The sequence below is a fragment of the Vigna unguiculata genome, chromosome 4, assembly GCF_037176805.1.
Source record: "Vigna unguiculata cultivar grain cowpea cultivar isolate G323 ecotype 2 chromosome 4, ASM3717680v1, whole genome shotgun sequence".
NCBI classification, from domain to species: Eukaryota; Viridiplantae; Streptophyta; class Magnoliopsida; order Fabales; family Fabaceae; genus Vigna; species Vigna unguiculata.
In genome coordinates, this window is record NC_140795.1 from 36,305,385 (window position 1) to 36,377,473 (window position 72,089).

Consider the following 72,089-nt stretch of genomic DNA (forward strand, 5'->3'; position numbering starts at 1 on the left):
TTTCAAATCGTGTAATTAAAAATTTGTGTTTCTTTTAGAAAAATGATTTTTAAATTATAATTTAAAAAAAAATTATATTGTACAATCTCAAGGGAATAGAATAAAAAAATAAATTTTACAGGGTGCAAAAAAGAAGTTATAAAGATGAGGGGCTTCTCCTACACCTCCAAAGAGTTTACTGCACCTCCAAAAAAATTTAAATTTCCCATAATACCCTTCTGAACCCTTTGACTATTCAGCGGTAAAAGTTAAAAAAAAAAATTCTCTTTGTTCTCTGCTCTGAAATCACGGGTTCTTTAATATTTTGAACGGATTCTGAATTTCGTTAAATCACTTAACCAAACTTCAAATGTCGGTTCACAATTTCAAATATGTTTGACACTATTCATCGGGTTTCGAAAGTCGGTTAAAGATTTTACCGGGTTTCAAAATATGAAAGAACCTGTGATTTCATAGCAGAGGCAGAGAGAATCTTTTATTAACTTTTACCGCTGAATAGTCAAAGGGTTCAGAGGGATACTATAGGAAATTTAAATTCTTTTGGAGGTGCTGTAGAACTCTTTGGAGGTGTAGGGAGAAGCCCCCATAAAGATGCAAGAAGAATCTGCCATGAATTTGTTTAACAAGTTAAGGAAAGGTGCGGTGCGTGACAAAAAAGATGGGGGATTTCTTTCTGCACCCCATAATTTCTTCTGCACAATTAGTAATTTTTAGTTTCCAAAATTAGCTCTTGACTATTTTTAAAAAATTAAATCTCATACTCTCTCTTCTAGTTAATGAAAACTATATCAACCCTTGAAACCTATGAAAACCTAACCGTGCATCAGAAACCCTCCCACCCCAAACCCCACGAAGTTCACATATTCTCTTTCTCTTCTCTTCACATCCATGTGCTCCCTGTGCTGGTATTCTCCTCCACTTTGTGTGCTGGTGTGCTTCTTGGTATGTAGTTGTGTATCCTGTAACCTCATTCACACATCTCTCCTATACCGTCATTCACACCATTCATATTCACAACTAATGTCATCTCCTGTTAATTATTTTGAACAATTAATGATAAAGTGGGAGTGTTGGTTTTAATTTTTATTTTTGTGAAATAATGAACAAAAAAACGTAAACTGAAAGCCACAATGCTCTGAAAAAATGTGGACACATGTGTCTACATTTTTAAAATATTTGAATTATAATATCTGTGTGAGTGCATGCAAGTGCATATGTGTGTGAATGGATGTCTTTGTGAGTGTATATGGGTGCAGGCATGCATGTGTGGGTGTGTGGGTACGTGCATGTATGCGCATGTATATGTGTTATAATAAAAATATTTAAAAAATACGGATACAAAGGTGTAACAACACCTATGTTTTCCTAGTTCTAAATAAAGAAGACTTGGTTATAAATATGAATTTAAGTTAAAAGTATTGAATTCATGCATTAAAGTATAAAGGACATGTGAGATTGTACAACTAAAAAAAATAAAAATAAAAATAAAAAAGTTCAAAAAAATCAAGAAAGATAAAATGGAGAAATATTGTAGTACTTTTGTATTGCAGATGCAATGTTTATATAAACACAATACAGTACAATCATAATCTCTATAATAAAGCCATTACTAATAATAATGGCTGCATACATGAGAAATAATACACGGACATAATATAAGGGATATTGGGATAATATTATTGACATAATATCTCTGGTATTGATTCTAATAATTAGAATCGTAACTTTCTCTAATTGTATCTTTCAAAACTAAATCGAGAGATAAATAGGCTTGTTAGTTACAGCCTAAACTTACCGCTCCCTCACGTTGTCATAGGTTTGTAAACAAAATGTTGTATAAATTCTGTTATTAAACTTCGTTCCGAGAGTTTCCCATTGAGCACCTTTGTGTCATAAGAGATTCGACGAAATCCTTCTCATCGAGCAAAAACAAAATGGAACAAGCTTCCTCGCTTCAAGTGGAAATCGAGAGGGAAGAACCTAGTTCTCTCGGAGAAGTCCTTGTTGCCTCCTCTTTAACCTCACATTCTTCCTCCTTGCTTCAGATAGAAGCAGCACAGAGGCAAGAAACGAGTACTCTCCTACAAATATTTGTTGTCACCTCCGTAGCTACGACAATCCAATTTGGATGGACCTTAAAGGTGTCTTTCTTAACACCTTTTGTCAAAATGCATGGAATCACTCATGCCTGGTCTTCTTTTCTCTGGTTGTCTGGCCCCATCTCTGGGTTGGTTGTGCAGCCCATTGTAGGATACACTAGTTATCACTGCACTTCCCGTTTTGGCCGTCTCTGTCCCTTCATTCTGGGTGGAGTGTTTGTCATCTCTATTTCAGTGATTCTCATTGGTTATGTCATTGACATAGCATCCGACATCGGCGAGGATATATACGGAAATAATCCACATCTACGAACAGTCGCTATCTTTGCAATTGGACTTTTTTGTATTTCAGGATCCTTTTGTAGTCAAATTTGTAAAAATGGGTCCGTTATTTTTTTTTTGCAAAACAAGGTCAAGTCATCAAGATACAAGATGACATTACATGTGAAGTCGTCTTGTATCCTGCCGGTTTCTTTTTTTTTTTCAAAAAGCAAAGTCGACCTAATATAGGTCGATTTTAGTTCAATAGAAAAAGTGAAGTCGTCAGGTTGAATGACGACTTCAATTCAGGTTTTTCTTATGTTTTCTGAAACGTTGTAATTTTATATTTTTTTTTCACAAATTTTGTTCTCCCTAGAGATTATATTTTCTATTTTTTTAATTTTTTTGTTGATTGGTACAATAAGTTAACATAATAAAATACATTAGATAATAAAAAAATACATAACAAAAATACACTAGAAAATTGGATAAAACAACAAATTATTGACGATAGGGACAATTGCCCCTATGATATCCTACATTTCTAGAATATGAACATTTACTTCGTTTGTTGGGATTTGGTTGATCCATTTCATTATGGATTCTAGTAGTTGGCAGTCTTCCCCGTACCCTACGACACATGTTTGGGTAAGGAATGAAATTTGGTCCGGTGTACGTGGACCAATATTCTTTATTCTTAATTGGATGAAAACATAGGTGAAACATAGGTGTTGTAACACCTTTGTATCTACATTTTTTAAATATTTGTATTATAATTCATATACACGCACATGCACGCACGTACCCACACACCCACACATGCATGCACGCAGCGCCCCCCCCCCCCCCCCCCCCCACACACACACACACTCACATAGACATCTTCCCAAACACACATGCACACACCCATTCCCACAATTTCTTTTACAAAATTAATAACTTTTATTATAATTCAAATATTTAAATAATATAGACAAAGGTGTGACGACACCTTTGTGTGTGTGAGTGAGTGTGTGTTTATGATGACAGTGATAGCGATTGTTCAACTACCAACTCCAAAGCCAACATATATGAATAAAGCTTTTGTCCCCGTAGGTAGTTTCAATTAGTGTAAAAAGTTTACATGTTTTACTTTCACACCTTTGTTTTGACATGAGAAAATGGATTAAGATCTTTTATTTGAATTAGTTACATGTTTATTGCTTAAGTACAAGAAAAAAAACTCGTTATGTTTAGTGTTGAGTTTTATGTAACTTTTTGCCTTTAACGTAAAAAAAAAAAAAAACTTAAAGAGTTACTCATTTTTGGCAAAATAAACATGTAAAAACAGTCAAATATATATCATAAGGTTTGGGTATAATGTTTGGTGAAGATTCTTGACTTTTTATACGCTGAACCAAAGTTTTTTATGTTTAACCTCGTGACATTTAGCTAAGAAAAATGTAAAAAAGTATCCTAAATTTGAACCAACATAATCGCATGGATGTTCAGAAAATAATAACAATATTGGATTTTAGTTATGATAATTCAATATACAACAAAAATGATTTATATACTAATGGAAAGGCAAGTGTTGTCGCACCTGTGTGTCTGCATTTTTTAGATATTTGTATTATAACACATATACACGCACATGCATGCACGCACCCACACATCCACACATGCACGCACGCATGCACCCACACACACTGACACAGACATCCACCCACACACGTACCCATATCAATTTACAAATCTTAATAACTTATATTATAATACAAATATTTAAAAAGCATAATAGTACAATACCAAAAATGCAATGGAAGCCAGAGTAGTAAAAATATAACAATTAGTAAGACAAGAGATATTGATGAGGGTTGTCCTGATAAAAACATATGTTCTCACCTGAAGACCAGTATGTTGACCTTTGTAGCCTCGGTGACTTCCCGTCTGAACTACATTGGTGATATCCTACACAGTCTTTTGGCGAGAAGAGTTCTGAAAAGCAAAATTGTATGGTTATGGAAGTTAAGAATATGAGAGGAACGTGTATTGCATTTTAAGGTTTTGAAAAAGAAAAAATAAGCTGGTTAAAGTGAGGTTTATGGAAATTGTATGGTTGTGGAAGTTAAATATGAAGGGAACATGTATTGCATTTAAGGTTTTGAAAGAAATGGAAATTATTGGATTTCGTATTGAAATCCAACAGATGGATTTACGAAAAATAAGTTGGTTAAAGTGAGGTTTATGGAAATTGAAGGAACTTTATTAGGTGATTGATTGGGAGTTAGAAAAATCATGGTTACATGTTACGGCAAAAACTGAGTGCTCTCACTGAAACAAAAATGAAGCATTATCTTGACCTAATTTGAAACAAAGAACAGTAAGGCCAGAAAATAGCTACCCCTGACCCTGGTAGTTAACCTTTAATGAACTAGTAACTGAGAAACTTAGACCCAATTCCTGGGCACATAGACTTTAGGTCAACTTTGGAACGTCTTATCCATAATTAGGAATCAGGTTGGGCCCCGGACGACCAGGACGATATAGTACACTTTTGGCAAAGGCTAGGTTATATATTTGTTTGAAGGATGCACTTTGGTGTTACGTTTGAAGAGGAAGAGATAAAAGAAGAACATGTTAGGAGAACACATCAAAGAAAATTTTGAAAGAGTTTATTTAAATCATCCGGGTAAGGGAGTTTTCTTGCTTTCTTGTACTGGGCAAGTCGGCCTGGTCTCTCCCGCATTGTTTTGTTCCCGCCACGAGAAGGACACATAGAAGAGGTATACCCAGTGCAGAGGATCCATTGAGAGTGTGGCATGGAAGCACCATCTGTGATAATCATGGAGGCACCATCTTCAACCATCACCACACTTAGTGTGGAGGCCGAGCCAAGCCCACTATGAAAATTTTTTGTGATGGCGTCCATAGCTGAGGACATATAGTTCGGGTGGGGTATTCAATTGTCTTTGCTCACACCATACATTCAGGTCTTAGGAGTTCGACATGCGGCAGCCTCCATGGGAAAATGCGTGTGGAAAACAATTGCTTTACCAACAAACAAAATTTTGTGGAAAAGATGCATGAAAAATAATTTTCTTACCCAAAAAAAATATTAGTGGAAAATAGACATTTTATTCACAGAAAAAAAATTTGTCAAAAATAATACATGAATAATAAATTTTTTTCTTACAGTGAAATAATCATAATTTTATTATATTTCTAATCTATACAAAAAATGGTAAACAAATCTATGTTTGCTTTAAAATTAAATTTAAAATAAATGTTTAAATGTAATTATTTTATTTATAACCAGTCGACTAACTCGTGCGTACGCACGAGTATTGAATTTTATTATATTTTATTTATTAAAATAATAAAGTAGTGAAAATATTATGTAATGAAATATCATAAAAGTTAGGTTATATTCTTGTAATTGTTATTATGAAAGTAATGAAGTAGTAAATCTAATTGATATGATAATTATTTTAGTTTTAAATATAATATGTAAAATTGATATTACAATATGCAGTTAATTGATTTTATGACATAATTATGATAGCCTCTGACTTTTTTTTGTTTTTTATTTTTTATTTCTAATATTTTTAGCATAATAATATAATTTTATTGTATTTATTTAACCTTTAAAAATACTAATAATTCTGAACAAGTGTTGTATTTTTTTTTATATTTTATATGTTAGAATAATAAAGTAGTAAAAATATTATATAATGCAATATCATAAAAATTAGAAGTGAATTGATTTTATGAAATAATTAAGATAGTCTCTCATTTGTGCGTTTACGCACAAATTTTTTTTTTTTATTTCAAATCTTTTTAGCATAATAATGTGAGAATCCCATTTTCCTTTCCATGTACTCTCTTTCTCTATGCCACCAGTTCCACAAAACAACACACTCCACTCTCACTATACAAATTTTTTCCCTCTGTTTTCACTGCCTTCTCTCTAACCAGAAAGCTTGAACTCCACTCTGATCCATCCTCCATTTTTGTACAGCAATTTAACCTGGAACCAGAACAGAAATCCTTCCCCCAGCTGAGTCTCCTTCTCCTCCAAGTAAGTCAATTTCAGTTTCCTCAATTTTCTTCAAATTTCGAAATTTTTGGAGCTCCATTCTTACCAAATCGAATTAGGGTCCTATCCTCACTCTGAGTTTATGCATTCCAGTTCCTTAGGTTGTGCAATTGAGGTGCCCCCTTGTTGAAAGTGTTATTGCTAGTGGTAATTGCAAAAGGTAAGGGAAGCTAACCATTTTCTTTTAAATTCGTGTGGAAATATGCTCTATTGGCTCTGGATTGCGTATTTGAGTGTTAATTGATGTTGAACTGTATGAATTGGGTGTGTGATTGAAATTATGCGAACAATCTAGGCTTCTGCATGTGGGAACAATAAAGTAATCTGATATTTTCGCTTAGGCAAGTGGCTCTCGCCTAAGCGAAAACACTAGAAAACCCACCCATGTTCCTGCGCGAAGCCTCGCCTAGGCGAGCTGAGGTCGCTTAAGCGAGAGACACTCTCGTCTAAGCGAACCAGCTTAGACTGAGCGAGAGTTCGCCCAGATTTTTATTTTGCCCACTGTTAGAGCCTGGCTTTGGCGAAATTGACTCGCCTAAGCGAGATGACCTCTCGCCTGGGCTAGATTTTCTAGCTTGAGCGAGAACCACTGCAGTGGGGTGTTTGAGGTTCTGTTTTAATGGATGAAATTGTATGTTTGAATGTGATCTTGTGCAACTAGCCCCTTATATGCTTGGAATGTTGTTGCTAATATTGTGAGTAGTGAAATTGGGTGAAATTGGATTATGAGATGTGGGTGAATTATAATTTCAAGGGAAATTCAATGAGTATGTTAGTGTGTGTAAGAATGTGAGGACTCCGTATTGGTTGGTATCCTGAAACTCCAATAATCATTCACGCTCAAGTAGAGTAGAATGGATTATATTGTGAGGAGTAGCAGGAGGTCCTAGTTTTTGGACTTGATCAAGTCTTAGACGTAGACTTACCCTGGGAGTGGTCGGGTGATAACCCGTTGCGCCGAAACTCTGCAGAGTTTGGTGACCGTCACAGGTGCACGCCACCAAAAGATCCAATGTTGCTTACATAATCCGGATATTGAGTCTAGAGTCATGTATTTGTGCTATGTGGTGGTGGTTTAAGTAATTCTGATGATTGCAACATAATTGACTGATATTCATAATTTGAACTGCATGATTTCTCTTATTTAAGTTAGCTTACCCTTCTTGTTTATGTTTGTTTTCCTTGTGTGTTCTCCTTTGCAATGATCACTTACTGCTGGTGTGAGCAGAGCAGAATCTAGATGAAGACACCATTGTCCTAGATAGGAGTTGATTCTTTGCTTGGAAATCCGGTAGTAGCTTTTGGGTTAGGCTCTATGGAGTTTTGAGATATATAAATTAACTCTTCCTTGTATAGACTGTACTTGTTGATAGAGACTTATATGGCTATTTTGGATGACTGTATCAGTATTCTATAATAGTTTATTCTCACTATCTGCTTTGTTTGATCATGATATAATATTTTATTTAGTAGCGTGAAAACTATTAAATGAGATGTTACATTTTTTGTATCAGAGCAGTAGTTTCTTTAGGATCTGTAGATGTGAGCTTGCTTAGTTTCTGTTGTGTGTTCCTCGTGATGTCTTTAACATGGATGTAGTATCTGATAGTCGATCTGATAGTGCTCTCTTTGTGTGGTCAGAGCTATGGCACCTAGGCCTCCTTCTCCTTTTCTTCCAAACTCGGATAACCCTCACTTGGTGGGGGCAATTGAGGCGATGATAGCAGCCATGCAGCAACATAATGCTAACATGGTGAATGAGCACAACCTGGACTTATAGTAGATGGAGTCTGCTAGGCTAGCAGCGGAGGTGACTCAACAGAGGCATTTGGAAGCCCTGCATCAAATAGGGGAAAATCATTCTGGAGCTGGTTCTTCCCAAGCTCCACCACCTCGAGTGCAAGAGTGGAGTTTGGAGGATTTTCTTCAACACCATCCATCCCGCTTCAATGGCAAGACTAGCCCGAATGAGGCAGATCAATGGATGAGAGACATAGAGCGGATTTATGATGCGAAGAGGTGTCCTGCAGAGAACAGGCTAGCATATTCTGAGTATCTTCTTGCTGCAGAAGTCGTTCACTGGTGGTCTAGTATGAAGATGATGCTGGAGGACAGCAGGGAGCCTATTACTTGGGAGTTGTTTAAGAAAAAGTTCTATGCTGAGTACTTCCCAAACAGTGTGAGGTACGCCAAAGAGGTCGAGTTGTTGCAGCTGATGCAAGGAGATATGTCAGTATCGGAGTACGCTGAAAAGTTCAAGCACCTGGGCAGATTTCACACCTTGAAGATGACTGAGGAGTGGCAGTGCAGGAAGTTTGAGAATGGGTTGAGGGGTGATCTCAAACTCATGATGGCCCCACTCTCTACTAAGGAGAGAGAAGACAAGTAATTGAAATATGATCATGTAGTAAATAAAATTAAGAAATTTGTATAACTATAATAGTAATAATACCATTATAATAATATATCATAATGGTAAAAATAATATTAATAATAATGATAATGATAATAATAATAATAATAATAATAATAATAATAATAATAATAATAATAATAATAATAATAATAATAATAATACAACAACTGATACACATATTTTGTATCCTCTTTTATTTTTATAATTTTATCCTCTTAATTTTAAGGAGATACACATATATAATAATATGGAAAATAGACATTTTATTCACGAAAAAAAATTGTCAAAAATAATACATAAATAATAAATTTTTTTCTCACAATGAAATAATCATACTTTTATTATATTTCTAATCTATAAAAAAAATAGTAAACAATTCTATGTTTGCATTATAATTAAATTTAAAATAGATGTTTAAATGTAATTATTTTATTTAGAATTAGTAGACTACACGCATAGGTGTTGATTTTTTTTTTTTTTTTATATTTTGTACAGTAAAATAATAAAATTTATGTTATATCCTTATAATTGTTAATCTTAAAGTAATTAAGTAATAAATCTAAGCGATATGATAATAATTTTAGTTTTAAATATAATATGTAAAATGGATATTACAATATCGTGCGGTTAATTGATTTTACGAAATAATTATGATAGCATGTGACCTTTTTTTGTTTTTTATTTTTTATTTCTAACATTTTTAGCATAATAATATAATTTTATTGTATTTATTTAACATTTAAGAATACTAATAATTCTAAACGAGTGTTGTATTTTTTTTTATATTTTATATATTAGAATAATAAAGTAGTAAAAATATTATGTAATGCAATATCATAAAAATTATAAGTTAATTGGTTTTATGAAATAATTAAGATAGTCTCTCATTCTTGCATTTACTGCATAATTTTTTTTATTTCAAATCTTTTTAGCATAATAATATAATTGTTATTATATTTCTTTAATTTTTAAAATACTAATAATTTTATTAATATAAATTATAAATTTTTAAGAGATTAAAAATCTTTAACAAAAGTATTTAATATAATAACGTTTTTTATAATTAAAAAATCCACTTCTAACACCACTATGATTCGAAATAATAATAATAAAAATAATAATGATATCAATAATAACAAACTAATGATAATATAATAATATTTACACTATATAAATATTAATGTTAATGCTAATAATAAGGTAACGTTAACGATAATAATCCATAATTATATATAAAAATATATATCAACAACAAAACAAAGAGAGAAGACAAGTAATTGAAATATGATCCTCTAGTAAATAAGATTAAGAGATGTGTATATTTATAGTAGTAATAATATCATTATAATAATATCTCATAATGGTAAAAATAATATTAATAATAATCTATAACAATATATAAAGGGGATTCCTCTTTTTGTGTCCACTTTTCATTTTCCAATTTTACCCTTAATTATTATTTTAAAAATTAATTATTTTATAATTATTTCTTTAACCATTTTTTTTATTTTGACTGTTAATAATAATAATAAGAAGAAGAAGAAGAAGAAGAAGAAGAAGAATAATAATAATAATAATACAACAACTACATATATCAAGAGATACACATATTTGTGTCCTCTTTTGTTTTTACAATTTTATCCTCTTAATTTTAAAGAGATACACATATATAATAATATGGAAAATAGATATTTTATTTACGAAAAAAATTTTATCAAAAATAATACATGAATAATAATTTTTTTAATACCGTGAAATATTCATACTTTATTATATTTCTAATCTATAAAAAAATACTAAACAAATCTATGTTTGCATTAAAATTAAATTTAAAATAAATATTTAAATGTAATTATTTTATTTAGAATGTATGGCAAATGAAAAATAAAGTTATGTGTTAAATAGTCAATGGTATAAGTATATGTTTTTATTATTTATTGTATAGTTAGTATACTGACCCGTGCGTACGTAAGGTGTGTATTTGTTTTATTTTGTATATTAAAATAATAAAATAGTGAAAGTATTATATAATAAAATATTATGAAAATTAAATTATATTATTGTAAATGTTGTTATTAAAGTAATAAAATAGTAAATCTAAGTGATGCAATAATAATTTTAGTTTTAAATATAATAAATAGAATTGATATCATAATATAATACAATTAATTGATTTTACGAAATAATTATAATAGCCTATGATTCGTGCGAACATTTTTTTTGTTTTTTGTTTATTTTAATTTTCTTTTCAGAATAATAATATAATTGTTATTATATTTATTTAACCATTAAAATACTAATAATGATATTAATATAAATTATAAATTATAAAAATTTTAAAAGATTAAAACTCTTTTTAGCAAAAGTATTTAATATAACAACGTTTTCTATATTTTAAAAAAACACACTTATAATAATAACACCATTATGAATCGTAATAATAATAATAATAATAATAAAAATAATATTGATACCAATAATAATAATAATATTTATGCTATAAATATTAATATTAATGCTAACACTAAGGCTAATGTATAATAATTTATAATTATATATAAAGATAAAGTGAAATATATAAAAAAAGATGAAAGAATAACGGTTGATAAATAGGAGAGAAAAAGATTTTATAAAAAACTTGTAAAAGTAACGGTCAATTTTCAAAACTTTAATAAATAATTATATTTTAAAGGGTAAAATTTGTATTTTGAAATGTGGACACAAAAGAGAGAATTCTCTTTGTATATTGTTATAGATATTTTAAACTTAAATAATTATTTAAAATAAAAAAAAATTATTTTTTAGTTTTATTATTTTACTAATTTTAGTAACTATTTTTTTTTTGAATTGGAATAATTATTTAAATGTAAAGATAAATAAACAACATAACAAATAAAAGGGTCAAGTAATTGAAACATATTCATATATAGTAAGTAAAAGTAAAATATTAATTCATTTTTTAGAAGTGATAAAAGAAAAATTATTCTTAAACTTTAGATATGTGTGATTTTTTTTTTATAATTACAATTTTATTATATTAGTAACATTAATTAATATATAAATTTTGCGTGTAATATTTTGGTTCTTCAAAGTGATTAATCAAGATCAACGGCTGATTTTTGTGAAATGTTCATTTAACATTTTCATAATGCTTTTCTTTATAAAAATTCATTATTAAATATGAAAGAAAGAAAATGTGCTGAAAAAATATAATGATTTTCTCAAAAAGAAGTAAATGGATTTATTACCCAATTAATGTAAATACTCAGATGAAATGTATGTCATTTCGCTTGCTCTTGACTCTTGAATCCCTACTTCATAGTACTTTATATATAGATAGATTATCAAGTCATTATTATATGATAGAGTTGAGAAAAGGATGATGAATATATTATTTTTTTTAGTGATTAGTCATAATGTTGATGGTATTCAAGATACCTTGAAGAAAGATTCGGAGTTTGAGAAAAAAACAATAATTCCAACTCAATATTCTTTTCCTTCAATAACAAATTTTTAATCAATTATTTATTCCTTTATTTTTAAAATATAATTTTTAAGAATCTATACATTGCATATGAAATAATAAGAAACTTAATTTATTTAAAAATTTAATTATACATTTTTCAATATTTAATTGTTTCAAAAAATTACATCAGTTACTACATTAATAATTACTAAATTAACTTATTATAATTCTTACATTTAATTATTTTTTCCTTCCCTTATAAAAAAAGTAAATAAAAAAAAACACAACTCAAAATTCAATTTTCCAATAACCGATTACCGACGATTTTCATATTAAATTAAAAAAAAAAGAAATAGGTCAAAATTTGGCTCGAGCTACGCTGGCTCTTCTAGAGAAGGAGAGAACCTCTAGTAAAACACCATTAGTGAAGGTTAAAATCCCAGAAATACTAAAAATAACTACATCTAAAAACAATTATTTTTGTATATTCTGTTTTATCAAAAAGAATAAACTAAATATTGATGAAATTAAACATAACAATTTTTAATAAAATATATCTTTTCATTTTATAAAATTAAAAATGCGCTATTTTCCATGCTTTACAAATTTTTAGTATAGATGTATTATCCTTAAAAATTAGCCATATCACATTTATTGTTTTTAAGAACTTAAAAGTACTAAAAATATTGAAGAACAAAAAGTAAACATTTGTAATTTTGAAAAGCATATTTTATTTGCAAAGAATAACAATATATTTATAATTTCATAGGACTTAAAAATTCTAAATTTTAGATATTCGAAGGACAAGATGCTTCATTTCATTGACAACTAATTTTATCGATAAGAAAATGATAAATTTAGATACCAATTTACAAAATAAAAAATTATTAGTTACTTAAATAGTCATTATATATTATAAATAAAAAATTATAATTAGTTATTAAATTGGTTATTAATTAATTAGAGACTAATTTTTTTTGATAGTAAAAATTTTGGTAACTAATGTATAGTGATAATTTTTTTTATATTTTCTCTCTGTCTCATATACTGTACATAATAATTCATTGAAAAATATGATTAAAGAAACATGCTATGTAAAAACGAAATGAAGAAGCTACATTAAAAACGAGGTTTATTGAACCATTAGAAAAACAAAGAAGTATTAGAAAAGCTTAAAAAGGATCTACTTTTCTTAAACTAATGTTATTTATTTTTCTGTTAAGATTACTTTCGGTGTTCCTTTTTCTCTTGCATCAATATAGTCCCGTGCTTCAGGATCAGGGCAAGGTACAAAATAAGTCACAATTATTAGATGTTTTTATTTATATTCATACTTCAAATTTTAAACAAGTTAATTAGGTTTCACTAAACACACTCAAATCATAATTTTGGTCCATTGATTTATTCAATTGGGTTTTACTAACTAACCTGTTTTCTTGATTCAGGTTTATCATTGGGAGTATTGAATCTCCCAATTGTGGTACCACAGGTAAGAATTCAGTGACTGATATTTTTTCTAATTGAAGCAGAAAGATTCTTTGAATGAACATAAATTATTAGTGACTTATTTGAGTGAGTGTGTATTTTTACACACATGTGAATGTACAAACAGATGGTGGTGTCTGCATTGAGTGGTCATCGGGATGGTTTGTTTGGTGGTGGTAACTTGTCGTCTTTCATGGTGGGGCGGCAGCGGCGACCCTGAGTGCCATAATGGCGATTGTGTTGTTGCCATCTCCAAAAGCTGATGATGAGGTGAAGGCGGTAAGCTTGGTTGGAGGGGGCTTGCACCAGTTGATGGAATTTTTCATGTTTCACTTTTATTCCTGTTTCTAAAATCTAATAACCTAATAATAATATACTAACAGAAATACATGTCTTATCAAACATTTGTGTTTGTATTTTTTCAAATATTTGTATTATAACACATATACACGCACACACGCACAAGCATATACACACGCACACACCCACCTGTACATGCCAATATGCATGTATATGTATGCACTCACCCAAACATTCACCCACACACGCACGTACGCATCCAAACCCACACTATCATTTAAAATATTGATAGTTTATATTATAATATAAATATTTAAAAAATGCGAACACACTTGTGTGAAGACACCTATGTGTGTGTTTGCATGCGATGGTGGTCGTCGTGAGTTTGTTGTTAACGGTGGTTCTATTGTCAACTCCGAAGCCAATAGATGTAAGCAAAGCTTCCGCATCTTCGTAGGAAGTTTCATTAGTATAAGGAGTTTTACATGGTTAGCTTTCACACCTTTGTTTTGACGTGGGAAATGAATTAAGTTCTTTTATTTGAATTGTTACATGTTTATTGTTTAAATGTTATTATACCAAAAAAAAAACTTGTTATGTTTGGAGTTAAGTTTTTTATAGCTTGTTGCCTTTAATGTATTAAAAAAACTTAAAATGTACTTATTTTTGGAAAAGTAAACATGTAAAAACAGTCGAATATATATATATATATATATATATATATATATATATATATATATATATATATATATATATATATATATATCATATGGTCCGGGTAAAATGTTTGGTGAAGATTCTCAACTTTGTATAGCTTGAACCAAAAGTGTTTTACGTTTAACCTCGTGACATTTAGTTAAAAAAATGTAAAATAGTATCCTAAATTTGAACCGACATAGTCACATGCATGTTCTAGAAATAATAACAATATTGGATTTTAGTTATGACATTTTCAATATACAACAAAAATGTTTTATATACTACGGAAACACAAGTCTTGTTACACTTGTGTGTCTGCATTTTTTATATATTTGTATTATAACACATACACATGTACACACACACACGTATCTACATAAACACCCACACATGCACACACGCATCTGCATGCACTCACACAAACATTCATCCACACACGTACGCACGCGTCCACACCCATATCAATTTACAAATATTAATAACTTGTATTATAATACAAATATTTACAAAATGTGGACACATGAGTGCTACGACACCTATGTTTTCACTATAGTATATTTAATATAACATAACATGATTATAATTATGTTAAATTTTATTGAAATCTTAAAATATTTATGATAAATTAATTAAAATAAGTAGAAAAACATAGATTCAATTATATTTTTTTAATAGAGAAGAAAGTATAATAATATTTAAAGTCAGAATATAGTAAATAATTTATGTGTTTATACATGTTTTTGATAAACAACATATATTTGGCAGAAAACTAAAAGTAAATTACATTTTATATGTTAAAATATAACAAAAATTAATAATATGAATTATTCGTGTGAGAATAAAATATGAAGAGAATGCAAATAGTAAAATAAAGTCAAAACAATGACAATATTCACGGTAGAATGAAGTGTTAACAAATGTGATAAAAGAAATACAATAAATATAAACGTACAACTTATAATACTAAAACCAATATATATCTTTTGTGATTAAGTAATATAACTTTTAAATAATATAATTTAAATTGTTACACTATTATAAAACTTATTAAACCCAAATCTTGAATTTGATCAACAAAAATTAAAGGATTAACTTTATCTTTGCTCTTTTATTGAATGAATTTAAACATTTCAAATTTATTAAATTGTTAGTATGTTTATGCAACCTTATATATATATATATATATATATATATATATATATATATATATATATATATATATATATATATATATATATATATTGTGTAATCATTGTACCTATATTATATTTAAAGTGAAAAGATAATATAAAAATATGTTTGATGTAATATAATAAATTCATTTTATAAGTTATTAGTGAAAACAAATGTGCGTATGTTCACCTTTTTTAATATTAAAAGTAAATATAAATAGTTTTTAAAATTTTATACTAAATATTTTTTTTATTTATTTGGTTGTAATTTGTTTTATTAAAAGAGAACATTGTGCTGGTAACAGGGGTGCACAAACTAAAAACAAGGGGTGGAAAGAAAATGAGCGAATAGGAAAGGTGGAGATGTGCAAAACTAATTAATTACTCCATCATCATTTTTTCTTTCAAAAAACATTATTATTCTCCTTCTTTTTCACACTTCATTTTAATTATCAGTTTTTATTTCACCCTATTTTTCTCATCTACTTTCAAAATTTAAACAAAAAATAATATTTTTGAGAAACATTTTATTTATCCAAACGAAATAAGATGTTGAAAAAGAAACATATCACATTACTAAGACTATAACTTCTTCCATAAATGTATTGGAGAACTAAAACAAAAATACAAATATAATCCAAATGAAACAAAATAAAAATCAAGCATGTACTACAACATTTAAAGTAGGGGTGGCAATTAGGGCCTCGCCAGTCGGGCTGGCTCACAGGTCTGCAAAAAAAATGCGGGGCAGGTCAGGATAGTGAGCCCGCAGGCCCGTAATGGTCCGACCCGCATAAGTCCGCGGTCCGCGCGGGCCAGCCTGCAAGCCTGCATAATTTTTTTTAAAAAAAAAGTTGCACTTGTGTATATTAATTACTTTTTTATGGACTCTTGCATTACGTTTCAAATTCTTATATAATTAGAAAAGACAAGTATTATATATTTTTTAATGTGCTAAAATTTAAAGAATACATTGTGTATGTCATAATATGAATATGATGAAAATGTTCAATTATCAATTTATCATCCAATTCCCCAAAGTCTTTACTTAATTTTGTGAACTTCTTAAAGTTTTCCAATTTTTAAACATTGAAAGTTTTATCATAAAAATTAAAAAAAAAATTAAAAAAATTAAAAAAAGCGGGCCAGCTCACGAGCCAAGGAATATGCGGGGCGGGTCTTATTCAGGCTGGGCCTAAACGGTCCAGCCCAACCCGCATTGCCACCCCTAATTTAAAGCAATCGTAGCGGTCAAATATCTGTGGATCCTCTGCAATGTTAGTGCCAAGAGAAAGAAGAGAATTGAAACAGTGAGATGTGGGTAAATGACAAAAAGGTAGAACGGTTAAAATGGATAACCCGGTCTGGTTGATCATTTAGTGAGTTAATTCAACCCGACTCACTTATTAGCGAGTAAAAAATATTTGAACCCGGTCTAGTAACAAGTTGGCTCACTGACTCACTTAATTAAAAAGATACAATTTTTTTTTAGTCAAAACTAAATTATAATTCCAATTAAAATTTAAATAAACTTTAATACAATCCAAATACAAACCAAAATCGTAAAAATACAAATTATCTATGTGTTGGCTAAAAACAACAACCTAACCTGACCCAAATGCAAAGTCCAACTTAATAAAAAATACTTGTATAACCCTTTATTTACGGGATGATGAACCAGCCTGGCTTACCATGGGTTCAACCCAGTTGAGCCAAGTTTTAGGTGGACTGGATCAAAAATCAACCCGTATTAAAATATATAAAAAAATTTCAATCCAATCCGACGTGAACTCGTAGTGGCTGGGTTAGCTCGTAAGTTCCAATTATTTTGAGAGCTTAAAAAAAGTCTATAATTAATAGATGTCAAACGGTGATGCATAAAGTGAAAATTTTAATAGTTAGAAAGAAAAAAAACACATGTTTTTGGACAAGTGTCAATGGTATAAATATGGATAGTTTAGATATTTCACCGGTATATTATATTTCATAATATTTGATTTATTTATCTCATTAGTAAAATTTAGTTATTATGGATTTATTAGGCACTTCCTACCACAAGCTAAATATATGGCCTTTGCTTCATGGACTTCTCTTCCTGCATCTCTCTCTATTCTTCCCGCACTCCATATCTTTAATGAAACTCCAATTATACCCTCTTCTCCTGTCACATTACCTTTTTAAGAAATATTTTATTGCACAAACATCCCTCATCCCTATGGATCATTCATTAGTTTATCATTTTATAGGGCTAAAATTTGTTCTGCATCATGGTAAAGTTTTTAAAATTTTAAAATTATATCTAAACTTTTTTATTAAGTTTTTGTCCTTTAAAAATTTAAGCATGCTTCTTTTAGATTCTTCTAAAATTTAATAATTATTATGTCAGTGCAAATAAGAATGATAGACGAACTTACATGGATGAGATTAATTAATATCAGTTATACTTTTAATTGATAATTACTTGCTAACATTATAAAAATTTATCAATTATCCTTGTCATTAATACAAATTTAACAAATATTTTTAAAGTTAAAGGAAAAAAATACAATATTTTTAAAATGTATTTAATTTATTGAAAAATTTATAGGACTAAATACACATTTTGTCCACTTGATACTACAAAACATATATTTTAATGTCATTTTCAAAATAATATTTACGTTTGTGCATATTTTGAGAAGTAAAGTGAATATTGATTTAATTTAACAACTTGTAGTAAAATTATTTTGCTTTAGTGTCACAAAAATAGAAATGATGGGTTCATAAATTCACATTTTTCTTACTTCTATATAAATAAAGAAATGACAATGAGGCACATGACGAAATGTTTAATTTCTTCAGGCGAATATCTTTAAATAAATAAAAAAAAAATTTGATGATGAAAAATATGCAAATAAATTATTAGCATAATAGATGGCAAATGCATTGTCTTGTTACTTAGAATTAAAAATAAGTTTTCTTGTCCAACTTCATCACCCTAAGTTTATTCAAACAGAGAACAACATCAAACAATTCTACTGAAATTACAGAACTAAAAACACCATATAAAATGAAAACATGTTTAAAACAACTAAACCAACCATACTTTCCAGCTTCTTCCAAGTTTACAACCTCAAACATTTGAGATATGTGTGATCTTTGAGATACTAAAAAATAACCAAAAAAAAAATGTCAATATCCCAAATGTGTAAACGAATTGTTACTCTCAATTAATTAATTAATGAATTATGTTATATTTTACAAAAGAGAAACTAAATATTTTTCAAAGTACAAATTGAGAAGACATATTCTTAATGAAAAATAAAAGAATTTAAATAACTTTTATTTCCTATAATAATTGGTTAATTTTATTTTGACTTTTAAAAAGTTATTTATTTTAATATCTATTTTTTTATACTTTAATCTTTGACATCAAAATTCCTTATCAAGTGAAGAAGTGACTTTTAGATGTACATCCTTATAAATTAGAGATATCACATTTATTAATTTTAAGAACATAATAATACTAAAAACTGTAAGAGAAAAAAAATATTTGTAAAAAGTAATGTAATAGCTGAGTAGACTGGAGAGAATAAAAAGGAAAATATTTATGTTTTAAAATGAAAGAAATGACATGTTAGTTTTTATGATTTTTCAAAATTATTTTATAACATACTTTTTCAAGGCCAACTTTCACAATGTAAATAAATGTGGGAAAATGTAAAAAACTTAAAAATAGAAAATCGAAAATTAGAGATGTTTGGAATTTTTGTAACTAAAATTCTAAAACAGACGTTGTTTTGTAAACAGTGATGAAAAAAGAAAAAACTTTCATCATATAATTTTTTTTAAAATAGAATTTTCGTTTTTCAAAAAAAAAAAGAAAAAGAAGCAAACAGGTCTATTTTGTCATTTCAAGTCTCAAAATAGAAGAAAAAAAAACTATTTTAACAAATATACAATAATATTGTAAGGAAATTTTTATGATATTTTAAATAATAGTTAATTTTTTAATCTTATTTAATGAATAAAAATAATTATTATGATAATGAGTAATACAGTGTGAAAATATTATGTTTCAGCTGGAACAGACACACATCAGTTTTTCATAAAACTTATCTTTTATTTATGTGTCTCTTTAAAATATTTACATGATTATATAATTATCAAAATTAATTATATTAAAATAGTTAAAAATATATGAAATTCTACTGAAACCTTCCACAGTTTATAATTTTTAATCTACTATTTATTAAAATATTTGTTTCTTATTAGTATTTTGTAAACAATTTATAAGAAATTAAACCATTACAGCAACAATATTACATAAATTTAACTCGTGACAAAATTATTTTTATTAGTTATTCGGGTTTTTTTGATGACATAAGTTTCTCATATATACATAAACTAACGTTTATGACCATTATATATATAAGCATGATGCCAAAAGCTGATTGGATAAATCAGTGAAAATACATGGTGTACGTTTACTTTTTTTAATTTTCAAAATAAAAGTAAATAAATTTTTTAATTGCTTTTTATAAATAATTTTTATTTATTTTGTTGATAATTTATTTTATTAAACATACTTAATTTAGTTTAAAAATGATTAATTTAAAAAAATATATCAAATGAATGAAATAGTAACAAATAGGTTACTTAAAATATAAAAATAGTAAAACTATTGTTTTAATTTAAAAAAATGGTTATTTATTAAATGATAAAATTGTGAATAGAAATGTGATACCAAAATAGAATATTCTTTTATATATATATATATATATATATATATATATATATATATATATATATATATATATATATATATATATATATATATATATATATATATAGATAAACATAATGTGAAAAGCTCAAACAAATATGTGTAAGAAAACCGCAACACACATTACCTGTTAATCCATCTTGCACCAACCATTTGTAATTGGAGAATTTCACCACTACCATATAAATGTCATCAATTAAATTGTTCATTAGGTCTTCAAGAATAAGATTGAGCCAAATGTAATCCAAAAGGTTATTGTAAATCCCACTGTCATACTGACGTAAAATTCATGACCGAAAAGAGAATATTCATGAATTTCAAAGATCGGATCTTGAGATAGCTCATCATCAATGCATAATTTTTCAAGTGGTGGTCCACACAGATTTAAATTATCTTTGTAATTTGAGGCATTGAAACTTTGTAGTTGTGTACCAGTTGGAATAACTCCACTTATATGATTATGTGACAAATCTAACATAGTGAGTCGATCAATTTGAGCAAGATTTAAAGGAATTGAACTAATAAATTGGTTTCTTGACAAATCAAGAAATTCAAGTGATTTTAGATTTCCAATATTTGAAGGGATTTGTCCAATAAAATTATTTCTTGACAAATTTAATGAAACCAACTCAACTAAATTCTCTATTTCCACTGGAATTTCTGCTGAAAAGTTATTACCGGAAAGATCAATGCCTTTTAGAAGTAATAACTCGGTAGTCTTGAATATTTGTTCTGAACCTTTCCACATCAAGAATGCATTCAAATAGTATGAATGATTGATTATCAAATCACTAGTGTTGATCAAATACCAATGACGTTCATAATCACTTGAAAATGTCTTGTTAACCATTGATGTGGAGGCCAAGTGGAGGCTCTTTCTTTTGCTATGACCATGTTGGGGATACTATGTACTTCATATCTCAAATCTTCGTACCCTTTGGACATTTATGTATGAGGCGTTTAATTAAATTGGATTTATCTATTTAATTGGGACATTACATTTATGGTATTAGAGCAGTCGTTCCTTAGGATTTATGGTCTAGTGTGCCTACTTAGCTACCATTGTACCTTGTGTGTTGCTAGCTAAGCTCTCAGCTAACCAAGTCTAACTCTTATTTTTCCTATGTGCTAGTGACATGGCACCTCAGCGTAGGAACTCTCAGCCTTCTCAGGGCGACGCACCAGATATCGCCAAGGCGATAGAAGCGATGGTGACTGCTATGACACAACAGAGTACAACAATGATGCAACAACATGAAGCATCAATGCAGCGACAGGCGGCATCGCTTGAGCAGCAGTAGTTGGTAATGCAGTAGATGGAGGTTGCTAGGGTGGCTGCTGAGGACGCTCACAGACAACACATAGAGGCCCTCCGTCAGTTGGACGAAAACAATACCACTACCCTTGTCCACGGTCCTGAACCAAGACCTTACCATCGGGAATGAAGTTTGGAAGACTTTCTGAAGCACTATCCAACTAAGTTCAATGGGAAGACCAGTCCAGATGTCGCAGATCAGTGGTTGAAGGACATCGAGAGAATCTTTGATGCTAAGATGTGCCCCGAGGAGAGCAGGCTGGCCTTCGCGGTTTACATGCTCATGGGTGAGGCTGAGCACTAGTGGATCAGTATGAAGTCCATCATGGAGGAGAGGCAGAAACCAATTACTTGGGAGGTCTTTAGGAGAAAGTTTCTCTCTGAGTACTTCCCTGACAGCGTCAAATATGCTAAAGAGGTGGAGTTCTTGCAGTTGACTCAAGGAAGCAAATCTATGGCTGAGTATGCGAAAAAATTCAAGTATCTCAGTCGTTTCTACAACATGCCGCTGGATGAAGAATGACGGTGCAGGAAATTTGAGAACGGTCTCCGTGGAGATCTTCGGCTGATGGTGACTCCACTGTCCATCAAGGACTTTGTAGCCTTGGTGGAGAAGGCTAAGGTCATGGAGAAGATGAAAGTGGAGGTGGAAACTCAGCACCCACACCAACAGAGAGTGGGAGGACCATCTGGGTCCAAGCATAGGCACGAGGAGAGGAGAAAACCCTATACTAGGCCCCCTTCCTAGTCTCAGGGGTCTAGGGAGTCTTCTTCCCAGCAGGGCAGGATTCAGTGCTACCAGTGTGGGGGACCGCACAAGAGGAATGTTTGCCCCCAGCTTGCAGGCTTCAAGAGGTGCAACAATTGTGGCAAGGAAGGCCACTTCGGCAGGGATTGCCCCACCCTCGCAAGGACAGCGACGCGTACCACAATTCTGGCCCCAGCCCAGAACCAATAGAGAAGGGGAGGCAACAAGCCTCAGGCATCGGAGAGAGTGTACGCCATGACTGGAGCGAAGGCAGCAGGCTCAGGTAACCTCGTCATGGATCATTGTGTGATTGCTGGTAAATCTACATGTGTATTGTATGACTTTGGAGCAACACACTCTTTTGTGTCTAAAACTTGTGTGCAAAGGTTAGGTTTGCTGGTTTGTGAACTACAATGTGACCTTGTGGTATCTACTCCGGCATCGGGTTTGGTCAGGACATCGTCCTTGTGTACTAGGTGTCCAGTGAAGGTAGAAGGACGCAGGTACAAAGTGAATCTGATTTGCCTACCTCTACAGGAGTTAGAAGTGATCCTAGGAATGGATTGGCTCTCTGCCAATCGTATCCTTATAGACTACCGAGAGAAGAAGTTGTTATTTCCCAACTTAGAGAAGCCTGAATTGTTATCGTCTCACGGGGTTTTGAAGGAGCTACATGACGGTGCTCAATGTTTCCTGATCTTAACACATCTAGAGGTAGATGGAGGAGAGATAAAGTCTGTCATACCAGTGGTAAGAATTTGAAGACGTGTTTCTAGAAGAAGTACCAGGGTTACCTCCTAATAGAGAAGTGGAGTTCGCGATTGACATGGTACTTGGAACCGGGCCAGTGTCGATGACTCCATACCATATGGCTCCGACAGAGTTGGTGGAACTCAAGAAGCAGATAGAGGAATTGTTGGGAAAGTAATTCATACGACCCAGTAATTCGCCTTGGGGAGCACCAATATTGTTAGTGAAGAAGAAGGATGAGAGTTCACGTTTGTGTGTGGACTACAGATAGCTGAACAAGATGAGTATAAAGAACAAGTATCCTCTCCCAAGGATAGACGATTTGATGGACCAACTACGTGGAGCAGCGATATTCTCGAAGATAGATTTACGGTCGGGATACCATCAGATTCTAGTAAAGGCAGATGATGTGCAGAAAATGACCTTTAGGTCCAAATATGGACACTACGAGTACGTGCTTATGCCTTTTGGTGTGACTAATGCTCCAGTGGTGTTTATGGACTACATGAATAGGATCTTCAGACCATTCTTGGATAAGTTCGTCGTGGTCTTCATAGACGACATCCTTATCTATTCCAGGACTCTAGAGGAGCATGCCGAGCACTTGAGGATAGTGCTTGGTATTCTAAGGGAAAAACAACTATATGCTAAGCTGTCCAAGTGTGAATTCTGGATGGATGAAGTGCAATTCTTGGGGCATGTAATATCTGCCTTGGGGATAGCGGTGGACCCATCAAAGGTGGAGGCTGTGGTAAAGTGGGAAAGTCCCAAGTCAGCGACGGAGATAAGAAGCTTTGTGGCTTTAGCTGGATACTATAGGAGGTTCATAGAGAGATTCTCCAAGATAGTGGCACCTCTGACCCAGCTTACCCGGAAGGACCAACCCTTCGCTTGGACAGATAAGTGTGAGGAAAGTTTCCAAAAGTTGAAGAGACGATTGACGAGCGCTCTGATATTGGTCATCCAGGATGTTGGTAAACCCTTTGAAGTTTATTGTGATGCCTCTCACCTTAGACTTGGTTGCGTTTTGATGCAAGAAAAGAAGGCAGTGGCTTATGCATCAAGACAACTCAAGGTGCATGAGAGGAATTACCCCACTCATGACTTGGAATTGGCTGTTATAGTATTTGCCTTGAAGATTTGGAGGCATTATCTCTACGGTGCTCAGTTTCGAGTATTCAGCGATCACAAGAGCCTCAAGTACTTATTCGATCAGAAGGAGTTAAACATGAGGCAGAGACGATGGATGGAATTCCTGAAGGACTATGATTTTGAACTGTTATATCATCCAGGAAAGGTAAATGTGGTAGTAGATGCCCTGAGTAGGAAGACTTTACATACCGCACACCTTATGATCAAGGAGGTGGAACTATTGGAGAAATTTAGGGACATGAAGCTGCGTGTGGAAATGGAATCCGAGTTCATTAGGTGTAGTACCTGGACTATATCTAGTGATTTCTTGGACTCAGTTAGGGAGAGGCAGTTGCTGGATGCTAGCTTGAACAAGGTGAGAGAACAACTTGGGTCAGATGAAGCGGAGGACTTTACTTTAGGTAGTGATGGAATACTCAGGTTCCAGGGCAGAGTGTGTGTACCTGATGATGTTGAGGTGAAAAGACTAATCCTTGAGGAGGGACACAAAAGTCGTCTTAGCTTGCATTCGGGCATGACTAATATGTACCAGGACCTCAAGGAAAATTTCTGGTGGCAGGGTATGAAGAAAGAAGTAGCACAGTTCGTTCGTGTCAGCCTGTCTGACCTGTCAGAAGGCAAAGGTGGAGCATCAGAGATCCGGTGAGATTATGCAGCCCTTGGAGATACCAGTATGGAAGTGAGATATCATCTCGATGGACTTTGTGACCCATTTGCCACGAACTTTTAGAGGGCATGACACCATTTGGGTCATAGTGGACCGACTGACCAAGAGTGCACATTTCTTGGCAATGAACCTGGGGATGTCTATGGTTAAGCTGGCTCAGTTGTACATCAAGGAGATTGTGAGGTTGCATGGGGTGCCTTCAGATCACGGTTTTGGCAAACCTTGTAGAGTGCTTTGGGAAGCAAGCTCACGATGAGTTTAGCCTATCATCCACAAACAGATGGTCAGTCTGAGAGGACGATCCAGTCACTTAAGGACTTATTGCGGACATGCATATTGGATCACTTAGGTGCTTGGGATGAAGTGTTACCATTGATTGAGTTCACCTACAACAATAGTTTCCATGCAAACATTGGGATGACACCATATAAGGCTCTTTACGGTTGGAAGTGTAAGACTCCTTTGTGTTGGTATCAGGATGGGGGAGGCAGTGTTAGTTGGGCCAGAATTGTTGGAGCAGACCACCGAGAAGGTGAGATTGGTGAGGAATAGAATGCAGGCTTCACAGAGCAGACAAAAGGCTTATGCAGACCGTAGGAGGAGGCCCTTGGAATTCGAGGCTGGAGATCACATGTTCTTGAGGGTGACCCGAACCACTGGTGTGGAAAGGGCTCTCCGCTCAAGAAAGCTTTCTCCTAAGTTCCTTGGCCCCTATCAGATCTCAAGGAGGATTGGACCAGTGGCTTATGAGATAGATTTGCCACCTTAGTTGGCAAATCTTCACCCGGTATTCCACATGTCGCAGTTGAGGAAGTATGTCTTTGATCCCTCTCATGTGCTAGAAGCAGAGAATGTACAAATCAGGGAGGATCTCACTGTGGAAGTACCACCAGTGACTCTAGAGGGTAGCAAAGTTAAGGAACGCCGAGGAAAACCAGTCAGTCTAGTCAAAGTCATATGGGATCGGAGAACAGGCGACTCGACTTGGGAGTTAGAGGAGGATATGAGGAAGTCCCATCCACATTTGTTTACCTGGTAAGTTTCTATTTTCGAGGTCAAAAATTTTGTTGTTGGAGAGATTGTAAAGCCTCTTTTTCTTACTGCCTTAAGGTTTAGGGCTTGGCCTTTTAATGGGCCTAAGATCAGCCCATTTAGAGGCTTTAAGACCCTAAGCTGCCCTTTTAGTTCCCATTTTCTGCTTGTACTTGGAAAACAGCTCACTCTCAACTCTTCTCTTTGTTACATAGCTCTACTAGGATTTTGGCTTCCCTCCTCCTTCTAAGCTAGCTGATCTTTGATATTCCTCTATTCTATGTAAGTTCTCTTAGCTCATCTTCGCCTTTCCAAGCTGGTTTTCTAAGCCAACAAAGATTCGTCGTGATAACATTATGTTCTTCAGTTTCCCCTGTTTTCAGCTCTTGAATCTACTCTTAGAGCTGCTGTGCTCAACTGTTAAGTGCCAGAATCCCTTTTCTAGCTATAACCAGGTAAGGGAAGCTAGGATTTTCGGTTTCTTGTGATTTTTCTGTCGCTTTGCTTTTGTTTCGTGTTTGTATGGATTGGTTGCCATTGTGTTTGATTTGGAATATGTTAAAGCATGATTTGATTTAAATGTTTGGCTGTTGCATGAGAGAACAGTGGCGAGCACTGGTTTTCTCCTCCAAGCGAGCTAGTCTCGCCTTGGCGAGATTAACAAAGGCTCGCCCAAGATCTGTTATTGGAATTGTCGCTTAGGCGACGAGTATTCTTTTTGAGCGAGGAGTGGTCTCACCTAGGCGAGAAGGGGCTCACCTGAGCGAGACCTCACAGAGTCCACTGCTCCCCTGTTCGAGCCCTCTCCTAAGAGAGACGGGGCTCGCCTGAGCGAGAGGACCTCCCTCGCTTGAGCGAGACCTGTTATCATGAGTTGTATGAGTAGTTGTTTATACATGACTTTAGTATCATGGGAAGTTTCTTATTGGTTGGTGGATCATGTACAAAGCGTGAGTAGGGCGTAATTCCATGACTCTTGTAGTGAGAGCTCATGGTGGTGCCTCATCTGTAGGGCGTAATCCCACGGACCTTCCTAATAGGAGTCCTTGGTGGTGCCTCACCTAGTGGACTTAATTCCATGGACCTCGTGGTGAGAGTTCATGGTAGTGCCTCAACATAAGGACGTAATTCCACGTGAGTATCGTGGTGGTGCCTCAAGGCCAAAACATAATTCCACGAAGGCCACATCGTGGTGCCTCTTGTAAGGGTGTAATTTCGCGAAGGCCTCGCGGTGACGCCTCATTGTTAGGACGTAATTCCACTGCTTGGTGGTGGTGCCTCAGTTTACGTATCCGGATAGTCAAGTCTTGGGGTCTAAAAGGAATTGGAAATCTATGAGTGAATGTTTGTTATTTGTGTTTGACTGTGAAACTGTATGTTGACTGTTATGATGTAAGATTTCTTTACAGTAGCTTACCCTTTCGCTTGCCTGTATGTTGTGTGTGGTTTTCTCTTTTGCGATGAACATGTTTGGGATACTGTGTACTTCATATGTCAAATCTTCGTACCCTCTGGACATTTATGTATGAGGCGTTTAATTAAATTGGATTTATCTATTTAATTGAGATGTTACAGATCCAACAATCTAATGATCAAATAATTATATTATTTTGACCCCTCTAAAACTTATGGTTAAGATCCGCTGCTAATGAGTTATACCTTTAATTGATAATTTACGTGCTAAATTTATAAAAATTATCGATTATCCTTCTCATTAATACAAATTTAACAAATATTTTTAAAGTTAAAGGAAAAAATACAATATTTTTAAAATGTATTTAATTTATTAAAAATTTATAGGACTAAATACACATTTTATCCACTTGATGCTACAAAACATATATTTTAATTTCATTTTCAAAATAATATTTACGTTTGTGCATATTTTGAGAAGTAAAGTGAATATTGATTTAATTTAACAACTTGTAGTAAAATTATTTTGCTTTAGTGTCACAAAAATAGAAATGATGGGTTCATAAATTCACATTTTTCTTACTTCTATATAAATAAAGAAATGACAATGAGGCACATGACGAAATGTTTAATTTCTTCAGGCGAATATCTTTAAATAAAAAAAAATAAATTTGATGATGAAAAATATGCAAATAAATTATTAGCATAATAGATGGCAAATGCATTGTCTTGTTACTTAGAATTAAAAATAAGTTTTCTTGTCCAACTTCATCACCCTAAGTTTATTCAAACAGAGAACAACATCAAACAATTCTAACTGAAATTACAGAACTAAAAACACCATATAAAATGAAAACATGTTTAAAACAACTAAACCAACCATACTTTCCAGCTTCTTCCAAGTTTACAACCTCAAACATTTAAGATATGTGTGATCTTTGAGATACTGAAAAAATAACAAAAAAAAATGTCAATACCCCAAATGTGTAAACGAATTGTTACTCTCAATTAATTAATGAATGAATTATATTATGTTTTACAAAAGAGAAACTAAACATTTTTCAAAGTACAAATTGAGAAGACATATTCTTAATGAAAAATAAAAGAATTTAAATAACTTTTATTTACATATTTTGACTTTTAAAAAGTTATTTATTTTAATATCTATTTTTTTATACTTTAATCTTTGACATCAAAATTCCTTACCAAGTGAAGAAGTGACTTTTAGATGTATATCCTTATAAATTAGAGGTATCAAATTTATTAATTTTAAGAACATAATAATACTAAAAACTTTAAAAGAAAAGAAATATTTGCGAAAAGTAATGTAATAGCTGAGTAGACGGGAGAGAATAAAAAGGAGAAAGTGTCTTCAATCTGAGGAAAAGATTTATGTTTTAAAATGAAAGAAATTACATGTTAGTTTTTATGATTTTTCAAAAATTATTTTATTACATACTTTTTCAAGGCCAACTTTCAGAATGTAAATAAATGTGGGAAAAATGTAAAAAACTTAAAAATAGAAAATCGAAAGTTAGAGATGTTTGGAATTTTTTTAACAAAACTCTAAAAGAGACATTGTTTTGTAAACAGTGATGACAAAAAAAAAACTTTCGCCGTATATATATTTTTTAAAATAGATTTTTCTTTTTTCAAAAGAAAAAAAAAAGCAAACAGGTCTATTTTGTCATTTCAAGTCTCAAAATAGAAGAAAAAAATATTATTTTAATAAATATACAATAATATTATAAAGAAGTTTTTATAATATTTTAAATAATAATTAATTCTTTAATCTTATTTTAGTCAATAAAAATAATTAACATGATAATGAGTAATATATTGTGAAAATATTTTGTTTCAGCTGGAACGCTGACAATCATCAGTTTTTCATAAAACTTATCTTTTATTTATCTATGTCTCTTTAAAATATTTACATGATTATATAATTATCAAAATTAATTATATTAAAATAGTTAAAAATATATGAAATCCTACTGAAACCGTCCATTGTTATAACTTTTAATCTACTATTTATTAAAATATTTGTTTCTTATTAGTATTTTGTAAACAATTTATAAGAAATTAAACCATTACAACAACAATATTACATAAATTTAACTCGTGGCAAAATTATTTTTATTAGTTATTTGGGTTTTTTTGATGAGATAAGTTTCTCATATATACATAAACTAACGTTTATGACCATTATATATATAAACATGACGAAAAGCTGATTGGATAAATCAATGAAAATACATGGTGTACGTTTACTTTTTTTAATTTTTAAAATAAAAGTAAATAATTTTTTTTAAAATTTTTTTATAAATATTTTTTTTATTTATTTTGTTGATAATTTCTTTTATTAAACATACTTAATTTAGTTTAAAAATGGTTAATCTAAAAAAAATCAAATGAATGAAACAGTAACAAATAGGTTACTTAAAAAATAAAAATAGTAAAACAATAGTTTTAATTTAAAAAAAATGGTTATTTATTAAAGGATAAAATTGTAAATAGAAATGTAGATATCAAAATAGAATATATAATATATATATATATATATATATATATATATATATATATATATATATATATATATATATATATATATATATATATATAGGTATAGATAAACATAATGTAAAAAGCTCAAACAAATATGTGTAAGAAAACCGCAAAACACATTACCTCTTAATCCACTGTGCACCAACCATTTGTGATTGGAGAATTTCACCACTACCATATAAATGTCGTCAATTAAATTGTTCATGAGGTCTTCAAGAATAAGATTGAGCCAAATGTAATCCAAAAGGTTATTGTAAATCCCAGTGTCATACTGATGTAAAATTCATGACCGAAAAGAGAATATTCATCAATTTCAAAGATTGGATCTTGAGATAGTCCATCATGGATGCATAATTTTTCAAGCGGTGGTCCACAAAGATTTAGATTATCTTCATAACTTGAGGCATTGAAACTTTGTAGTTGTGTGCCAGTTGGAATAACTCCACTTAGATGATTATGTGACAAATCTAACATAGTGAGTCGATCAATTTGAGCAAGACTTAAAGGAATTGAACCAATAAATTGGTTTCTTGACAAATCAAGAAATTCAAGTGATTTTAGATTTCCAATATTTGAAGGGATTTGTCCAATAAAATTATTTCTTGACAAATTTAATGAAACCAACTCAACTAAATTCTCTATTTCCACTGGAATTTCTGCTGAAAAGTTATTACCGGAAAGATCAATGCCTTTTAGAAGTAATAACTCGATAGTCTTGAATATTTGTTCTGAACCTTTCCACATCAAGAATACATTCAAATTGTATTGCCGATAGGATTTGAAATCACTAATGTAGATAAAATAATCATGACTTCCATAATCACTTGAAAATGTCTTGTTAACCATTGATGTAAAATTATTTATACATGCAGGAATTTGTCCAGATAAGTTATTTAGTGAGAGATCAAATATTTTGATGCTATTTAGATAACAAATTTGTAATGGTAAAATTCCATTGAAATTATTACTTCCCAAACTTAAGATTTGCAACTCTTGCATTTCGCTCCCGATCCAAGTAGGGATTTGCCCTGATAAATTGTTGTTTGACATATCAAGCATCACTAAGTTTGTACAACGTCTTAGGGAGAAAGGGATCTCATGTTTTAAGTTGTTGTTTCTTAATAATAATGCTTGAAGACTAAGAAGCAATCCTAATGAAGTAGGAATGTTTCCTGAGAATTTATTGTGGCTCAAATCTAAATAAGCTAATGACTTAAAATGGCTCCAACAATCTGGAATTTGTCCAGAAAGATGATTATGTGAAAGGTCTAATTGATATAATGTTTCTTCAAGACCACTAGCACATAAAAATGAATGTGAATCTGAGAAATTATTATTAGATAAATCAAGAAATATGGAACCTCGTAGAAATGGTGGAATAGGACCTTCAAATTGATTTGATGCAAGACTTAGGAAACCAATAATATTCTTTCCAGAAAAATTTGGAATTATACCATGGAGACTATTGTTTGAAATATCTATTGAACCCACATTTCCAGAAGCTAATTTAGCCCAAAACCACCTTGGAACCACATCCAATATTTTAGAATTTGAAATGTCAAGTTCGTCATATTTATTTTGCTTTCGCAACCATTTGGGAAATGTACCTAACAAGCAAGATTTCAACCTTATGGAACTCAACTGAAAAGGTGGGACCCAATTTTGGGTAAATGTCAAGGTTAATGGATTGTTAGATAAGTCCAAGTAAAATAGCTTGGTTACATTAACAAAATGGCAGTCAGTGAACACACCATTTAAGGAATTTGACTGTATGTCTAATTCTTCTAGTTGAGGTGGAAATTGAATATTTCTTAAAATCTTTCCACTTAGCTTGTTTTCACCAATAGATAACACTCTTAAAGATGTGAATATTGAGAGGTCAATTAGTGTGCCATTGATTTCATTCATGTGTAGATATAATTCTTTTAATGAATATCTAGCACATCCAGATAAATGATGAATTATTATTGAAAACTCTACACTCAATCTGTTATCCTCCATTCTTAATGAGTGCAAAGCGCATGCATTTCCAAATGATCTGGGAATTCCACCTTCTAGAAAGTTTGATGAGATTGATAAAGTTTCCAAGTGAAATGGTAAATTACTATCTTCTCTTATCTTTCCATTCAAGTGATTGTTTGAAAGATCCAATGACATCAAAGCTGAAAAAGCTGAAAGGTCAGGAATCGTACCATTGATTTGATTTCCTTGCAAGCTCAAATGTTCTAGTGTGTATTTAGCGCATCCAGACAAGTGATGTATTATTGTTGAAAGCTCATCACTCAGGTTATTATCCGTTATGTCCAATGAGCGCAAAGCACATGCACTGCCAAATGACTTTGGAATTCCGCCTTCTAGAAGATTTGATGAGAGTGATAAAAATTCCAATCGAAATGGTAATTTGTTACCTTCTTTTAACATTCCAACTAATCGATTATTTGAAAGATGCAATGATTTCGAAGTTGAAAATGTTGAAAAGTTCGATAAAGATCCAGTAATATAATTGTCTCCCAAATCCAAATCTTGTAGCGAGTATTTAATACAACCACTAGACATATTATGAAGAATTGATGGAAGGTCTTCTGTTAAATTGTTTCCTCGCATGTATAAAGAGTGTAAGGTGCATATATTCACGAAGGATTTCAAAACCTCACCCTTGAAATTATTAAAGGAAAGGTCAAGGCGCTCAAGAGAATTCATTGCCAAGCCAAAATGATTGGATACAGAACCTTCCAAGTTGTTATAAGAAAGGTCTAGCTCAACAAGGTTGCAAGTGATATTTGCCACCCACTGGAATATCACGGGTGACGTGAAGGTGTTGTCAGAAAGATGAAAGGCCAAAAGGGAAGTAGAAAAGTTGAATTCGAAAGGCCTCAATGAAAGGATAAAATGATCAGAAAGGCTACAATCAATTAAGCCTAACTCTCTTAGTTTTGGTAGCATGACAATGTTTTGCAGGAAAGTATGAGAAGTATTAAGACCATTGACGGACCACAAGTAAAGATGGGTTAAAGAAATGAGATTAGATAGGAACTTACCCCCATCGTTGATTTGGAGTACTCCATTGTAATAATCCCCAAGATAAAGCTGTTGTAAGTTTGACAGATTCCCAAATTCGGATGGAATATTTCCTTCAAAAGAATTTCTTGTGAGATCAAGATGTTCCAACTTAGAAAGGTTTCCAAGTTGGGATGGTATAGTTCCGACAAGAGAATTGTCTGCGAGATCAAGATACTCCAACTTGGAGAGATTTCCGAGTTGAGTAGGGATAGAACCCTCAAGATGATAATTTCTCGCAAGATTCAAGTATTTCAAATGAGAAAGAGACCCAAACTGACTTGGAATTTTTCCGTCAAAATCACACCATGAGAGATCAAGGTATCTCAAGTTGCTGAGAGAACCAAGAAACTCTGGGATATGTGAAAAAGAATTGTCACTGAGGTTGAGATACTTTAACTGTTGCAACTCAATCAATGATTGGTGGATCTTTCCGCTGATATAATAAGACCATGATTCAGTTTCATAATCATACTCACCATGAAGGTCGAGGCTTACGATATTAGCAGTGAGGTTGCTGCAGCGAATCCCTTTCCATTGGCAGCAATCAGCAGTGGTCCAAGAAGACAGCATGTCAAATTCATCAACAATGGAAGCTTTGAATCGGAGGAGTGCTTCCCTCTCCCTTTCTAAACACCTTATCTCCTTCTCACCACCAACAATCTGGAATGCCACCAAACACACAATAAATATTATCACTTTCAAACCAATCGGACTCATCACTGACACTCTAATGCTTATCATCACAAACACACAATTCTTCTTCAGAATGTATTAAAAGAGATGATATTGGTATAAGGTTACCATTCCCAGTAAGCCATATATATACCATTCCAGATTCACCCAACCTACACAAACTACAAAAACAGTGTTACATATATGATATATTCATGTACTTATGGTTAAAATTCAAAATAATTATACAAAAATAATATGCAACCAAATTTTATAATTATTATATTGAAGACGTAACTTTTGGGGGAAGACTATTTATAATTTTTTCTTTAACTCAAATGTATTATTCTGCATTAAAAGCTAAAAATATTCGGAGCTAAATGTTACTTAGTTACTACTATTTTATGCTTTTTGAAATTCTGTGTTGTGGTATACTAAGTTTTAAAATTTTAATATAGTATTTTATATTTTGAAAAAGATTTATTATATATTTTTAATATAATCGTTAAATATATTAATAAAATTACTGGTAGATGTGTCTATTGATCTATTTATTAGTTAAAAATGGCTAAAATAATGTTTTTAGAAATGTAAAATATTGCATTGAAACTTTAAAACTTTATTAATAAACAAATATCTCAACCAGTTCTATTAAAGTGGAAATTTAAACTATAAAAAACACTAAAACCTAAAAAGACTAAAGTATTAATCTAATATACGTGTAAAATAATTTATTAAGTTATGAAAATAAATTGTACAAGTTATTCTTCTTTCTATAAACTTTTCAAGTTGTCACCACTAAAATATTTAATAATATTTTCTAAAGAATATTTTGTATTTCTTAATTATGGGTAGAATAACATCAATTTCGAAGCAGAAGTTGATAAAAATATTTCAGCAAAATAACTAATTATATTTTTAAAATTAACAAAATTTTAGGGAAATGACTTCAAAAGTCTACTAAAAGAACAAAATAAGAAAAGGATTTTAAAATTGATTACAAACTTTTATATATTATGATTTATCACCCATCTTGGTACACGAAGTAGTTTTTTTTTTTTTTTTTTTTTTTTCATTTTCTTAAATTAAATACGAGTACTTTAAGTAAAATGGCATGTGATTCTTTATAACTGTAGAACTAATAATATTTATACAACCATTAAATTATATCTTTTATAATGAAAAGAAGTCCCTTGCTAAGTTGGACATGCAAAAAATAATAAAAATAATTCACCTTCTAAAATTTAAGTTTCAAAAATTCTTTTACATATTTTTCCTAACTTGTCATTAGGGCTTGAATAATTCCAATGACTTAAAACTGATAAAAGATCAATACAACGACTTCAAAAGTCTCTGATTATAAATAAGTAAAGAAAACAATTTTGATTGGATAACATATATTTATTTTAAAAATATTGTAATTTTTGTGGACAGAGTTTTAATTGAAAATAAAACAACCTTTGCGAGTGTAGAAGATGTGACATCCCATTTAATAAATAAATCTATGAGCACCTGGCATGAAATACATAAGTACTAACTATTACATTTATCCAAAAACATATTTAGAAGGAAAGATTAAGACACACCACGATGCCATGAATAAAACATAATAAGAGTTTGATAGTTGTCCAAAAAGCTTGCTCATAGAGCAAAAGATTACATAGGCAACAATGCCCCCCTAAAGATGCTCTATAGAGCCAGATCCAACCATGCGTACTACACTGTCGCATTTCCACCATCCCGATGACCATTAGGGGTTTCCACATCTGCTCACACCAACAAATTGATGATCATTGCAAAAGGAAAAACCACACAAGACAAACACAAGCAAAAGGGTAAGCTAGAGTAAAAAGAGATTTTGAACATGTTATAGCAAGAAGATAATTGAAACAGATCATAAACATGCTGATTACTGTTTGTGATTAGTGTTAATGATTAGGGTTTTTAGAACAAACCCTAAACCACAAAATTAAAAAAAACCCTACCTCGCCGACGAAGATGCAAACCCTTCGCGACAAAATCTTCACAGAACGAAAAATAATCTTTGATGGTGGGTCATGCATAGCCTCTGAAATCCCCCAATTCAAAGAAATCCTCAAATCCTAATGAATCCTTAAATCTAATTCGACAAATTATAAACCCTAAAACTCTCTAATTAAAATTAAAAAGCTAGCACAGTAAAATAACGACCCCGTCATTGAGCAGTGCTCCACGTCACAGAAACGAACCACGCTGGCCACTGTTCCATTAACTATTTAGACGGAGTTAAGGAAAAGAATATAATTGAATGAAATTAACGAAAAGTATGACCAAATTGAAAACAATTTCAAAAGTAGGACCAAACTGAAAAAACTTCACCAAAACTATGACCAAATGACTATTTAAGCCAACTACAAAATAACAACCAATCAAAATTAAAAAAATATGGAAAACAACTTTAAAATTAACAATATTATAGGAAGATGACTTTAAAAGTCTACTAAAAGAACAAGAAAACGACTTTAAAATTGATTTCAAACTTTTATATATTACTATTTATCACCCAACTTGATACACGAAATAGTTTTTCTTTTCTTTATTTTTTAAATAAAATACTACTACTTTTAGTAAGATGGCACGTATATGTGATTCTTTGTGATTCTTTATGTGCATAATTTATCCTATATTTATACAACCATTAAATTATATCTTTTATAATTTATGAAAAGATGTCCCTTTCTAAGTTGGACATGCAACTTGTGACATCCCATTTAAATAGAGATAAATCTACTAAATAAAACATCACATAAATATAATATGAAATAGAGCATAAGACAAAGAGTATATATGTATCAACCATTACAGTTATCCATAGTTATATTGGAAGAAGAGTTACAACAGAGTACTAAAAAGGCAACAATTTAAAATAAAAGTTTGCTCATAAAGCAATTAAAGCATTAAGGCAAAAGTGCATGCAAAAGATGCTTCCAGGAGCGAAAGACAACCCATGCCAGACTAGGTTGCAGTGTTTCCCTCATCACTGCGATCACCAGGGGTTTTCATATCTACTCACACCAAATAATTGGTGATCATTGCAAAAAGAAAAAGCCAAACAAAGAACATACAACAAACAAAAAGGGTATAAGCTAGAGTAAAAATAATTTTGAACATGTTATAGCGAGCAAAAATTGAAACATATCATAAACATGCAACACAGTAGGCATACAATCATGTGATAGCAAACAAACAGGACGCTATATAATACGATCGGATTCACTGGATGTCTGCACTTATGATGGCATCTACAGCTCTGCAGAGCCATTGTCGATGAATTTCATCCTACCGCGCACAAGGTTAGCCTTAAATCATCTAAGGTCTGCCAAAGACTATTTATTAAGTTATGAAAATAAATTGTACAAGTTATTCTTCTTTCTATAAACTTCTCAAGTTGTCACCACTGAAATATTTAATAATATTTTTTAAAGAATATTTTGTATTTCTTCATTATTGGTAGAATAACATCAATTTCCAAGCATAAGTTGACAAAAATATTTCTGCAAAATAACTAATTATATTTTTAAAATTAACAAAGTTTTAGGGAGATGACTTCAAAAGTCTACTAAAAGAACAAAATAAGAAATAGACTTTAAAATTGATTACAAACTTTTAAATTAATGGTGTTATTGCCTTTTTCATTTTAATTTTAAACCAACTCTAATTCTAAATTAAAATATTTAATAAAAATATGCTTTTTAATAAGAATATTCATATAACATTTATATACAAATTAAATTTTGTATCAATTTGGAAAGGAACAAGAATGCTAAATTTAAAAAAAAAAAAATAGGACCAGATTGAGAAAAAATAATGAATATTAAGACCAAATTGAATATTAAAAAAATGACACGTAATTTTTTTTAATTAAAAAAATTAAAAAATCACAAAATGACACGTGACATGACATGAGCTTGACACGTGGCATGACATGAGCTTGACACGTGTACATATTTATTTGAATAACAAAAATTTTAAAAAAATCAAAAAAATTAAAAAAATCACAAAATAACACGTGTCGGTTACTATTCACAGTCCATTAACTATTTTAATATAGTATTTTATATTTTGAGAAAGATTTATTATATATTTTTATTATAATCGATAAATAGGTTAACAAAATTATTGGTAGATGTGTCTATTGATCTATTTATCAGTTCAAGGTGCTAAAATAGTTTTTTACAAATATAAAATATTGGATTGAAACTTTTAAAACTTTATCAATAAACAAATATTCAATTAATGTGGAAATTTAATGTATAAAAAACACTAAAACATAAAAAAAAAAAAGACTAAAGTATTCATCTAATACGCGTAAAATAGTTTATTAAGTTATGTAAACAAATTGTACAAGTTGTTCTCTTTCTCTAAACTCTTTTAAGTTGTCACCGCTAAAATATGTAATAATATTTTTTAAAGTTTTTTTTTTATTTCTTCATTATTGGTAGAATAACATCAATTTCCAAGCAGTTTGATAAAAATATAACTGCAAAATAACAAACAATCAAAATTATAAAAAAAAAAATGGACCACAACTTTAAAATTGAAAAATTATTGGAAGATGACTTCAAAAGTCTACTAAAAGAGGAAAATAAGAAAAGGACTTCTTTAAAATTTATTACAGACTTTTATATATTGTCATTTATCACCCAACTTGGTACACAAAGTAATTTTTATTATTTTTTTATTTTTTAAATAAAATACTACTACTTTTAGTAAAATGGCATGTATGCGATTTTTAATAAAATGTAGAACTTATCCTAATATTTATACAACCATTAAATTACATCTTTTATAATTTATGAAAATAAGTCCCTTTCTAAGTTGGACATGCAACTAATAATAAAAGTAATTTATTTTCTAAAATTTAAGTTAGAAAATTTCTTTTAAATATTTTTCTTAACTTTTCATTACGGCTTGAATAATTGCAATGATTTAAAAATGATAAAAGATAAACACTAAGACTTCAAAAGTCTCTGATTAAAAATAATTGAAAATGAAAATAACTTTGATTTGATATGCATAAGAGACTTTGAAAAACATTCCAATTGTAGAAACTTTAATGACTTACATCTCACGTTCTATACTATAGCGTGTGAAACATTTCTTTTCGGTCTTTAGTCTTTAAATTTTTGTCATTATTAAAAATTTTCATCAGATTTTTTTTGAAAACTTTTTAAAAAATTTGCAAGAAAATATTTCTTTTTACTATTTATTTTAAAAATCTTAATTGGCAGGTAATTTTTTCGTAGGTAATTATTTCCTACAAAATTATAAAATTCGTAAGTATTTTCTACAAAATTTGTTATGAAAAGTGTTTTATACAAAATATTTTTGCAAAAAAATTGGCATTAATTTTCTGCAACTTTTTTTTCATAACAAAATTTATAAGTATTTTCTACGTAAAAAATTTCAAAACAAAATTGGTAGAAAATATGAGTTTTTTAGTAGTGTGTCTAGACACTTTTAAAATATGAAAATAAGTTACAAAAGGTAAGATTAATGTTTTTCATATGTTAAAAATAATTTATGTATAAATTAAAAACATATGTTTTGAGAAAACTATATAATAAAATTTTAATGAATTAATAAAAACTAATTTTAACTTTTGAAACATTTATTACTGTTTTCTACTTTCTTATTTTAAAATTATTTAAAAAATCATCTATAAACATATCCAACGTTTTAAACACTAAGTAGGAGGCACATTGCAGATTGAGATTCAAGGTGCATTGTGGCCAACCAACCTTAAACTTCCATACTTTATTTTATCCCAATTAATTCGATTATTTATAATGATTTTAATAAAGTGAATATCTTATTGGATACGCCAAATATGTTATATTCTTTTAATAATAATATATGAGTAAATAAAGTGAATGTAAAACAATTTAGAATCTTAAAGATTTAAGATTTTCACACAACAAAATATAATAGAGTACTAATATTGATATATAAGAGATCCTATGAATATACCTTCTTCAATTTGTGTTTTCTCTAACTATCATTTTCCAATTTATCTCTTTGTTTTTTTTACTCCTTTTACACGTTCTTGATAACTTACTGTGAAAGAACCATATGGTCAAAGAGAACCTCAATCCCTTTTTATAAGTCAACGTTCATAAAGTTGGGCTGAACTTTATTTTATTTTTATTTTATTTTACTACAACTTTCCATAATAACCAATATGTCCTTATACATCAAAGAGCTCATAGTGTCACATAAACATTAATAACATTAGCATTCAACATTTAACATTTAACATTTATAATAGAAACTATTTTAGTTATCAATTTAGAAACCAATTATGATTTTTTTAAACTAGTTTAGTTACCAATAATTTTTAGTTTATAAATTAGTATCTAAATTGATTACTATAGTGACTAATTATTTTTTTATAATTAAATATGGCCATTATTTAAGGTTTTCTTGTAGTTGATAAATATTTTGTAACGTCCCATTTAATCGATAAGCATAATTAAAGAAACGTCACACTGAATAAACTAGCAACGCAGTCCTGGAGTCTTAAACCTAACTCCTTACAACCCAAGGCACACCACGATGCCCAAAAAGAAACAAGTTATCAAGTTTACTAGAATTAAGTAGAAATTTAAAGACGGACAAGTACATGGGCCGTAGCCTTAAAGAAGCTCCAAGAAGGACAGGAAGTCCAGCCCGAGAAGTCTAGGCAGCGGAATCATCTCTCCCCTGTTGACCACGAATACCTCTCGCATCTGCTCCTATCAATAAATTGATGATCATCGCAAAGGTAGAAGAACGACATAGAATGTAATCAAACAAGCAAAGGGTAAGCTAGAGCCAACAAGATTTTTATCATGCAATCAAATATACCTTCACAGTCCCATATACATATATCATCCAAGCATGTTATGACCTTTCAATCAATACACTAAGACTCGACTCGACTCATCCGGATACATATAACCTAGTCGGATTTAGCGGATGCTTGCACTTGTGGTGGATACCTTTGCTCACCCCCGAGCTGCTCACCCCCGAGCTATGTGTTATAAATGTTACAATGAATCAATATCCCTCACCACAAGGTTAGCCCTTAATGAATTTCAGGCCTCCTACTACTCTCACCACAGGAGTCAGTCCACTCTAGGTGAGACTAACTAACTCCTTAGAGTGTTAGGATGCAACCTTACCTTGAATCCTTACCAAGTTATACAGATGGGGCACCACCATAGACACCCACTAACAGGGGCCATGGAATTACGTCCCGACCACTGAAGCACGACCCTGAAAACCCCACCTAGGGATTCCAAGGAATTACGCACTGACCACAGACCATATCATCATCAAGACAAGTAATTATTCAACACACATGAGTAAATATCCCATGCCAACCTTGGCAATTCCATCCTCCGTTGTATCCCATGTCAATCTCTTTCATTCACAAATCTTAAACCATGAAAGTAGAAGTGTGTTTCATACCGACACCATGTCATATTCATTAACCAACCTTCACTCTTGTCTCATGCCAAATCCATACCAACACGTCATTTTAATTCCATAAATCATCCTATACCAAAAGCATACTCATATCATGTTAAAACATATGAATCACAATTCATGATTCATCTTATTCATTCAAAGCCACTCAATTCATACTTATAAAGGCATAAACAATTCATACATGCATTCAACATCCAAGAGCAAAGAAATCCATCAACATGCATACTCCTCGCTCAGCCCTTCGCTCAGGCGAGAGGTCTCTCTCGCTCAAGCGAGCACCCTCCGCCTAGGCGAGGGCTCGAGTCAGGAACAGTGGTACTGTCGCGCCCGCTCGCTTAGGCGAGACCACCTCGCCTGAGCGAGATGGGTTCTCGCTCAAAACTGGCGCTTGTCGCTTGGGCGACCGTTCGCTCAAGCGGCTTGGGCGAGTTATTGCTAATCTCGCCTAGGCGAGATGTACTCGCTTGGGTGAGACAACCAAAACCCGTCATTGTTCACGCAGGCAGATACATTCAAACAGACCAAAACATGTTTTTAACAGCTCCCACATAGTTTGTAATGGCAACCCAACATTCAACTCATGAAACAAGACCAAGCATATAAGAACACGAAATAAAACAGTAAGCCCTAACTTCCCCGTACCTGGAAGGGACTAAGAGAAGGGTGCGTCTCCAACAACAGAACGCGAAAGCTCTAGATGCAGATTACCGAGCTGGAAGAACAACTGCGAAAGAATAGACGTGAGTCTACGATGAAGCCTCAACTGGAAGTATAAACATGTGAGCGAAAAGAAAACAAGACATGAGGTGTAGAGCACTTACACGAGGCTAGGAAACATAACTGAGCTCACAGGTTCTAGGTTGGGAGTAAACCCTAGCAGAGCTCTATTGGCGTAGTTGAGAGAGACGGCTGAAATCTGTGAATGAGTGAGAGTGAGTGTGTTAGGGCAAATTAGGGTTTGGTTTTATCACTTGGGCCAGCCCTAGACCCAATTACAAGGGGCAACCCTTTACTTTAAGGCAGAAAAGAATAAAACAATTTTAATGGGCCTTACATATTTAGTATAGTTAAATAGTTGGTTTATTATAACACTTGTTAACATATATAGTAGAATAAGAAGAAAAAAAAAAACTTATAGTCTTAATACAAAAGTTTTAATTTAAGTGAAAACGTATTTGATCTTTAGTAATTGTCATTTGTATATATTAAAAAAGAAATAATATTAATATTGAAGAACTTTTTACCCTTTGTTTTTGTTTTGTAAATTTTAAATTATTTGTTGTTCATTCAATGCTAATTGGATATTTTCTTTCAATAAATACTTGTGCACTTACTAAGAACTAAGAACTAAACATGTACTCAATCATACTAACCACCAACGGAGTTCAAATAAAATTAAAAAAATAATAATTATGGTATTAAGTTGTTGTTTTTTTATTGTATTAAAAACTATATCAATACTTGTTAACTTGTTGTACTAAACCGACTATTTACCTTTTTGATATTTAGGTAAAAAGGTTTATAAGTAGAAAAATTGATTATTTGTTATGAATTAATGGTCGTCCATTGATTTATACAATTACTCATATGATTGATTATCATATTATTCATTACTTTTTATGTAATATTTTGTATTTACTATTTGATTTTATATCCTTTCTGGGTTACCATGTTGTATCTATAAATAGGACTCGTCCTATCAGTAATAAGACACATACAAACACAGAAGTTGCTCCCTACTCTCTCATTCTCTATTCTTCATCTCTTTTGTCTCTCTCTTATTACCTTTAGTTTATAACACGTTATCAGCACGAGGGTTATCCAACTGAGCGTGAAGGCATATTTTTTTCTCCCTAAGAACAACGCTCTACATTCCTTAACCAAGGTTCTTTCTAATCTTTTTGTCATTCACAAACTTTATCTTATATTTTTTTTGTGTAATGATAATTGTTTGATTTATTTTTTCTCTATCATATTATTATTATTATTATTTGATTTTAATAATTTCATACATGAAATTTGATTATATTAATATTTTATGTGCTAGTTCTAAAACATGTCAAATCTTGCAAAGCTTGAATTTGCGGCCCTTGATATTTCGAGGGAGAATTATTTATCATGGATTTTAGATGCTGAGATTCATCTAGATGCAATGGGTCTGGGTGATGCTATTAAAGAAGGAAATAAAGCATCTGAACAAGATAAAGCTAAAGCTATGATTTTCCTTCGTCACCATCTTCATGAAGGGTTGAAAATTGAATACCTTACTGTAAAAGACCCTTCTGTATTATGGAAGAATTTAAAAGAAAGATTTGACCACCAAAAAACTGTGATTTTGCCAAAAGCTCGTTATGATTGGATGCATTTACGGTTGCAAGATTTTAAAACTATAAGCGAATATAATTCTGCAATGTTTAGAATTACTTCTCAATTGACTCTATATGGAGAAAGAATTACTGATGAGGATATGTTGGAAAAAACATTCTCAACTTTTCATGCAACTAATTTGCTTTTGCAACAACAATATCGTGAAAAAGGTTTTCACAAATATTCTGAATTAATTTCATGCCTTCTTGTGGCTGAACAAAATAATGAGCTCTTGATGAAAAATCATGAGGCCCGACCAACTGGTTCTGCTCCATTTCCAGAAGTGAATGCAGCAACATCTGATCCATATAATCATGGACGAGGTCAAGACCATAATAATAATCGTGGTTGTAATTTTGGTTGTGGTCGTAGCCATGGTCGTGGTCGTGGTCGTACTATTAATCATGGTCGTGGACATGGTTATAAAGGAAATTTCAAAGAGAAACTTCATCAACAGAAGTGGAACAAGAATGCGGAAAAGGAAAAAGAAAGGGTTGAAAATAATGGCAAAAAGGCTGAAAATATATGTTACTGTTGTGGCAGTAAAGGTCATTGGACCCGTGCCTGTTATACACCAAAGCATCTTGTTGAACTCTACCAAGAATCACTAAAAGGAAGAATATAGAAACACATTTTGCTTATGAAGATGGTGATTCTGATTATGGTCATATGGATACTACTCATCTTGATATTGGTGATTTCTTTTCTAAACCCGATGGAAGCATTGATCACCTTATTGGTGATGGGAGTGTTAGAAAATAGTTTTATTTTATTTTATATCATGTTATTAAATTTTAAAACAATGTTTTATATTTAATTCATGTTGCTTTTATATGTATAAGTTTTTATGTTTTTATGAATAAAATCCTCTATTTTTTTTCTTATCCTCTTACAAAGTAATCTCTAATATTGATATTTATGTTTATATGAAGAATGAATATTGGCATTAACACCAATGATGAGGATCTGTGCCTTGCTAATAGTGCAACAACTCATACAATTCTCAAGAGTAATAAATTTTTCTCTTGTTTGGTAATGTGCGAAGTCAATGTTAGTACTATTTCTAGTACTACAAATATAATTGAAGGCTCTAGAAGAGCTACAATACTTCTACCAAGAGGTACAAGATTGCATATTAAAAATGCATTTTATTCTCCTAAGTCCAATAAAAACTTATTAAGTTTCAAGGATATTCGTCTAAATGGATATCATATTGAGACGAATAATGAAGGAGATATTGAATATCTTTATATCACTCAAATTGAGTCAAATAAAAAATGTGTATTGGAGAAATTATCAGCCTTCTCTTATGGCTTGTACTACACATATATTAATGCGATTGAGACGCATGTTATTATAAGCCAGAAGCTTACAAATAAGAATGAATTTCTTGTTTGGCATGATCGGTTGGGTCATCCTGGATATATCATGATGCGAAAAATAGTTGAAAACTCATGTGGACATCCACTTAAAACTCATGTACTACATGTTCGCAGGGAAAGTTGATAATAAGACCATCACCAGAAAAAATTAGAAATGAGTCAATCTCATTTTTAGAACGAATACAAGGTGATATTTGTGGTCCAATACACCCACCATGTGGATCATTTAGATATTTCATGGTATTAATTGATGCGTCCACTAGATGGTCACATATTTGTTAACTATCAACTCGAAATCGAGCATTTGCTAAGTTATTAGCACAATTGATCAAGTTAAGAGCCCACTTCCCAGATTATCCAATTAAGAAAATTCGTCTTGATAATGCTGGTGAATTTACATCTCATGCTTTTAATGAGTATTGTATGTTAATTGGAATTGAAGTTGAACATCCAGTAGCACATGTTCATACTCAAAATGGACTTGCAGAATCATTGATAAAACTTCTAAAATGGATTGCAAGACCTTTACTTATGAAAGCTAATCTTCCAATGACTACTTGGGGATATGCAATTATGCATGCTGCAGTATTGATTCGCATTAGACCAATAAGTTATCACCAATACTCTCCTTTACAATTGGTTTTTGGTTAGCAACCAAATATTTCTCATTTAAGAATTTTTGGGTGTGCAGTATATGTCCCAATTTCCCCACCAAAAAGGACTATGATGGGTCCTCAAAGACATTTGGGAATATATGTTGGATATGATTCTCCATCGATAATAAAATATCTTGAACCATCAATAGGTGACTTATTTATAGCTCGATTTGCTTATAGTCATTTTGATGAATCAGTTTTTCCAACGTTAGGGGGAGAAAGAAAGAAAGTAGAAAAGGATATTGGTTGGAATGAATTATCATTATCTCATCTTGATCCTCGTACAAAAGAGTATGAACTAGAAGTTCAACGGATAATTCATTTACAAAAATTGGCCAACCAATTACCATATGCTTTTACTGACACAAAGAGGGTAACTAAGTCGCATATACCCGCTGCTAATGTTCCAATCAGAATTGATATTCCTGTTGGACAATCTAATATAGCAAATGAATCTCAAACACGCCTAAAGCGTGGTAGGCCTGTCGGTTCCAAAGATAAAAATCCTCGTGTGAAAAAGGGAAAAAAAGGCAAGATGGCCTAATCGAGGGGGTAAAAGTCCCAAAAGATTCTTTTGACATAATTAATGATTCGATTCAAGAAGAACCTCAGGTACCTGAAATTGTTGAAAATGATGAGATCTCAATAAATTATGTCTTGAATCATAAAATATGGAATCGAAATAAAGTCAATATTGACGAGGTTTTTGCATACAATGTAGCAAAGGATGTTATAAGTGATAATGATGATCAAGAACCAATGACAATTGAAGATTGTAGGCAAAGAAATGATTGGCCAAAATGGAAAGATGCAATCCAAGTAGAATTAGATTCGCTTGCTAAACGAAAGGTTTTTGGACCTGTAGTTCGCACACCTGAGGGTGTAAAACCTATTGGGTACATATGGGTTTTTGTACAAAAGCGAAATGAGAATGGTGAAATTGTTAGATACAAAGCACTGTTAGTTGCTCAAGGTTTTTCATAGAGACCTCGTATTGATTTTGAGGAGACATATTCTCCAGTACTGGATGCAACAACATTTAGATATTTAATTAGCCTTGTTGCACAAGAAGGTTTGAATTTGTACCTCATGGATGTTGTTACAGCCTATTTGTATGGCTCTTTGGAGAATGATATTTATATGAAACTCCCTTAAGGATTTAATGTGGCCAACAAAGCAAATTCTAAAGAGGATTATTCAATAAAATTGAATAAGTCCCTTTATAGATTGAAACAATAAGGACGTATGTGGTATAACCGTCTAAGTGAGTACTTATTAAAGGAAGGGTATAAAAATGACCATATTTGTCCTTGTATTTATATGAAAAGATCCGAGAATGAATTTGCCATAATTGTTGTTTATGTAGATGACATAAACATAGTTGGAACTCCTAATGAGCTCACAAAGGCAATTGATTGTTTAAAGAAAGAATTTGAGATGAAGGATCTTGGAAGGACAAAGTTTTGTTTGGGATTACAAATTGAGTATTTAAACAAAGGTGTTCTTGTACATCAAGAAGCTTATATAACGAAAGTGCTTAAAAAGTTCTATATGGACAAATCACATTCATTATGCACTCCAATGGTGGTGAGGTCATTAGATGTTGATAAAGACCCTTTTAGACCTCAAGAAAACGATGAAGAACTACTTGGTCCTGAAGTACCATATCTTAGTGCTATAGGAGTACTAATGTATCTTGCTAATTATACTCGACCTGATATAGCATTTGCTGTAAATTTGTTAGCAAGATATAGTTCTTCACCTACAAGAAGACATTGGAATGGAGTAAAACAAATACTTTGCTACCTTAAAGGCACTATGAATATGGGCTTATTTTACCCAAATGATTCAAAATTAGATCTAATGGGTTATGCAGATGCAGGTTATTTATCAGATCCTCATAATGGTCGATCACAAACAGGATATTTGTTCACATGTGGTGGCACAGCGATTTCATGGCGATCTGTGAAACAAACAATAACAACAACATCGTCAAATCATGCAAAAATTTTAGCATTACATGAGGCAAGTCGTGAATGCGTTTGGTTAAGGTCTATAATTCAACATGTGCGACAAACTTGTGGTTTATCCTTGGGAAAAATGAAACCAACAACGATATATGAAGACAATAGTGCATGCATTGCTCAATTGAAAGAAGGATATATTAAAGGAGACAGAACAAAACATATTCTTCCAAAATTCTTTTTCACTCATGATCTTCAAAGAAATGGTGATGTAGAGATCCAAAATATTCGCTCATGTGAAAATCTAGCAGATTTATTTACAAAGTCTTTGCCAAGGAGAACTTTTGAGCAATTGGTTCACAAGATTGGACTCTGCCATCTTAATGATGTAAGTTTACATGAGGGGGAGAAATAAAAGATGCAAAGAACAATATTATATAGAATGATGTACTCTTTTTCCTTCACTAGGTTTTTATCCCAAGGGTTTTTCCTAGTAAGGTTTTAACGAGGCACATTCTTTTATCATATTATTCATTACTCTTTATGTAATATTTTGTATTTACTATTTGATTTTATATCCTTTCTGGGTTATCATGATGTATCTATAAATAGGACTCATCTTATCAGTAATAAGACACATACAAACAGAAGTTGCTTCCTACTCTCTCATTTTCTATTCTTCCTCTCCTTTGTCTCTCTCTTATTACCTTTAGTTTATAACATTATTCAAATTTTATTTTAGGAAAACCATCATGTTCTTAAAACACTTTTTTATTCTCTCTTTCTAAACTTTTTACATATCTATTCATCCTTTTGTAGATTAGATCTCACCTTAGAGATTCTAATGGAGAATAGATTAATTTTTTCTGATAAAAAATTGTTTAACAATAAGTTTTCCTTTGCCATTTTCTTGAGTTGGTTTTGAAAAATTCATGTATAATGGTTAGTGTGCTCTTGCATGTAGCTCTTCTAGGACCAAGGTGAATATTTGTTAGTTACGGTATGTTTAGATAAATTTTTCTTATTAGAATCTTTCATGTATAGATTTAGCTTTCATGTGTGATTTCAGCATTAGAAGCTTAATTAAGTTCCAGTAGAAACAAGTCTTCATAGTAAATTGTTTTTAAAGTTATTATGGATTAGTTAGTTCGTCCAATGTGAATGCAAGTTATATTTAAGCAAATTATAATTATGTGACCATCTTGATTTGTCCCAAAGTTACAAATTTGCTATATTCATTTTGAATAAAGTTTTGGCAACAAGTTTGGTTTTGTCGCATGAAGCTGATTTTATAGTATATTTTCTGAAGCAAATTATTCTTTGCTCAAACGAAAATATGTTAAATTATATATTAATTTAATATTTGGTTCATGTAAAATAACTTTAATGTAAAGATTTTAATGTGATGATTATTAGAATATAAGTTATTAAAGTTATGGGGATTATTTTAGACATATTAAATTAATTCCCTCACTTCTCACTTCATAGGGATATTATAGTATTTGATTAAAGTTTTAAAATAGTAGAAGAAAAGAATGACAGTTGCTCTCGAAAAGGGGTACATTTCAAGAGAACCTAAAGAAAGGTGACTTTTGACAGGAGAAGACTTTGTACTTGGTAACTCTATATCATTAAGAAATCATTAAAGAGAAGTAAAAGAAGGGAAAACATTGATTAAGAGAACTTTGCAATGGATCCAAGTAAGTTCTTAAACTCTTCTAATAATATCATTGTGAGAATCATAATTTCTAAACGTTCCTCTTCTATAATAAAGTAGTTTCTTAAATTGATTAGAAAATGGAAACTACATAGATTATATTTTACATTGGTAACAGAGCCAGGTTTAGGAATTTATGATTCTCCATAAAAGATATTTCCTAAATTATAAAAAACCCTAATTATAGAATTTAGGGATTTTAATTTTTTGATTTGGTTTTATCAAATTGGGTGCATGAGTTACTGTTTGATGCACTATGAAGTTTGCTTTTGTATGGTATGTGCATAAATATTAATTTTCCCTGTATGCTTTATCGATTTGGATTAATTATGTGTCTTTTCATGGTTCAATTCCATTTTTTTTCTGCTGTGCATTGGAGTTGAATTGAAAACTTGGTTAACATGAATAGACAAAGTACAATTTGGATTGCACATGAATAGGAAAGCCGCATTTTATGTTTACGTTAGATTTAGATAGAAAAGTTTTCCAAGTTTTGAGTGCTTTGAATTTGGAAAAGCATTACATTCCCTGTCACACATGGTATGGTTTTGCTTCATGAACTAATTATAAGTAATCATTAGTTTTGATTGGATAAGCAAAATTTTGAATTTTGTGTGATTTTAAATTCTAATCTGAATCTAATTGAAAAGTCAATTCAATTCATAAAAGTTTTGAATTGAGAGAATAAGTGTTCACTGTTACGGAAGTGTGGCTATGAACATTATATTCAACTTTAGGAATTAATTGTATAGTAAATTTGTAATCACCAAAGTGATTAAATTTTACATTTTAATTAATTTTAAAGCAAAGTTGAATTATGGTAATTATCCGTGAAATAAAAGATACCAAATTATGAATATATTAATTGTTCATGGATTTATTGAAAGTTATTGTTATAAGGCATATATGGATTACCCAAAGGTGAACCATTGCTTATAATGATATTAAAGTGAGACATACATTTGATATACTTAGTAAATATGTTTGCATATCCAAAGATAGCATACATGTAGACTTGAGTATGATTGATTGTCTATTAAAGTACATTTTTTTTTATCATCTTAATTGTATGATATATGTCAGTTTAAGCATCACCCAAAGGTGAACTTAAATGAATGACTCCTATGGTATTTTTCAGTTTAAGCATCACCCAAAGGTGAACTTAAATGCATGACTAGTGTAGTTATTTGTCTGAATCCATTAAATTTATCAAAGCATTAATGCGAGTGAGTTTATTCTTTTTCTATAGCTTCCATGAATATGTGTAGTCTGGGTAGTGATGTGATCAAGTTCAATGGCTTGAATTATGCTGATTGGTACGAACAAATCCAGTTTCAATTGGGTGTGTTCGATTTAGATCTAGCCATAGTTATGGATGAGATGCCCCCAGCCATTAATGAGACCAGTACAGCAGATGAAAAGACTCTTTATGAGGCTTGGCAAAGGTCTAATCGATTGTCTTTGAACTTGATGCGCATAACCATGGCAGAGAATGTGAAGCCATCTATGCCCAAGACCGAAAATGCAAAGGAATTTATAAGGATGATCAAGGAGTATTAACAGTTGGACATTACTGATAAGTCCATTGTGGGAACTCTCATGAGTGAGTTTACAACAAAAAAGTTTGATTGGTCACAACCCATTCATAATCATGTAACAGGGATGGCCCATAGCTACAAAGTTGAAGTCAATGAGAATGGAGGTGAATGAATCCTTTCTGGTACAGTTTATTATGAACTCTCTTCCTCCTGAATTTGACCAGTTCCAAGTGAATTATAACACTATTAAAGATAAATGGAACTTTCAAGAAATAAAAGCCATGTTAGTTCAAGAGGAAGGAAGGCTTAAGAAAGTGAAGGATCATTCAATTCATCTCATGACTCATGATGGTTCTAGCTCCAGTAAAGCTAATCCAGGAAAGAAGAACAAGAAGGACAAAGCCCCAATGAAAGTTAATGAGGGTAGAATCAAGAAGGACCTTAAATGCTTCTTTTGCAAGAAGGTGGGTCACTTTAAGAAAGATTGTCCAAAGAGGAAATCTTGGTTTGAAAAGAAAGGTACATTTTATGTTTCTGTAAGTTTTGAAACAAATATTGTTGAAGTGCCTAATAATACTTGGTGGTTAGATTTTGGAGCTACCACTCATGTTTCTAATATTATGCAGGGATTTCTTTCAATCCAACCCATAAAAGGAACTGAAAAGTATTTATACATGGGGAACAGAATGAAGGCACAAATAGAAGGAATATGGACTTACAGATTGATTCTAGACACTAGTTATTGTCTAAATCTTGAAAAGTGTCTCTATGTTCCTGGTTGTGCTAGAAACTTGATTTTTGTTGCAAAGTTGGATTGTTTAGGTTTTAATTTTAAGATTGAAAATGGTGTTTTTCATTTGTATAGACATACGTACTATTATGGTTCTGGTACTTTATGTGATGGATTATATCGTTTGAATCTTAATTTTAATTTTACTAACTCCTTGTTTAATGTTGAACATGTTTCTAGTAGTAAGTGCAATGTACAGAATGAAAATTCTGCTTTCTTATGACATCAAAGACTGGGTCATATATCCAAAGAGAGGATGATGAGGTTGGTGAAAAATGAAATCTTACCTCAATTGGATTTTGGTGACTGGGATGTATGTGTTGATTGTATTAAAGGTAAACAAACTAAACACATGTCAAAGAATTCTGCCACAAGAAGTAATGAACTTCTTGAATTAATACACATAGATATTTGTGTTCCATTTGACATTCCATCTTGGAGTGGTGAAAAGTATTTTATAACCTTTATAGATGATTTTTCACGTTATTGTTATTTATATCTTTTGCATGAAAAATCTCAATCAGTGGACATCCTAAAGGTGTTTATTGATGAGGTAGAAAGGCAATTATATAAAAAAGTAAAGGTTGTGAGATCTGATAGAGGTGGTGAATTTTATGGAAAATCCACTGAAAGTGGACAATGCCCAGGTCCATTTGCAAAGTTTCTCGAAAGTCAGGGTATTTGTGCACAATATACAATGCCTGGTACACCACAACAAAATGGTGTAACAGAAAGGCGAAATCGTACTCTCATGATATGGTTAGGAGTATGTTGAGTCATAACAATGTTCCTAAATCTTTGTGGATGTATTCATTAAAGACTGATGTTTATCTTCTTAACAGGGTTCCTAGTAAAGCAGTTCCTAAGACTCCTTTTGAACTATGGACTGGAAGGAAACCTAGTTTAAGACATCTTCATGCTTGGGGATGTCCGGCAGAATTAAGGATATATAATCCACATGAAAAGAAGCTTGATGCAAGAACCATTAATGGTTACTTCATCGGCTATCGTGAAAAGTCAAAAGGATATAGGTTCTATTGTCATAACCATAGTACAAGAATAGTTGAGTCTGGTAATGCTAGGTTCATTGAGAATGGCCAGTTCAGTGGGAGTGAGAAATCACATATAGTGGACATTCAAGAGACTAACAGTAATGTTTCTACACATGTCTCTTCTCAAGTTGTTATCCCTCTTGTTGTATAATAGTCACACAACATGCAGAAACAACAAGTTGATGTTCCAACACCACAAAATGAACATATAGATAATGAACCAAGTGACAATGTGCAAGTCACTAATGAGGAAATGGTAGAGGAACCACAAGAAGAAATATTAAGAAGGTTTGTAAGGCAAAAGATACCAGCTATTTCAGATGACTATGTGGTTTACTCTATTGAACATGAATGTGACTTAAGCATTGATGAGGATCCAGTCTCAGTTAAACAAGCCATGGAAAGTGATAATTCTGAAAAATGGTTCAATGCAATGAAAGAAGAGTTAAAGTCAATGGATGACAATCAAGTTTGGGATCTAGTAGAATTGCTTGAAAGTTCTAAACAAGTGGGTTGTAAATGGGTCTTTAAGACCAAACGTGACTCAAAAGGCAATATTGAAAGATATAAGGCCAAACTTGTTGCCAAAGGTTTTACTCAAAAGGATGGCATTTATTACAAAGAGACCTTCTCTCCTGTTTCTAAAAAGCACTCTTTGAGAAATATTTTGGCTTTGGTGGCTCATTATGATTTAGAGCTTCACCAGATGGATGTAAAGACCGCCTTTCTAAATGGTGACTTAGAGGAAGAAATATATATGGATCAACCTGAAGGTTTTGTTTCCACAGGAAAGGAAAATATGGTGTGTAAATTAAAGAAGTCAATATATGGACTAAAACAAGCTTCTAAACAATGGTATCTCAAGTTTAATGATACCATCACGTCATATGGTTTTGTAGAAAACACCGTTGATCGGTGTATTTACATGAAGGTTAGTGAGAGCATGTTTATAATTTTAGTCCTATATGTTGATGATATTCTACTTGCTACTAATAATGTTGCCATGTTACATGATGTAAAGAAGTTTCTCTCTAATAACTTTGAAATGAAAGATATAGGTGAGGCATCCTATGTGATAGGAATAAAAATATTCCATGATATATCACAAGGATTGTTGGGATTGTCTCAAAAATCATATATTAACAAGGTATTAGAGAGATTCAAAATGGATAAATGCTCTGCTGGAATAATTCCAATTCAGAAAGGGGATAAGTTTAGTCAAATGCAATGTCCTAAGAATGATTTGGAACGAAAGGCCATGGAGTCAATTCCTTATGCTTCAGTGGTTGGGAGTTTGATGTATGCTCAAACTTGTACTCGGCCGGATATCAGTTTTGCTATTGGTATGTTAGGCCGATATCAAAGTAATCCCGGTATGGACCACTGGAAAGCTGCAAAGAAAGTTCTTAGGTACTTACAAGGCACCAAGAACTATATGCTCACCTACAGGAAGTCAGATCATCTTGAAGTGATTGGTTACTCGGATTCAGACTATGCAGGATGTGTGGATTCAAGAAAATCCACATTTGGATATGTTTATCTATTGGCTGGAGGAGCAAGTTCTTGGAAAAGTGCAAAACAATCAGTTATTGTTACTTCCACCATGGAGGCTGAATTTGTAGCATGCTTTGAGGCTACTGTTCATGCTTTGTGGTTACGGAATTTTGTCTTAAGGCTTGGTATTATTGACAGTATTGCTAGACCATTAAGGATTTATTGTGACAATTCTGCAGCTGTTTTCTTCTCTAAGAATGATAAGTACTCGAAAGGTGCAAAACATATGGATTTGAAGTACTTATCAGTCAAAGAAGAAGTGTAAAAACGTAGAGTGTTAATTGAGCATATTGGTACAGATTTAATGATAGCAGATCCATTAACTAAAGGCTTACCACCCAAAACATTTACTGGTCATGTTGAAATGATGGGTGTTATGGAAAAGTCCTTGTTATGAATGTAATCTGGTATATATACATTATTGCAATAATGCTCTCTTTTTTTGACACTTGTGAATTCAATTATAGTTATGTCTCTGTTCATTTATTTGTCATTCATAATTAAAAGTATACATTATTGTTTAGTTTATGGAATGACAGGATGTATCTTTGAAAAGAAAATAAAGATACATATTATGGTATAATTAAAATGAAATTGAGTTAGATGATTTGTGATTGTTCCTGCAGAGAACAAATAAGATGAGTTAGGCACAAGCGTCACCTCATCATGTAGTCTGCTATCTCCTCAATTGGTCTCTCCCCGGTTGACACATGTCAGCTTGAACCCAAGAGGGGTTACCTACAAAAGAGTCTCCGAAGCTTAAGTAAGTCAAAGCTCTAAGAAGGTCAAATCAGTAATTAATGAATGCGTACCTTTAATTACTGGGGTCCACGCGTATTTATAGAGCATTAATGATGTTTGGTTATCCCGTGGATCGGGCCTTGATTTGGGCTCTAGTTTGGGTTGTGAGTGGGCCTAGGCCCTAATCTAGGCCCTTAAGGCCTATTGAACGCAGGGGCTTCCATTTTACTAAGTATTTAAGAGCGGTTTGATCTGCTTACTTCTTAACTTGTCAGATGTCGTCCTTGGCCGCACACTGTCCTAGGTTGATCGCTTTGTTGTTACTTTAGCCTTTATTTAGTTATGAGTTTGAGTTCATGGCGATCCAAGTCGTGTACTTGGGTTGTTTCCGGCATGTATGTGATGGTTGTCATTTATATGGTTAAGTTGACCAGGTCCGGTAAAGGTTAGGCTGACTCGGCCTAGGCTAAATACTTGACTGCCTTGATGCATTGCTTACTTATTTGGTTGAGTTTGGTTAGGTGTGGTACACCAGTCCCCCAGCCTTGTCTGATATGAGTTGTCGGTCAAGGGTAATATGTGTTGGTATGCTAGCGGAACCGGTTAGGTGTGATACACCAGTCCCCCAGCCTTTAAGTGTGATGAACAGTGTTAAAGCTAAAAAGTGGTAACTGTCTGAAGGTAGGTGAAGGGGTGTCAGGGGTCAAATCAAGAAGTTTTGGCGCCGTCGTTTTTAAAAGTCGCATCTTTCGCAATGATGGTGTCGATTGGTCTGGGGTATTATTTTGACGGGAAGAGTTTTCTTCGTTTGGGATCCTGGACTATAAATATAGGTTTCAAAACGGATGAGGGGTTACTTGGTTCATTTGCGAGAGTTTTGAATTCAGAGATCTTGTGCGCATCATACTGTCCGACTAGTTCCCAAATTCAGCCGACATCTCCCTGTAAACATGAAAACAGGTATGTCTAGTAGCGATAGTATATCGTTATCTACGTCTAGTAGTAGTGAGAGTACGGAGTCAGAGAGAAGTAGGAGTAGACAATTTGACGAAGAGGGTACAAGTTCTGGGGGCATGACAAGTGGGATTCCAATGGAGACTGTGAGGGAGGTTCGAGAAGATCCCCCCGAAGAGTTGGCAGAAAGCAACTGGCCGGCAAAAGGTGGCTATGGATGGGCGGTTGCCGATGTCCGCAACCAATCATCTTTGTTCCGCTGGTCTCGTCTACTGAACTCCTGGTTAAACTGCACGCCTGTCATCTCCAAGGGCGTCAGTGGGGACATTGTTTCCCTGGAGAGGGTTAGTGCTATCGACCGGGTATGTCATGGGCAGGAGGGTGCTGCTGAGAAGTTTTTCTACATGTATATGTGCCATTTTTCTCAACTTCATGTGTGATTGCCGTTAGACGGTTTCACTATGGGCGTATTGCGGGCATTGAATGTGGCACCTACGCAACTACATCCGAATAGTTGGGCCTACTTGCAGGCCTTCCACATCTTGTGTCAGTCCTTATATTTGGAGCACATTCCTTATGCATTTTTTGTATTTTTACGACACCAGACCCCGGCGGCCGGCTACTTGGCTATCTTTGATAAGTCGCCCTAGCATCAACAGACTGGATGCATTTTCCCAATCTTTCAAGCATCTCAAGGACGGGTACTTCAAGGTTGTCGTTAAAGAAGGAGGCAAAGCTCATTTTTTGAACGCAGATGGGAGCACTAAATTCCTTTTTAGTTGGACAAGCAATCCTTCTCGGTATAAGGACATGGGGATGGATGAGTTGTCGGCTGGTGATAAGGAGGTGGTGGAGATCTTGTTGAAATTTGTTGATAAGTTGCCCACTAAGGGCCTAGTTAGAGTTTATAATTCGGTGTATCCGATAATAGATATCGAAGGTATCTGTTTATTACTTAAACTGTGTTAATAATTCTAAGTTGTTTTGATCTGAGTTGTAATGTATTATTGTAGGGAATATGGCGCAGTCTGGAAAGAAAAACTTAGCGCTTTTTCAAACGCTGAGGAAGGAGATGGCCGCTAAGGCGCCACTAAGGCCAAGGCAACTGGGAGGACTGATGTTCCCAACTTGCAGTAGTCTGTGGTGGAGGTGCATGTGCACGGCGAGACGAAGAGGAAGGCTGAGTTGCCGCCTCGACCCGGGAAGGGGAAAGACATGAAAAAAGTAAGGGCGATCCTGCTCGAAACGGGATCGGCTAGTGGAGCAGGATCGGCCAGTGGAGAAAAAGGACCGGAATCTGGGTTGATCGAATTGCCGGAAATATCTGTGAGGAAGGACATTTCAATTACCCTCTCAGATACCATTGTAAATTTTATTGACGACATGGATGCGGATCACATTGTGAGGACAATGGTCGAGTTTGGAAGCAAGGCTTTAGTGTTGAGCCGGCGTGTGGGGTCTCTTTATAGGACGGAAGTGAAAAAGGGGGCCGGGAAAAGGTGGAGGAGTTGCAGAGGAAGGTGGACAAGCTGGAGGAGGAAAAAGCTGCGTTGGAGAAGGCAAAGGAGAGTTGGGATGCGGAGAGAAAGAGGTTGTCGTCCTGGAGGGTCCGTTGCTTGGATTTTGAGGAAAAATTGAATAAGAGAATAGGGGATTTGGAAGAGGACTATGTCGACTTGAAGGAGAAGTATGATGGAGCTGTTGGTGAGCTCGATGATCTGAAGAATAGCATCATACAGGAACACATCAACGGTTTTGAGAAGGGATTGCGCCAAGCGGCATTTTTCCATAGGGAGGTGGATGTTATGGATGTGAAGTTTGATGTTAACAAGGATGTTATCGACAGGAGGCTTGTGAATGAAGATGATGGTAGTGCTGATGAGGAAGCGGAAGTGAGGGTGGAGGAGAAAGCGGCTGAAGAGGTTATGGAGGCGGTTGATGCTGGAGAGGTGGGAGCTGACGCGGCAAAATAGGACCTTAGCTTTTATTGTTCTGAAAATATTTGAGTCTATGTCTGTAATAACCGGTACATTGTGTTACATTGGTATACTTTGCGTTTATGTTTAATGTGATTGATGTTCTATATGTTATTGTGTATGCCGAGTTGTGATAATATGTGGTGTATGTGTGTGGCAATAAGTTGTATGTTAAGGGGGTTCGACCCAGGCCGCTTACTTGGGGTAAGGGTGGGGAACTTAAACAAATGAATCACAAGATAAGGGTGTTCGACCCAGGCCGCTTACTTGGGGTAAGGGTGGGGAACTTAAACAAATGAATCACAAGATAAAGGTGTTCGACCCAAGCCGCTTACTTGGGGTAAGGGTGGGGAACTTAAACGAATTAATCACAAGATAAGGGTGTTCGACCTAGGTCGCTTACTTGGGGTAATGGGGGGAACTTAAGCGAATTAATCACAAGATAAGGGTGTTCGGCCCAGCCCGCTTACTTGGGGTAAGGGTGGGGAACTTAAACGAATTAATCAGAAGATAAGGGTGTTCGACCCAGACCGCTTACTTGGGGTAAGGGTGGGGAACTTAAACGAATGAATCACAAGATAAGGGGGTTTGACCCAGGCCGCTTACTTGGGGTAAGGGTGGGGAACTTAAACGAATGAATCACAAGATAAGGGTGTTCGACCCAGGCCGCTTACTTGGGGTAAGGGTGGGGAACTTAAACGAATTAATCACAAGATAAGGGTGTTTGACCCAGGCCGCTTACTTGGGGTAAGGGTGGGGAACTTAAGCGAATTAATCACAAGATAAGGGTGTTCGACCCAGGCCGCTTACTTGGGGTAAGGGTGGGGAACTTAAACGAATGAATCACAAGATAAGGGTGTTCGACCCAGGCCGCTTACTTGGGGTAATGGTGGGGAACTTAAACGAATTAATCATAAGATAAGGGTGTTCGACCCAGGCCGCTTACTTGGGGTAATGGTGGGGAACTTAAACGAATTAATCATAAGATAAGGGTGTTTGACCCAGGCCGCTTACTTGGGGTAAGGGTGGGGAACTTAAACGAATTAATCACAAGATAAGGGTGTTCGACCCAGGCCGCTTACTTGGGGTAAGGGTGGGGAACTTAAGCGAATTAATCACAAGATAAGGGTGTTCGACCCAGGCCGCTTACTTGGGGTAAGGATGGGGAACTTAAACGAATGTGAAAGAAAACACACGGGAAAGTCATATAGTTGGGAACCCTTCTTTTTATTTATTGAACAGGGGTGCCTCGTTAAAACCTTCCTGGCCAAAACCCTCCTTAGGGAAAAAAGACCAGGTCAGGAAAAAGAATACACCTGGGGTTACAAGTATCGGTTCGATTACAATATACATTTAGCTGAAGTAGAACTTGAGGTGGGATACATTCCAGGTGTTGGGAATCTCTTCCCCAGATAAGTGTTCTAGGTGATAAGCTCTTCGTCCTGCATCTTCGCGTATGCGGTACGGGTCGTCCCAATTAGCGGAGAACTTGCCATCCTTCTTTCTAGCACTGCTGGCCATTCTCCATACTAGGTCCCTAATGACGAACGATCGTGGACATAGATTTGCATTATATTTCCTGGTAGCTTGTTGTTTGGCAGCTAAATTGCGTATATGGGCTTTCTCTCTAAGTTCGGGTAGAAGGTCGAGATGTAAGGTCATGTTTTGGTGATTGTGGGTTGGGTCGTACAGTTCTCGGTGTAGGGATGGTTCGCAAATTTCTACTGGTATCATGGCGTCTGCGCCGTAGACTAGGCTGAATGGGGATTCGTTTGTTGATGATTGAGGGATGCATCTGTAAGCCCATAGTACTTCTATTAATTCTTCGGGCCATCGACCTTTGGCGGTATCCAATCTCTTGCGCAGCTCCACGAGGATAACTTTATTTGCCGTCTCTGCTTGTCCATTGGTTTGTGGATGTTCAACAGAACTTGTGATGTGCTTGATGCCTAGGCTAGTGTAGAACTTGGCTAACTCTTTGTCAATAAATTGTCGGTCGTTGTATGTGATGATGGTATGTGGCACTCCATATCTGCATATAATGTCCTTCCACACAAATTGTTGAACTTGCTGGGCCGTGATAGTAGTTAGCGACTTGGCTTCTATCCATTTAGTGAAGTAATCGACGGCTACAATTAGGAATTTTACCTGGCCCTTGCCGAGTGAAAAGGGGCCGAGAGTGTCCATTCCCCATTTAGCGAACGGCCATAGGGATAGTATGTGGTGTAGTTGTTCTTGTTTCTGGTGAATATGGTTGTCATGTTTCTGACATGGTTTGCATTTTCTGACATAATCCTGGCAATTTGCTTCTATGGTCGGCCAGAAATATCCGGCTCTAAGTACTCTAGTAGCCATGGTGCGTGCGCCGGAATGATAACCACAAATACCTTCGTGTAGCTCTTTGATAACATATTACGCTTGCTCTGCCGTGACACACTTAAGGAGGGGTTGACCATATCCGAGTTTGTAGAGATCATCGTCTATCATGGTGTACCTGGCGACTTTAGCCAGCCAAGTTTTGTTTGCATCTGGGGGGGTTGCCGGTTTGGAGGTATTGGATGTAGGGGGTGGTCCAGTTTTGGCTTTGGGAAGGGGTGACGTTGTTAGCTAAGGTGTGGGTTAAATTTTGACAAGTGTGTGTGATGGAAGGCGTGGATAATGTTTGTTGTAGTAAGGATCGGTGACGGTTTTTCAGCTTGGTACTGGCCAATTTGGAAAGAATATCAGCCCTGATGTTGTCGGTCCTTGGGATTTGTTCAATGCGGACTTGTTCAAAGGCAGATTGAATGACTGCACAGACCAAATGGTAATACTGTAGAAGGATGGGGTCTTTGATCTGGAACTCGTCATTTAGGTGGCCTACAGTGAGCTTGGAGTCGGTTTTGCACGTTAATCTCTTGACGCCTACCTCACGGGCTAGGGAAAGACCGGCGAGGATGGCTTCGTATTCAGCTTGGTTATTTGACGTTTTGAAGGCAAAGTGAAGGGATTTTTCAATGAGGATGTCGTTGAGGCCTTCTGAGACAATGCCGGCACCGATCCCTCTTGGCTTTGAGGAACCATCTACATGAAGCGTCCATTGGTCTTCTATGGGTGTTTGTTGTAGGTCGTTGACGAACTCTAAAAGGCACTAGGCTTTGATGGGGCCATGGGGTTCATAGCGGATGTTGAATTCTGAGAGTTTGACTGCCCATGATGACATGCGTCCGACTAGATCTGGCTTTTGCAATATTTTTTGGGTTGGGTAGTCGGTTTTAACAGTTATGGTGTGGTTTTGGAAATATGGGCGTAGGCGGCGTGCCGCGTGGACCAAAGATAGAGCCAGCTTTTCTACCATCTGATATCTGGTTTCAGGATCTTGCAACGTTCTGCTCACGAAATAGACAGGATGTTGTGTGCCTTCTATTTCTTGGACAAGCGCGGCGCTAATGGTATAATCGGTGGCTGTGATGTATACAAGCAGGGGTTGATGGGTATCCGGCTTGTGAAAGATAGGTGGAGAGGTTAGGGTTGTTTTCAGTTTTTGGAAAATTTGTTCACAATCATCAGTCCACGTGAACCGGGTGGATTTCTTTAGGAGTTGGATTATGGGTTGGGTTTGTTCGGCCAGTTTGGGTAGGAAGCGGGAAATAGCTGTGAGATGGCCAATGAGACGTTGGACCTCCTTAATAGTAGTGGGGCTGCGCATTTCGATGATGGCCTTGCATTTTTTAGGGTTGGCCTCTATGCCGCGTTGGGTTAGTATAAAACCAAGGAATTTACCCCGATCAACGCCGAATACGCACTTGTTAGGGTTTAGGCGAAGGTTGTATTGGCGTAGTGCGGAGAAGACTGCTGATAGGTCTTCGGCATGTTGGTGATGACTTGGGGACTTGACAACCATATCGTCGACGTATACTTCGACACAGTGTCCCATTAGGTGGCTGAAAACCTTGTCCATCAGTCGTTGGTAAGTTGCTCCGACGTTTTTGAGGCCAAAGGGCATGACCCTATAGAAGTAATTGGCATCGTCAGTGATGAAGGCGGTTTTGTGCATGTCTGATGCGGCCATGGAAATCTGGTTGTACCCAGAATATGCATCCAAAAAACTAAGCACCTTGTTCCCTGCCGCGCCGTCCACGAGTCGATCAATATTGGGTAAGGGGTAAGCGTCACGAGGGCAGGCCTTGTTTAGGTCCGTGTAATCTACACACATCCGCCATTTGCCATTGGCTTTCTTCACCAAGACAACGTTAGAAAGCCAAGTGGTGTACTGAGCTTCTTCTATAAATCCTGCGCTTAGTAACTTATCGGCTTCCACCTTGGTTGCTTTATATATGGATAACTGACCAGGCGAAAAGATCGCTGTTGTTGATGAGGATGGGTGTGATGGTGGCACGCTCGTCAGGGTTTAAACCGGTGCCTAGGTTAATAAAGTGACCATTAAGAAGTTCTATAGGGAAGGTGTCCTCAACTGGTTCAAGACGAACATCCCGGTCTATTCTAGGGTCAAGATCTTCGCCGGATAGGGCTATGCTAGAGTCAGGGGGTCGTTCGATATGGTTGGTTTGTTGGATTGGGAGTTGTGGTCGCAAGCTGGCCATGTAGCATTCGCGTGCCAAGCGCTGGTAGTAGTGGATGGTAAGGATGTCGCCGGACGGGGCAAGCAACTTCATGGCCAAGTGAGGGATGGAAACGACGGTGCCAAGGGTATTGAGGGAAGGACGGCCCATGAGGATGTTGTAGGATGTTGGCGCGTCGACGATGAGGAAGCAGATTGGGATGATTTTAGTTTGGGTCCCCTCCCGAAAGACGGTGTGGAGGTCAATGTAGCCCCGGGTGGATACTTGTTCACCAGAAAAGCCATATATTGGCTCATCATATGGGACCATGGCGGTGTCAGGAAGTTGAAGTTTTTGGTAGGTGGCCCAGTAGAGGATATCAACGGAGCTGCCTTGATCAACGAGGACTTTCTTAACAGCGTAATTTTCGATTTCAACAGTGATAACCATGGGGTCATCTTGCTGATGGTCGAGGCCGTGAAAGTCGTCATCTGTGAAGACGATGGGAGGCATACAGCGTCTGTGGTGGAAATGGGTGATGTGGTTGATAGATTGAATATGGCGGAGGTGTCTTTTTCTGGCAAAAGAAGTGGATCTCCACTAGCAAAGCCACCACAGATGGTGTTAATGGTGCCACGTAGGGGAGGGTCGGCAAGGGTGATGTCGGTGCGGGTCGACTCTGGTTCTTAACTAGTGGGTTGGGCGGGGTGTCTGTCGTGACGGGAGTCATGTGGTGGTCGTCTGTGATCGGATCGAGGGGGTGGCGGGATCGGGAGGAGGAGGAATGGTCGTCTCTACGGATGAAGCGGCGAAAGTGGCATGCACGAACCAGTTCTTCTATTTTATCTTAGAGTGCTTTGCATTCTTCTGTAGTGTGACCATGGTTGCGGTGGTAACGATAATATTTGGTCATATCGGCGTTGGGAGATGTGGTTGTCTTGCGTGGTGGAGGGATTAGATCAGCTTGTAGGGCTTCGTCGAGGATGCAGGAGCGGACTATGGTAAGACGGGCGTATCTGGTGAAGCGAGGTTGGCGGGGTTCGCGTGGGCGTGTATCAGGACGTGGGTTAGGTTGTGGGGTGGGGTTGGCGGTGGTGGCTGCATAGTCGTAGCAGAATTTGGTGTGGAGGGTTTGCATTTCCTCCATGCGGACATAGTCAGCTGCACATAATTTGAGTTCGTGCATGGAGGCGGGTGGGTGGAGATAGACGTTGTTGGCGAATGGGCTGGGTTGTAAGGTAAGGGCCATGCACTGGAGGATCATCTCCTGATTGAGGTGTGGTGTACGAAGGGTTGCCTTGTTGAAGCGATCTATGAACGCTCTGAGTGGTTCATTTTGTTCTTGTCGGATGCCCAGGAGGGATATGGTGGTAGTTTGGTGTGGGCGGCTGCCGGCAAAATGGGTGGAGAACATGTGGGATAGGACGTCGAAACTGTCGATGGAATAAGGCGGAAGGGTGGTGAACCATTCTAGGGCAGGGCCCTTGAGGGTGGTGGGGAAGGCTTTGCAAAAGACTGCGTCTTGGGATGTGTACAGGGCAACATGTGTGATGTAGACTTTAAGGTGTTCGTCAGGGTCGGTTTCGCCAGTATAGCGATCTAGGGTAAAAGGTTCCCACTGGCTGGAAGAGGGATGTTGACGATAAAGTCAGTGAAGGGGTGACGACGTCTGGGCTGGTGGGGGGGAGTAGGTAAGGTGCGATGGGGTGGTTGATCATAGCGGGGAAGGTGGAGGTGAGGTTGTGGGGGGGATGTGGGTTGTCGGAAAGTATTATGGGTTGTATGGTGGAATATGTGTGGTGTGTAGGGTAGTGGGTATGTTGTAAGGGATCTAGGTGGCAGGGAGGGTAGCGACAGAGGTTGGGGGTGCGGTGAGCCCCGGTTGAGTAGATGGGAAGTGAGGGAGATGGGTAGAGGGAATGGGTGTTTGTTGAGTGGTGGTGAAGGTGTGAGGAGTGGGGTTGTACTCGCTTTCTTCCTCTGTAGGCTGGAAGGCCGGAGACTTCACAGCTTCAGAGGTTTCCTTGGCTTTTCCCTTCAAGTTGGGGTCAGCTTCGATCCTTCGCCTTAGGCGAGAGTTCTCTTGTCGTAGCGCCTCCATTTCGTCAGCGTTGCGTTTCTTCAAATCTGCGAGTTCTTGTTGCATCTTTACTTGGCCGTCTAGGATGGCGACCAGATCAGCGGTGATGCCAGGAGGTCCAGAAGGACCAGCATCTGCCTGCTTGTTCACTCCAGCTTTGCTACGGGTGGAAACCATCTTCAAAGAAAAACAGGTACTAAAGGTTTTCGTCTCGTGCCCCACGGTGGGCGCCAATTATTCCTGCAAAGAACAAATAAGATGAGTTAGGCACAAACGTCACCTCACCATGTAGTCCGCTATCTCCTTAGTTTGTCTCTCCCCGGTTGACACATGTCAGCTTGAACCCAGGAGGGGTTACCTGCAGAAGAGTCTCCGAAGCTCAAGTAAGTCAAAGCTCTAAGAAGGTCAAATCAGTGATTAATGAATGCGTACCTTTAATTACTAGGGTCCACGCGTATTTATAGAGCATTAATGATGTTTGGTTATCCCGTGGGCCGAGCCTTGATTTGGGCTCTAGTTTGGGCTGTGAGTGGGCTTGGGCCCTAATCCAGACCCTTAAGGCCTATTGAACGCGGGGGCTTCCATTTTACTAAGTCTTCAAGAGCGGTTTGATCCGTTTACTTTTTAACTTGTTAGATGTCATCCTTGGCCGCACACTGTCCTAGGTTGACCGCTTTATTGTTACTTTAGCCTTTATTCAGTTATGAGTTTGAGTTCATGGCTGTCCAAGTCATATACTTGGGTTGTTTTCGGCATGTATGTGATGGTTGTCATTTATATGGTTAAGTTGACCAGGTCCGGTAAAGGTTAGGCTGACTCGGCCTAGGCTGAATACTTGGCTGCCTTGATGCATTGTTTACTTATTTGGTTGAGTTTGGTTAGGTGTGGTACAATGATACATGGAAGGAACCATGTTGTTGAATAGCTTGCAACCACCATGATCCATCATCGAATTCAATTATTAAAGAAAGTTGACTTGATAATTCCAATGAATGATGTGTTAAAACAGATATGTCTAATACTCTTAACCACAAGGGGATCAGAATTGATTAACACGCTTTTATCTGGTTTAAGATGAATCTTGAAGAAATCTTTAGGTTTTAAAGCTCAATTAATCAATTTCGCAGTTTTGGGTTAATGGACTGTTTTAACTCAATTAAGAAAAGTTGTGAGAGAAGAGAAAGAAGCAAGACACACAATTTATACTGGTTCGATTCAAGGCGAATCTACATCCAGTCTTCTCCTAAGTAACACACTTAGGAGGATTCCACTAAACAGAAAGGTTCCAAGAATTACAAGCACACCTATGTAATTCTAACCCTCAAAACCCAAGAACTTGATTCAACAATCAAGAACTCCCCCTAGGAGCAATGCATCCACACAATTGCACCTAGGTCCACACTTCAAACACTGAAGCAACTGTAATCAAAAATACAGAAAACAAAACAAGAAACGAATACACCTAAGCTGTGCAAATTTGACTTAATGCTCCTTGAATCAAGCAAGATCCATCATGGTAGAATCAACCATCAATTCTTCTTGGATCTGTACTTGAGTTATCTTGCAGAATCTTCTGAAACTTTGTGTCTCTCAGATGGCTCTATCTCAGATGAAAACTGTGTGATCTTTCTAATTTTTCCAGACCCAAAACAGATTCCAAAAATTGCTTTTATACAAAGGTTTTTGCCGTCACTAATTCGATTAGCAATTTACCTAATCGATTATCGTGAGTATATTTTCACTTACTTTGTACCATACTCACAGCTAATCCATTAGTTGAAAAACTAATCATATGTAGAATTACACAGCAGGCCTGAAATACATTTGATAAAGAGAAGCTAATTGCCTAATGCATATCCTAACTGGACCAAGCTATGTTTTATCCTAGATCAGTAGACATCATCAAAACTGTTCTTCATTTAAGGATGAAAGGCTCCCCCTTCCAACAATCTCCCCCTTTTTGATGATGTCCAAAACATTGACTGAGATAAGCCTACCTGCAGCACATTAAGCAAACAACAACAACAGTACACAGTACAGGCACACAAGGCAAACAACAACATAGGCATATAATAGATATCACTCTCATTTTATGCTCCCCCTATCAGTATAGCCTATCAATGCAGTGGCAAAATAATCTCCCCCTTTTTGGACAGTAGCAAAAAGACATATTTAATATGGGACAGGGAAAGAAAACAACTAAATAGCGCAGCAAAGTAAAAGATGCAGAACTTAACACAGACTAAGCTTCAGACATAACACGATAATGGATTAAGGCCAAGGTTAGGCAAGCAGCTACATAGTTTGAACACAGTAGGCATACAAAGTATGACAATACTAACAACGCAGCAAGTGAAATCAGTAGCACAGGTTAACATCAGAGTGCAGACAGCCATAAAATAGAAGAGGAACTTTTCACCTTGGTAATGCCTAAAATTTGACCTTTGTTATTATCACCTCTTGTAACATGACCAATAATTGGCTTGTAAGATATCCTACAGAAGTTCTTCACCTCTCCTTTCATGTGTCTTGAGCATCCATTATATAAAAGCTACATTGTTTTCCTTGCATCAAGACACACCTGAAACAAAGATTAAAGAGAAGATGCAGGTACCCAATTAAACTTGGGTCCTTTCATGTTAGTGGTTTGAGGTGTTCCTTTAGGTACCCATCTGTACTCTCCTTTAGGAACCCCACAATTTTTAAAGTAGCAGGAATTAGAAAAATGGCCAAGTTCAGAACAGTAAGTGCAGATAATAGATGTTGGTTTACTCATATCTAGAAAACTTCTGGTGCCTAATGGATTAGATTTTCCACTGTAACCTATTCCCTCTTTATTAAGCACACACCTTTGAGATCCTAACACTACATCAAGGTTTGATCTTCCCAAAGTGAATTTTGAGAGAGTTTTCATTAGGTAATCTATCTTTTCTAGCTGTCCTGGGCATTTTTCACATTGGAGAGAGCTTGTGTCATCTTTGGACCTAGAGTGTTTCTTATATTTCTCTAGTTTTTCAAGACTTGTTATCAAATTTTCATTTTCCTCTCCTAGTTGTTTTACTCTACCTTCAAGCCATTTAATTTCTCCTCTACGCTTATTATTTGACTTTTGCAATTTTGTGGCTTCCTTATGCAATTCATTAAAAGCATCAAGTAATTCATGATAGTTATTTTCATCATCATTGGAGTTAAAACTACTCACATTGCTCTTAGAAGAGCTTGTTCCAGCCATAAGACAAAGGTTGGTTTCTTCCTCAATGCTTCTGTCAGATTCACTGGATGAGCTAGAGTCACTGTTGTAAGCTTTCCTTTTCTTCTTATGCTTGTTTGCCTCACTTTTCTCTTCCAGTTTTTGTTTCATCTTGAGTTCAGGGCAATCTGGTTTGATGTGTCCTGTTTTGCCACACTCATAGCAGATTGGAGAACGTTCCTGCTTTTTGGACTGTCTCTTATTGCCTACACAACTGTTGTTAGTCATATTTTTAAGCTTCAAAAATTCAGAGAACCTTTTTACCATTAAACTCAAGGCTTCACTATCAAAATTTCCATCAATTGAGTCATCTGCAGATTCTGCTCTCTTAAGTTTTGCTGCAGATTTTACAGCACTCTTCAAGGCTATAGTGTGCCTCTTTTCTCCATCCTCTTCTTCCTTGAGTCTTCCAAGTTCTAATTCATGTTCCCTCAATTTTCCAAAGAGAGTGGCTATGTTCATGCTAGTGAGATCTCTAGATTCAGAAATTGCTGTAACTTTAGGCTGCCATGTCCTATTTAAGCTTTTCAAGATTTTGATATTTAGTTCTTCTTTGTCAAAGATCTTGCCAAGAGCTAAGAGGTGATTTACTATGTGTGTAAATCTCTTCTGTACATCACATATGTTTTCTCCAGCCTTCATTCTGAACATTTCATACTCTTGAATGAGAGTATTCTTCCTTGCTCTTTTTACCTCATCCGTGCCCTCATGGGTGACCTCCAAAACATCCCACATCTCTTTGGCGGATTCACACACAGATACCCTGTAAAATTCATCCAAAGTTAGTGCAGAGGATATAATATTTTTGGCTCTAACATCATAGTGTGCCCTTTTATTTTCATCAAGAGTCCACTGTGAGAACTCTTTAAGAACAGTTTTGCCTTCCACAACTTTAATGGGTTGAAAAGGTCCATTAACTACAGCATCCCATACCCCTTTGTCTACTGATTCAAGAAAGATTTTCATTCGAATTTTCCAGAAGGGATAGTTTTCCCCAGCAAACAGAGGGGGCCTGTTAATGGATGCCCCTTCAGCAAAGGTTTGAGATGTATTAGACATAACAGGATCTTTCTAATCGATTAGCGTGCGATTAACCAGCTCTGGTGCCAATTGTTAAAAACAGATCTGTCTAATACTCTTAACCACAAGGGGATCAGAATTGATTAACACGCTTTTATCTGGTTTAAGATGAATCTTGAAGAAATCTTTAGGTTTTAAAGCTCAATTAATCAATTTCGCAGTTTTGGGTTAATGGACTGTTTTAACTCAATTAAGAAAAGTTGTGAGAGAAGAGAAAGAAGCAAGACACACAATTTATACTGGTTCAATTCAAGGCGAATCTACATCCAGTCTTCTCTTAAGTAACACACTTAGGAGGATTCCACTAAACAGAAAGGTTCCAAGAATTACAAGCACACCTATGTAATTCTAACCCTCAAAACCCAAGAACTTGATTCAACAATCAAGAACTCCCCCTAGGAGCAATGCATCCACACAATTGCACCTAGGTCCACACTTCAAACACTGAAGCAACTGTAATCAAAAATACAGAAAACAAAACAAGAAACGAATACACCTAAGCTGTGCATATTTGACTTAATGCTCCTTGAATCAAGCAAGATCCATCATGGTAGAATCAACCATCAATTCTTCTTGGATCTGTACTTGAGTTATCTTGCAGAATCTTCTGAAACTTTGTGTCTCTCAGATGGCTCTATCTCAGATGAAAACTGCGTGATCTTTCTAATTTTTCCAGACACAAAACAGATTCCAAAAACAGCTTTTATACAAAGGTTTTTGCTGTCACTAATTCGATTAGCAATTTACCTAATCGATTATCGTGAGTATATTTTCACTTACTTTGTACCATACTCACATCTAATCCATTAGTTAAAAAACTAATCATATGCAGAATTACACAGCAGGCCTGAAATACATTTGATAAAGAGAAGCTAATTGCCTAATGCATATCCTAATTGGACCAAGCTATGTTTTATCCTAGATCAGTAGACATCATCAAAACTGTTCTTCATTTAAGGATGAAAGGCTCCCCCTTCCAACATGGTGCGCACTTAAAGTTTAATATTGCATCTTCAAGTCATCACATGAACCAAGTGGGAGAATGTTAAATTATATATTAATTTAATATTTGGTTCATGTAATTCAAAGAATAACTTTAATGTAAAGATTCTAATGTGATGATTATTAGAATTTATTAGAATATAAGTTATTAAAGTTATGGGGATTATTTTAGACTTATTAAATTAATTCCCTCACTTCTCACTTCATAGGGGTATTATAGTATTTTATTAAAGTTTTAAAATAGTAGAAGAAAAGAATGACAGTTGCTCCTGAAAAGCGATAGAGTTTTTACGTTTCAAGAGAACGTAAAGAAAGGTGACTTTTGACAGGAGAAGACTTTGTGCTTGGTAATTCTATATCATCAAGAAGCCATTAAAGAGAAGTAAGAGAAGGGAAAACATTGATTAAGAGAACTTTGCAATGGATCCAGGTAAGTTCTTAAACTCTTCTAATAATATCATTGTGAGAATCATAATTTCTAAACGTTCCTCTTCTATAATAGAGTAGTTTCTTATATTGATTAGAAAATGGAAACTACATAGATTATATTTTACAAAATAAACTTGTTATGAACCCAATTTACGTTCATCAATGATTAATGAGTATATGCGATTGTATCAAATTCAAAGAAATCCTTATTTCACCTTTGCATTCCAACAATCCCAAAATTGATAAAGGCTGCTCGATCTAAATTTTCCTCTCTAGAAGAAGTGAGTAATTTTGATTCACTATAGAGAGGCCATGGTGGGAGATATTTAGCTTTAATTGTGTGCTCCTTAATAATAGTAGTGTTTCCTAATAAAAAATATATGTTTCTTATGTTATTCTTATTCCTTTGTGTCCCTAGTCCTTCCTCTCTCTTTCGATGCTTGGTCACTCCATTATTATTATCGTCTTGGAGTTTGACCTTAACTGATTTCACCTTTCTTTGCAACCTTCAGAAATTGTCTCAACATGTTGGAAGTCTCACATCGACTAGAGATAAGGCCAAATTCATAATATATAAGTGGGTGCAATCCTCATTATACAAGCCGATGTTGTGAGGTTGAGTTATGTTTAAAAAATCCACTTCTAACATGATATCAAAGCCAAATTAGAACCTATAAAGACTCTTATTGTCCAAACGCTAACACATCCTCACAACAAGCTAGATTAATAGTCGAATATTTGAAGGAACATATTTTATGTCACAACTCAAACTTAAAATATGCATATCAGATTTAAACCACCTAATCTTGCATGATTGTGAGAATGATGAACCAAATTTTGTAATTAACACAAATTGTACCAAAAGAGTGAAAAAGGGATGTGAGAGCAGATAGCGAGAGAGGTAGAGACTTTGAGGACCAACAACTTGAATTGGTGTGAGAGGGAATCGGGAATGAAGGAAAATTGCAAGGACAAAAGGGACACAATGAGAGAGAGCCCTTAATGATGACTCCAATTATGATTTCTTCTAATCTAAGCACAAAATTATTTTTAAATTTAATAGTTTTGGAAAATTCACTCAAATTTTAAATTTATCTTTTTGAAATATTTTTTCTTCAATAGTAAAATGCCATATGTGTTATTCTTAAGTTTTTGAAATATTTTTTCTTATATTTTATAATGTATGAAAAGAAACCTTTTCTAACAGATACTGCAAACAAAAATAATTTTCTCTCTGCAAAAGTTAAGTCAGAAAAACACTTTTAAATATTTTCCCTAACTTTTCCTTATGTTTTGAATAATAGCAATGACTTAAAACTGATAAAGATTGATACGAAGACTTCAAAAGTCTCTAATTAAAAATAAATAAAGAAAACGACTTCGATTTAG

The 72,089-nt window shown here is 34.3% G+C and overlaps 4 protein-coding genes across 5 annotated transcripts; 3 read left to right on the forward strand and 1 right to left on the reverse strand.

Annotated features, from left to right (window-relative positions):
* The first annotated feature begins 8,221 nt into the window (after positions 1-8,221).
* LOC146887098 (uncharacterized) lies at positions 8,222-8,827 on the forward strand. Its single transcript, XM_085672022.1, has one exon. It carries the CDS (start codon positions 8,222-8,224, stop codon positions 8,825-8,827), a length of 606 nt encoding a protein of 201 aa, XP_085528148.1.
* Positions 8,828-23,059: 14,232 nt separating this feature from the next.
* On the forward strand, positions 23,060-23,732 carry LOC114180697 (uncharacterized). The gene is made up of 2 exons (XM_028066998.1): positions 23,060-23,483; positions 23,581-23,732. The coding sequence occupies exons 1-2, from the start codon at positions 23,060-23,062 to the stop codon at positions 23,730-23,732; spliced, it is 576 nt and encodes a 191-aa protein (XP_027922799.1).
* A 4,810-nt stretch (positions 23,733-28,542) lies between these two features.
* LOC146887099 (receptor-like protein 1) lies at positions 28,543-34,199 on the reverse strand. Of its 2 annotated transcripts, none has more exons than XM_085672339.1 (2): positions 33,422-34,199; positions 28,543-28,764 (listed from the first exon to the last, which is right to left on the reverse strand). In XM_085672339.1, the coding sequence occupies exons 1-2, from the start codon at positions 34,182-34,184 to the stop codon at positions 28,739-28,741; spliced, it is 789 nt and encodes a 262-aa protein (XP_085528465.1). In that variant the 5' UTR covers positions 34,185-34,199; the 3' UTR covers positions 28,543-28,738. The 2 variants fall into 2 exon arrangements, with proteins under 2 accessions (XP_085528465.1, XP_085528466.1); XM_085672340.1 differs by lacking the exon at positions 28,543-28,764 and adding an exon at positions 30,522-30,654.
* Positions 34,200-51,409: 17,210 nt separating this feature from the next.
* LOC146887100 (uncharacterized) lies at positions 51,410-53,244 on the forward strand. Its single transcript, XM_085672023.1, has 3 exons — positions 51,410-52,139; positions 52,566-52,800; positions 52,884-53,244. Exons 1-3 carry the CDS (start codon positions 51,410-51,412, stop codon positions 53,242-53,244), a joined length of 1,326 nt encoding a protein of 441 aa, XP_085528149.1.
* The last annotated feature ends 18,845 nt before the right edge of the window (positions 53,245-72,089 follow it).

Excerpts from the sequence above, each read along its gene's own strand:
- LOC146887098 (XM_085672022.1), top strand. The coding sequence starts at position 8,222 with ATGGAGTCTGCTAGGCTAGCAGCGGAGGTGACTCAACAGAGGCATTTG.
- LOC114180697 (XM_028066998.1), top strand. The coding sequence starts at position 23,060 with ATGACTGGAGCGAAGGCAGCAGGCTCAGGTAACCTCGTCATGGATCAT. Across the intron at positions 23,484-23,580 it reads TTTGAAGGAGCTACATGACG|AAGAAGTACCAGGGTTACCT; the intron begins GTGCTCAATGTT and ends ACGTGTTTCTAG.
- LOC146887099 (XM_085672339.1), bottom strand. The coding sequence starts at position 34,184 with ATGATAAGCATTAGAGTGTCAGTGATGAGTCCGATTGGTTTGAAAGTG. Across the intron at positions 28,765-33,421 it reads ACTCCAAATCAACGATGGGG|TATCTCAAAGATCACACATA; the intron begins GTAAGTTCCTAT and ends TTATTTTTTCAG.
- LOC146887100 (XM_085672023.1), top strand. The coding sequence starts at position 51,410 with ATGGAGGTGAATGAATCCTTTCTGGTACAGTTTATTATGAACTCTCTT. Across the intron at positions 52,140-52,565 it reads TACGTACTATTATGGTTCTG|TGGACATCCTAAAGGTGTTT; the intron begins GTACTTTATGTG and ends AATCTCAATCAG. Across the intron at positions 52,801-52,883 it reads AATCGTACTCTCATGATATG|GGTTCCTAGTAAAGCAGTTC; the intron begins GTTAGGAGTATG and ends TCTTCTTAACAG.